This window comes from Tursiops truncatus, chromosome 13, assembly GCF_011762595.2.
Source record: "Tursiops truncatus isolate mTurTru1 chromosome 13, mTurTru1.mat.Y, whole genome shotgun sequence".
Lineage (NCBI taxonomy): Eukaryota > Metazoa > Chordata > Mammalia > Artiodactyla > Delphinidae > Tursiops > Tursiops truncatus.
Window position 1 is genome coordinate 69,151,446 of NC_047046.1, and position 72,089 is coordinate 69,223,534.

The 72,089-nt window shown below is 37.4% G+C and overlaps 1 long non-coding RNA gene across 1 annotated transcript; it reads left to right on the top strand.

The window, feature by feature from the left end:
• The first annotated feature begins 4,629 nt into the window (after positions 1-4,629).
• Positions 4,630-23,452, top strand: LOC141276209 (uncharacterized). The gene is made up of 3 exons (XR_012325420.1): positions 4,630-5,103; positions 7,865-11,522; positions 12,841-23,452. It is a non-coding gene; the product is annotated as an uncharacterized lncRNA (long non-coding RNA).
• Positions 23,453-72,089: the final 48,637 nt, after the last annotated feature.

The following is a 72,089-nucleotide window of genomic DNA, read 5'->3' on the forward strand; positions in this document are numbered from 1 at the left end:
GTTCTACGTGGGATTTTGACTTAGATTAGGGATTGAATTTCTGCTCTGCAGCAACTGTTGGTTTTGCAACCTGAAGAACACTTCTTAAACTCTTTGAGTCTTAGTTTCCTCATCTGTAATATGGACATAATACTTTCCCATAGAGCAATTTTGAGGATTAAAGTGGTTTATGTACCTATCATTGTCCCTGACAAATAAGTGTTTGTTTTTATTAGTTTGAGACAAATGCTTTCACGAAGAAGCATTGAATTATATGTGTGTATATATATATATAATATTAGTAAGTATGAGTATTCCACTCAGTGCCAGAATTATTAATATTTATGTTAACATAATTGTTAGTATGTATATATACTTATGCACAAGTACATGGTATATATATTTTGATATATATAAATATATTATGGTTAATATTTATATATACTGGGTTGGCAAAAACGTTCGTTTAGGTTTTTCCATAACATCTTATGGAAAAACCCAAACAAACTTTTGGGCCAATGAAATATTTGTTTACATAATTGCTAGTATTTTGGTATATATGTATATTTATATACATATACATGTTATCGACAGTTGACCCTTGAACAACAGGTTTGAACTGCATGGGTCCACTTATATGAGAATTTTGTCAATAAATACGTACTACAGTGTTACACTACCTATGGTTGATTGGATGCACAGATGTGGAACCACAGGTAAGGAGGGCTGACTGTAAAGTTATATGAGGATTTTTGACTGCAGGGTGTCAGTGCCCCTAACCTATGCATTGTTCAAGGGTCAACTGTATATATGTTTTACTATATATTTATGTAATAAAACTTCATTTATTCTAGGGTGTTTTAACTTCTATTGTTTTGATGTATCAATTTTTTTCTTACTCTACTGGGCTTCTAGATAACTTTCTAAAAATCCTACATTTTGCTATTTGAGATTCCATAAGCAAGTCAAATATTGATCTTCCTTTCTTTTGATTTCTAGATGATCTCCAGAGCCAAGAGGAAGCACAAATGGTCCCAATATCCATGCTCTCTGGGCAACATATTTCATTTCTTTGTACTATTTTGAACTGCTTTGAATAGCTGACATTTCTGGGATTCACAATTGGCTCCATAATTGTGACATATAGATAAACTTCCCATTTCAGAGATATTTACAACAGAACCCAGAAACATAATCTCTTCAGTTCTTCTAAGGATTCTGAATAATTATCTCTTCTTCTTTTTTCTTTGTGGGTAAAGCAAAGGAAGCCCAAGAAATGTCACCAGAAATCAATACTTAGGTTGACTGCTATGCTCTAATGCCTTATGATCGTGGCTGGGAACCAGCATTCAGTAGCTGGGAAAGGGGCACGACCCTATGCTCTTGCCACCTTCTCCCAAGAACAATGATTTAATCTTTGATGGTCAAGGTGGAGATCAAACTTGAAGGACTTACGGCATGAGAACTTAGATCAGTCCATAAATTTTATGGTTCAGGTTCAAGTTCAAGGACTGACAAGAATTAATATACTTGCAGAATCAGCAAACAAACAGAGCAGACGATGCACATGAGCTGATACAAAAAAATGTGTCACCCCAGTGCCAACCGTGTTTCCTACTGAGAGGTGCCAAAGTTCCGTGGTCTCAGCACCTTTTATGAAGTGAAGAGCTAAGACCCCAGGAAGCCATTTAGGCTGGTGTTGAAAGAGTAGACAATCATCAAGCAAAATCAGACCTAATTACCTTAAAGCGATTGTATTTTTTTTTTTTGCAAGACCACAAGTATGGTAACTAGTTTATTTCATGTTTTACTTCTTATTGTGCCATCAGGCCTTGAAACTAAAGGTGTCAGTGAATCAAGCCTAACCAAGAGGCAAATGGGCCTTCCAAATTATTTGTCAAATAGTTGCTGTGAACACAGAAGAGAGAGAGTTGAAAAAAAATTCAAAATGACTCGTGTAAGATGAATTTTATTAGAGCTGGCCAATGTATTTTGATAAGTACTTATTTTTAGCATGTGGTTGATATTTATTAAATAAACACCCATGTTATCATACTCAGGACAAAAACAGAACACTTCCAGAATCCCCAGAGACCTTCAATGTGGTATTCGGCCCCAATTCTGCTTTTCTCCTTCCCCTGAGAGGTAACCACCACTATCACAAGTTTTACGTTAAATATTTCTTTGCTTTTTAAAATAGATGTTTCAAATTTGCATTTGTCTGATGTTTTCTTATTATTTGAGTGAGATTATACATTTTTGGGAAAAATACCTAGAAGATATATATCCTATATCAAGGAGTTCATGATGTCAGTATGTCATTATTACTGGTGATGTTGGCCTTGATCACTTGGTTAAGGTAGCTTCTACTGGATTTCTCCACTGTAAAGTTGCTGTCTTTTCCTCTGTAGTTAATAAATATCTTGGGGAGGTAAAAAATAAAATAAAATAGATGTTTCACTTACATATATATCTCCAAACAAGATTGTTTGGTTTTAACGTCTCTGTTATTTTTCCGACTACATTATATTTGTGAGGTTCATGCATTTGATATGTTTAACAATAGTTCGTTCATTTTCTTTGGTGAAAGTATTTCACTGTATAAATATAACACAATTTACTTATCTATTCTGCTGTGGATGTATATTTGGGTTGTTTTTTAAACTGACTAATAATGTTACTATGAACATTTCTGTTTGTGTGTGGGTGCATGAGTGTGTGTGTGTGTGTGTGTGTGTATGTATATATGTGTGTGTGTGTGTGTGTGTGTGTGTGTGTGTGTGTGTGTGTGTGTGTGTGTGTATTTCCCTTGGGAACATACTAGGAGTGGAATTGCTTCATCATAGCTCATAAGTATCTTCAAGTTTACTAGATAATGTCAAATGCTTTCCAAGTCATCTTACCAATTTATATAACTGCCAGCAGCATATTTATTTAGAACTTCATTAATGATTTACTCAATAAGATTTCATAAGTTTTCCATTAAAAGTATTGCACCTCTATTAGTAGATTTATTTCTAGATGCTTGAAAATTTCTTTTCAATATCTCTTTAAGTTTTTAGTTTTCTGAATATTTGTTGATGATACACAAAAATTTGAAATAATCACTTATACAAATAGAAAATACTTTCTTAAATTATTTTTGTATACTGATTTGTATCCACTAATCTTGCTAAACTCTTACTTATTCTAATAGGTTGCTTGTGGATTCTTTGGATTTCTATGTTTACAGTCCTGCTATATGCAAATAAGAGCATCTTTCTTCCTTATATAGTGGACTTCTTATTTTATTGCCCTGGTTGGGACCTTCAGTACACTACTGAGGAGCAAGCATCATAGTGGACTCTTGTCTTGTCACCTTTTCTTCTCTCCATTTTACATCTCAACCCTTTTGACTGAGATTCCTTTCCTTCTGCATTTCTACCCTTTGCATTTCTTTCAGTGAATGCCTGCTGGTGAAAAACTTAGTCAAATTGTGTTTAACTAAAAAATGATCTTATTTTTACTCTTTACTTGATAGCTATTCTTGCTGAGCATAGAATCCTAGCTTGCCAGTGATTGTTTTTCAGTATATTGAAGACCAATTTAATTGTCTTTTGACTTTCACTTTTGCTTTAGAGAGGTCATTATAATAAAATGTAATAGCTACGTTTTTTTAAAAAGGTAGGAAGCCAGGTTCCTGATGCTAAGTTTTCCAGGTACTTTGTCTTATTCTTTGCTGCTCTAAGATTTATACTACCACTGAGAAGTTTGAATTATAAGTTGAAGATCCCAAGTTCTCCAACCATTACATAATAGTGGACTCAGAAACAATCAGAGCAACACAGGATTAATGAAACAGGATTTGTTTTGGCCATAAGGCAAAAAAAAAAAAAAAAAAGAAGAAGAAGAAGAAAGCAACTAACAGTGATTTAAAGCATAAGTCATCTATTGTTTTCTTAATGGGAAGTTCAGAGATTTGGAATTCAGTTACATAACATTTTTTTGTGAATACAATATTACACACAGGAAGACATGTCTGCTCTTGAACTAGGATATATGTTAAGTCTATTAATGGTTTGGAAAATTCATGTCACTAACTACTGCCTCCCTACCCAAAGTTGGCCTATACGAAATGCATGACTAAAAAATATCTTGAAGTCATTTTTTCTCTATTCTATACTGCTTGCCACTTTGCTAAAGGGTCAGACTGCATCAGCTCTCAGATTGTTGTGAAACATCACCACTTTTGCAGGCTCTATCAGGTACACTTTTCCTAGTGCAAAGTGGAAAAGTACCAAAGATGGTCTTTCTTTTCTAGTTCCTGCACATCTAAAAGATCAGTATTTATCAGAAACAGTGACAAAATAATTCATAGTCTAAAGCAAGATACAATGTGCTAAGAAGCAGATAAGATTTACCGTGGATAATCCTTGATTTGTGTACTTAAGAGTTACTGAGGTGCACTTATTTCCTATTTTTATCTTTAATTCTAGCTAAAGCTATTTTAATGTTTTCTTTCCCCTTGTCTATCTCAGTAGAGCCACTGACTTCCATACAGAAGATTTTACTCACGCACATTTATCATGATCCAGTAATCTTAATATTGTCTTATTTTTGGACAGTTTTGAAATTAGTCATCGCCATAATCCCTCTATTTAGCCACAGAATTTTACAATATCCATAATCAAGGAGTGGCTTTGTAGGCTTTTTAGAAGCAAAAACTAAATTCCTAACCTGGGAGAAATCAAGTTTCAGTGACTTTAAGTAAATTTTGTGAAATAAGGAAGGCAAAGGTTTACATCTGCTCAGAATCCTAGACTCTTAAAGTTGAGATAGTTTTCTGCAGGTCATTTTGGGAAGGGAGCAAATTTTTCTATTTACATTTTCCCAACTAACATAAATTGTGTACTTTGGGATTTAATTTGGAAGTTTTCCCAGGAAACAGATGACTATTACTTTGCATAATCCAGGTGGAGCAAATACACAATTATTAATTTAGCCTAAATTCAGTATTTCCTAACTTCTAATCCACAAAGTGAATACAGATATCTTTGGAGCTCCATTGGAGATACCAACCCCTTCAGAATGGACAGCCAACAATGGCAGCATGCTGTGGACAGTGAACAAAATGCAGCTGAGTTGGTGAGTTTTGTACATACCCTTTAACTGCTTTCATGTCTAATGTTCTTGCTTTCTACATTTGACATTTAACCTTTCCAAAAAACGAAGTTGCCTCATATTTCACAGAAAATGCAAAATGCCATTGCTTTAATATCATATATACATCATTTTATTTCCTTCTCCTTTTCATAATATATTAAATATGAGTTATGGTGTTTCCCCACACGTCAAAAACATTTATACAATTTATTCCATTAAGTCAAATAATTAGTTAATGATGAGCAAAAACCCCCCAGTAAAACCAACTTTTGAGGCTGTGAAAAGGAATGGTTTGAATTTCCCAATTTTTAGTAATCTGACAGGCAACCTATAACCTCTTAGGTCCCCCAAAACAAAGGGTAGAAGGTCTTTTTAATAATTCTTTTTTTTTTTTTTAAGATTTGGTTTTAACAAATTTGTTTTTTGTTTTGTTTTGTTTTGTTTGTTTGTTCTGTTTTTAATTTCTTTTTGGCTGCATTGTGTCTTCGTTGTGGTGCGCGGGTTTCTCTTGTTGCAGAGCACTAGCTCTAGGCGTCCAGGCTTCAGTAGTTGTGGCTTCCAGTCTCTGGAGCACAGGCTCAGTAGTTGTGGCACATGGGCTTAGTTGCTTCACAACATGCGGGACCTTCCTGGACAAAGGCTCGAACCCATGTCCCCTGCATTGGCAGGTGGATTCTTAACTACTGCGCCACCAGGGAATTCCCTTTTATAATTCTTTATGAGTTTATTTGCTTATTTTAAAACATGTGGAAAAAACAGAAAATTACAAATAAAAAATTTTAAAAATCACCCATGATCCCTCCCAGAGAAAATCACTGCTAATATTTTGCTTCTTGTCCCCCATCCAATTTAATTTTATTCTTTTGATTGCTTTGTTTTGTCACATGAAATTTTTGTCAATTTACCTAAATTGTTTCTCCAAAATTCCATAAAAATCTTAATTAAAATTCAGAGAATTGAGAGCTTATACTACAGAAACCTTTTATAAGAGGACATTTGTTCATGCTGTCTTTTTGTTTCTCAGTAAAGTTTTATGGTTTTCTTTACATAAGTCCTATGGCATTTTATAGGCTTAGCTACTTTAAATGCTTCATTACTACTGTGAATAGCAGTTGCTAGTACACACACACATACTCACACATAAAACAAGTGCTGTTACACATATGTTTTATACGTTTATAATCAGCCAATTTGATGAGATCTTGTAACTTTCGATAGGTTATTCGGCTAAGTATTTGGGATTCTGTTTGTAAGCAAACATATCATCTGCAAATAATGTTAATTTTATCTTCACATTTCCATTATTTTTACACACTGATGAGAACTTCTAGAAAAACATTACCAGATATTGGTGGTAGGAGACTTTCTTCACTTCTCCTGCCTTTGAAGGAATGTTGTCCCTGATGTTTCACTGTTAAATATGATGGTCATTTCTTTGAGGTGGACATTCCTTGTCACATTTGGGAGTTGTTCTTTCCTTTTAGTTCTTTGAGATTGGTATTATTTGTCTGCTTTTATCAGTTTTGAATGATGAAATTTGTTAAATGAGCCTTGAGCATTGAGATGATTATTTTATTTTCCTTCTCTGATCATTTAATATGAAAAATGTATTCATATAATTCATATCACTAAACCATTATTAGAGTTTCAGATTTTCCTAGAACTTGGTTAGTTCTTCATTTAATACAAGTTGGACTCTCATAAGTTTTTTTACATGTTTTATGTGTTTATTTTACTGGATAAAATAAATTTTCTTCACCCTTAAAAATCAGGGTTGATTGATTGCTTATTTTAACATTCTTTCTCTGTAGTTACCTAGAAATCCATACTGTTCAAACAAAGGAATGCACTGTGGTTGTAGATTGCCCATCGCGACCTTACAGCCGCAGTGGGTGAGATTTGGGGCCCGTGGTGCGGTGGGGAGTCTTCAGTAGTACTCTGGAGTAATGGTAAGCCGGGATGGCAGGCTCTGCTCTGTCAGCCCTGCTGCAGGGTTCTCCTCCCCTTCAATCCCTCCCCAGCCACACCCCTCCTTGGTGGCTGTGTGCTTCTCCTGTGGCATCCCACCCCACAATCTCCCGCTAACACCGCAGGCCCCAGCAAGTTATCAGTGCTGTAGTCTATGTCTGTAAGATCCTACTCCATGCCGGAGCTGACATCTTTTTAAGCTCAGTGAACTTCCTTTTATTTATATTTAAAAGATAAAACTGTATTTAATGAATCATTTTCTAGTTATAAAATCTCAATATGTCATGTGAACATGGGAGATGACAGTGAGTCAAAGAAATACCTGTAAATTTCCATCACTCAGAGATAACTAATCTACATGTTCTGATATGCGTTTTCTTTATTTTTTCTCCCCTTGAGGGCTAATTAGATAATTAATTTATACTGCAATTTTAGTAGCTGATATATAAACTTAATGTGATATATTCCTGAGGCAACCTATTTGCATTTGACATGATGCCTTATTGCTTTAGTACAAAGGATTAACTAAGAGGGGAAATTTTGTCCTTATGGACTTGTGGACAAGGGGTGTGTGTGTGTGTGTGTGTGTGTGTGTGTGTGTGTGTGTGAGAGAGAGAAAGAAAGAGAGAGAGAAAGAGAGTGCGCTGATAAATTTGTTTGTTTAAATTGCGGCATTTGGAGTAATGAAAAAATTAGCCATATTCTAATTAAAACCATTTACTTAAGTTACCACTGTCTTATTGCTGAAATATTCACTTTTCATAATCTTTTGCAGGTGACAGCAAAACTGTAGTCACTCTGGAAACCATTTCTGGTGTGTCTATTGGCCTAATCGCTAGGACCCTTGCCGTTCTGCTCTTATATTTTGTCCACTTCAGCAAGCCCACCAACAGTACCACCATCATCATTCACACAGACAGCAAGTCCAATCATGTCACCTGCATCCCTGGTTCTGCCCCATCTCCTGCCTCATCATCCCTGCCTGGATCTCAGAGCACTCTGCCTTCTACCCCTGTGCCCAACCAAAGGTCCCCACCAAGGTACCTCCATCTCCTATGAAGATGACTAAAACCACAATGCGGGGCCATGAAGTTGTCACTGAAGATGGAGGATAACGTTTTGGGGGCCTTTAGCCCTCCTCAAGCCAGATCAACATCCTTACTCTGAAGGAAGCACGTCCAAGGTATTCTTTCCTGCTGCCAAGAGGTTCCACAGCATTTAGCTTTATGAGACCTGCCCCACTTGCTCAATCATTTGCTGTATTCCCATATGAGAATGACTCCAGTGTTCTCAGTCTTGGGCCCTCCAATGTTCAAATGATTGGAAAAGAATTTCAATTGAGCTAGGTTGATTCATCCAGGCTGGGGCCCAGTGTTTCCTTTTCATCCTGTACAACCAATCTCAACTTCACTAATGAGGATTTTGACGGCTGAGGAAGTTGCCTGCTTCCTGTATGCTGGTTCTCAAGCTGGTATTTTTCATCCAGTTGTTGATTATTTCCCAATCTCATATACTTGGCTATTTTCAGCATTTCTATTCCAGTAAGGAAAGAAGGAAATGTTTAATTAATGTGGTTAATGAACATAACTTATTATATAACTGTTGATCATTACAGAAGCTTTCCTACTATTGGGGAATTCAGAAAAGAGGGCAGATCAGTGAGATTAGAAATAATCAAGGAAGGTTTTAGAGAAGGGCTGAAAGTTGAACAAGGGTGAAAGTTTAAATTTAAGGAGAGATAATTAAAACAGAAAATGAGAGGGCTAAGGGAGTTTAATAGATTTAAAATCCAAACCACATTTATGGATAAGCACACTTACCCAAAATACTTCAAATGTAACAAATGATGTATTTTATATATCTGCACTTTTTTACTGATAGTGTCAATATTATTTTCTATACTTGATATTTTGCTTAATCTCTAAACTATTATAAACTACTACTTATAAAATTTGAACTTTTAAATTGTTTTGTACTTCATGCTATATAACTTTGAGTGCACATTGCTTATAATTTTCTATGAAACACAAGAGTCTTGTTCAATATTACTTTAATACTCACTAGAAGCATCCACATTTTATTCTGGAAAAGACTGCAGGGTTAAAATCAACTTGCCCATTCCATCCTCAGCTTCCAAACTCTACAAAAGAGGAAGACTGTTCCAGGGAAGGGCACTCTTGTTCAAAGACTCAGATGCTATGAGTAGACACGGGAGCCTGGATCTGTTTTGCATACCATCAGAGGTTCTAAATAGGTTCCAAAAGTGTTTTTTTTTTAAGATTTCCTAAAGCAAAAGATTTTGTGTATATGCCATTCTAGGTTGATTTGCTGTAGTTAATCATAGGCCATGTAAATTAGTACAGACCTTGAGGCCTTGCTGAGTAATTTGGCTCTGCAAAAGAAAGATTAGAAATGTGATCATCGCTAGGTAATTATTATTTATGAGCAGCTAGTATTATTTCCCAGACACTGGGAAATGTAAACATTTGAGTCTTTGAAAAATAATTTTTCAAACAATTTACCAACATTATTTGATAATAGAATTTAAGAATGATGAAAGGCATTATATAAATTTTAGAAAAGAAATTTCATAAAGCTCTAGGTAAGATGAATGAGCAAAATGGAGAAAGTGTGCATGCATTTCTCCCTGGTAGAGTTTTAAATCAATTCATTTCTATTGTGTTTTTGATTTAAATGCTTGTGAAGAAGAAAGATTAGATTCACTAGGTTCAAATGTGCTTCCTTATATGATTTAAACTTTGCTTTGTAATATAAAATTTAAAAAAGCTTTTAATACAAAGACCTAAAATAAAGGCACTGTTAATAAAGAATTTAAAAGAAAGTTTTGTATCCTAGAAGCCGTTTTAAATAACTAGATGTTGTGATAAAAGCTGTTCTTTTCTTCCTTTGCTCTTTGAGATAATACAGAATGCACTTGGTAATATGGGGAGAATAACTTAATTGTGCTTAAGGAATCTGCTCTTAGCAATGAATTTCCTATGTTAAATATTGGAGGATATTGTAATTAGGGTTATCTGAGTTCATCAGGTTTCTGTGCTTTATAAAATGGGGTTGTGAATGAGCTCTTGGATTCATTTTTTGCTTTAGACTTTTACGGTTTAATAAAATCTTAAAGTATTAAGCAGCATTGTGGAAAAAGTCTTCACCAGTTAAAATACATAACTTGGACAAAAATTTTACAAAGTACTATGAAAATAGTGAAGTGTGCATATTCAATAAATAAGTAATCACCCAGTGGTAATGATTTATTCACCAAATATTAAAACCATATATATGTTCTAATATTTATTATTTCAAAAATTTATTCACTATATTGAATGACAGTAATATATTTTAAAACAGTCAGGAAATTATTTAAAATATCTTCGACAGGACTTCCCTGATGGTACAGTGGTTAAGACTCTGTGCTTCCACTGCAGGGGGCCTGGGTTCAGACCTTGGTTGCGGAAGATCCCGCACAGCCAAAACAAAAACAAAACAACAACAACAAAACAATATTAAAAAACTAAGGATTATCTTAAGAAACCCAAATTTAAAAATTAAATTAAAAAAATATATCTTCTACAAGCAATTTTTGAGTCCATTATTTATTCTTAAATGCAAAGTAATTCTTTGCATTGTGGGATTAAAACGTTAAGTTTTCAAATACACTTCACCAAATAAGAGTGTAACTAACTTCTTTGGATGCATTACTAAAAAATGTTCTATTGGGCATTTTGTTTCCAGAATAGATCCATTTACTTACACTGAAAATCCACTGTAATAGGTAAAATCTGTACTCCATGATATTTCCACAATTATTTTAGGGGAACCTTTCAGAAGTTATACTGTGTGAGCCATTCACTTTGATATTGTGCAGTTTCAAAAGCTTTTGAACCTTGGAACCATCTCTACTTTGAAACAAATTATTATTTGCGAACTTTCACTTGCTTACTCTTTAAATTCTTTAATAATCTAAGTTTCTCATTAATTGCCATTATAGTGATAGGCAGCTAATATCAGTGTTATGATCAAGTCAAACATGTTTCTGGTTTGTCACATCTCTTGCTAACTTTGGCCATGGCATCCTGAGAGCTTTTTCCAAGTCGTGTAGGAGTCTCTCTTTGTCATTCACAATGGTCATTACCATCAAACAATTGCAAGCAGGCGTTGTTCAGGGCTAAGGGGGAACTCCTCAGCTAGAAACAGTTCCCTTTGCCAGGAAACGAACAGCAGAGTGAGCAACAAGCTTCCCCAGCCTTTCAGGGCACTGCATGAAGTTCCTGCTTCAATTTTATCCTACCTAGACTGGCAGAGCTAAGAAATATAGAACTAGCTAGTGCTAGGGAAGAAAAGCAGGGGCTACAGATAGCTGCCACTCAGCAAGAGTCAATGTGGTTCACAGTGACCTGATGGAACTTGAGGATGTTATGGTAAGTGGAATGAGCCAGACAGAGACAATTATTATATGATCTCACTTATTTGTGGAATATTAAAAAAAAGCTGAAATTACAGCAACAGAGAGTATAATGGTGCTTACCAGGAGCTGGGAGTAGGAGGGAGTGGGGGAAATGGAGAGAGGTTGGTCCAAGGGTATAAACTTCTAGCTATAAGATGAACAAGGTCTGGACATCTAATGTACAGAATAGTGATTACAGTTAATACTACTGTGTTAGGTACTTGAAAGTAGCTAAGAGAGTAGATCTTAAATGGTAATTATGTGACATGAGAGATGTTTAGCTAAACTATGGTGGTAATCATTTTGTAATATATAAGTGTAACAACTCAACATGTGTATCTTAAACTTATACAGTGTTATATGTCAGTTATATCTCAATAAACCAGGATAAAATAAGTAAAAAATAAAATACTTGCTCACAACAAGTAATGTCATCTTTTCCAGCCTCAGAGTGGATGTGTTTGCTCTGAAATGTAGTTTGATTTTTAAAAATACTGCAAGCACAGATACTTCTGCATCAGTTGTATTTGTTTCTACATTTGCAACTGTCCTACATGGAAGACATGGGCTTATCTTACAAATGGAACAAGAAGCCGCAAATTATTATTTCCGGCTACTACACCAGGGACCTCTGTATCAGTTATGAAAAAATTCAGCTATAAGTTGAATAGATGTTCCTAAACAGTAATAAAGTTATGGAAGTTATAGAAAAATAATATATAGAAGCTTGTCTCTCATATACATTAAAAGACTGAAGGTAGCTTTTGAAAAAGTAATTTTTTGGTCGTAAGAGACCTAGACTCCTTTATCTCATTGTTCTACATCCTCAGTATCTGGCTTCTATTTCCTGGTTCAAAATGGCTGCTTAAGCTCCAGTCATTACATCTATATTCCAGTCAACAGAAAGGAAGAGGGATTAAGGGCTTGATCATTCTTCTAAGAATATTTCTCAGAAGTTGCATACAGTAAGTTTATTATAGCCCATTGCCAGAAATTCGTCATATAGCCACATGTAGCTGTAAGGAAGACTGGAGGATATAATGATTATTCTGGGTGTTTGTGTGACTAGCTAAAACTGAGGTTTCTATTTATAAGGAAAACAAACAGAATAGATATTGGGGCACAATCCAGAGTCTCTGCCCAACAATTCAAGCCAAACATTTTTAGATGAAGAAGTAAACATTTCACTCCAAATTCCTAATCCCTTTATGAGCCTCAGCTACTCTTTAAACTCTTTTATAAACAGTCTGGCAACCGCAACATTTTAACAGTGTCTAATAATTGTGAATCAGATGCGGTCATTTACAGCGTCACTGAGTTGGCCTCAGGTGCCAAGCACGACGGCTGAGGATTCAAGTCTCCAGGAGTTTCACCTGGCACAGGAGAGCACCAAGAGCCCCTCGCAAAAGGAGGGAGATCATGCCTGATGCTTTTGTGTATCTGCACATGTGTCTGACATAGAGAAACTACAAAGCAAGCATTTGATGAATTAAATCACTGATTACATCCCAGAAACATCATGTAGAAAAGGACTGTGGAGATTATCCAATCCAAACTCTTCACTTTTGAGATGAAGGACCTGAAGCTTGAATAAAGCTTGGCCAGTGCTGGGTGTATGCAGGTATCGTGTAAAGGACTTTGTGTTATTTGCCCAGCAGTGCATTAGTGTTAAAGCTGAGACTGCATGAACTCAGATCTGGGGCTCTGCACTAACATGAAACCTTTTCACTTTATATTTTCTGACTTCCATTTTGACTTGCTTCCTGCATGTATTAATGTGTTTTAACTCACATTTTATTAATAGCTACCTCACTTTTATGTATTTTTATTTCCAGTTGGAAGACAGGAAATCATGTTCTCTGATGCCATTTTACTCTTTATATTTTCTCCATTGTATCTTCAAGTTTACTTTTCATTTTCCCCAAGAACCAGGTTTTCTTCTTTCCAGGTTGCAAAAGGTTTTATGTTTCTGCCTTAACATAGTATTTGAATAGTTAAAATGTACAAGATCTAAAACTAGGCAACCAGGACTTGAAACCTAGCTCTCTCACTTACTGTGTGACCTTTGGCAAATTACCTACCTCTCTGTGCCACAGTTTTCTCATCTAAAATGTGGAGAAAAAAAAAGACCACATACTGCATAGATCTATTTTAAAGAGTTAATAGCTTAGTAAAACAGCCTGGAAAATGTTCAGTGAATGTTATCTGAGAATGATGGTGACTTCTTAAGTAAAGGATGGTATTCTCTTGCTACCTAGCATGTTTTTGGCCATCTCTCCTTTTCTAATAAATAATTTATTCAAAAAATTACAATTAGTATTGACATTTAAGAAAAATGACACAAGATAATTGAAGCTTCTGAGTAAATATTATGACATGGTTACCTCAAAGCTGAATAGAGATTAGACTTGGGTGGAATAAAAATTAAAGTGTGTGGAGATCAACACTGCAATGGTTGGAGGTGAAGGTCGAGTGGGAAATAAAAGGATTCACCTTCCCTCCTGCAAGAGCCGCAGAGTGAGTGTGCTATCAGCTGGCTAAGAGAATTACACTTCACACATCTCCTCAAAGTGAATAATAGCTTTAAAAACAAATTTAGCTATTTTTTAATTATTAATGGAAACCAGTGAGGACCATCTTAGTACAGAAAATTAAGATTTAAGATGCAAAAACGATTTTAGTGAATGAAATACATGTTTATATATTTTAGTTTATATAGTACTTTAACTTCTCATAGACCGTTTCCCCCAAGGACAACTTAGTAACATACACACATTTAAACCTATTGCTCCTGACAAATAGGCTAGATTATGCTGGTCCCTGGGGGTGATTCAGGGCAAGTGGGTAAATTCAGGTACTTCTGCAGGTCTCTCTCTCTCGTCTCTTGGGCAAAGAGTTCTTATCATGCCAGAATGTCTCATGAGAAGCTGATTTCCAATAAGTTAGAAAGATTCTCCCAAGAGTCGACAGTTGGTAAGTGGCAGACGTAAGGCCTCCATCCTGTCTTCGTGGGTCCAAGTGAGGTGTGTGAGAGGTGAAACTTGGACTGGAGAATTTCATATTCTACGTTCTGGTTGGCAAAGCCTCACCAACGGCCAGTAGATACTGGAACATAACTATAGCCTGTTTTGTAGCCATATTAATTGCCCTAGGAAATTCTGATAAGTGTCTCTGGTTAGGAATCATTACTTCAAGCCTAGATATGTATGAGAATAGCTCTGGTGAAGCTCAGTCTTCAAGGGGTCTGTACTTTACCTTATTATTCCTCATCATTTTCAAGAAAGCTTGTTCCGCTGCTCAGTGGGATATGAAGTACCAGTCTATTCCAGCAGAACTTTACTTATCTGGGATGGCAGGTACCAGACTTTTTCCAAGAACTAGATTTTACACCACTGATGACAATTTTCATTTGGTTGCCCATATAGTTATCATGTTAAGGACACTCAGGGCATACAAAGAACATTTAAAAATAATCTCCGTTCCCAAGGAATTTTAGTCTGGGGTGAAAAATGGAGGTACCCAGTATCTGAATGATCAAAGCGGTAAAGCTAAGGTCTCTGTGGGTTTGTATTGATAGATAATCTCTTATGGGGAAATCAATGAAGACTTCATGGAAAAGGTGGCATTTAGGCTGACGTTTGAAGAATGTCTAGGATTTGGGGGGTTTGAAAATTTTTTTGTTTGTTTTCTAATCTAAATGAAATACATGTGGGTTGTGAAAAACCAAATTTGAGAGTTTAGAGAAGTATGTGGGAAAAGAAGGAAAAAAGTCACCATTTTTTTTAGCACCAGAGGCAAGTACTTTCCCTTAGTCTTTTCTGCATTTTAAAATACTTGAGACCATATAAAACCATATGGCGGGCTTCCATGGCGGCACACTGGTTGAGAGTCCGCCTGCCGATGCAGGGGACACGGGTGCGTGCCCCGGTCCGGGAGGATCCCACATGCCGCGGAGCGGCTGGGCCCGTGAGCCATGGCCGCTGAGCCTGCGCGTCCGGAGCCTGTGCTCCGCAACGGGAAAGGCCACAAGAGTGAGAGGCTCGTGTACCGCAAAAACAAACAAAAAAACCCCCCAAAAACCCAACCATATGGCACTTTGGTCATATTGATCAAGATTTATCCAGCATTTAAAAAAATGCTCATAGCCTTTAGCTCAGTAGTTTTGCCTATAGATCAATAAAGGTTATAATTAGGAATGCAGATAAAGACTCATGAGCAAAGATATTCTTCACAGCATTTTTATAAATAGCAAAAGGTATGGAACAATCTAAGAACTCCCCAAAGGAAGTGATTAAGAATGACCAGCAGGACATTTTTTGAGGAGATGGAACTCTCCTTGGATAAGAGATGTTGACAAGAAGCCCCCTGAAACTGGAAGGTAAAGGAGGTAAGGATGGGGGTACAGAGTAGTGTAATATACAGCAAGTTATGGGGGCATATAAAGGACAGTGATGTCTCTACTGCTTCCCGGACACACAGATTGACAACGTCATTTGGGTTTTAAAATGCACGAGTTTAAGCCATTTTGCTCTTTCTTGCCATTTATGGGACCATCCTCCGGTGAAATGTTGTCTGTCACCAGGACAGGAAAGAAAGCAAAGGAGGTGTGGGCTGAGTAATCCAAGTGTTGAGTGAAGTACCTGCAGGTCAGAATGCACTGCAGAACACAAGGAATGCCACACCCTTCCCGTGGCTTCTAATTCCCTCCAACACCTCAATTCCTCTCCAGCTTGGCCTCGCACCCTCTCTTCTTACTCACTAACAACACAGGTAATCAGATCAAAGAATTGTAAATGGCACTGAGCTTTCCTAAACAAAGCTAATAACCAATGGGACCAGTATAAATTTCAAGTTCGATAATGGAGTCTGCTTGCTAAACATTCATAATATATCTCCGCAAAAAGATCTAGTCAAATTGGATGGCCTAATGGTGCCAATATCTGTGAGTTCTGTGTCAGGTCTCATGTCAGGTATGACGGAATGTACGTCGTAGGTAAGTCCCTTAAACTCTCTAAGTTTCAGTGATGCCTGCAGAGTTGCCATGAGAATGAAATGTAATAATATCTGAAAATTAGGGGTCCCAATATTGTCTTATAATAGAGGATTTGGGGGTGGTTGGGAGTGTGGGAGGAGGGAACTCTTTTTCTTTTGTAGGCTTGATTTTAAGGAAAACACTTGCAGGGAAATAAGAAAGGTAGAAGGAAATGAAACATTTGAGGTTAAAAAGAACAACATATGATTCTTCTCTTCTACTTCCTTGTTTTGAATGAGAAAATGATTTGACTGCATCTTAAAAGATCTTTGGCCTGTGCATTTCTTTAGAGATGTCCTTCTCCCGTGGCTATGTAGGTGCTTGGTAACTACTATGCTATACAGAATAACTGAGTTCTTTCCTGTGTTACGTGAGAATCTCCTCTTTCTTTCCCTACTCTTCCTGCTTGCACAGCCACTTCATATATGTAGGGGTTTTGTTCTGTTTTTATAAAACACCTGCCTGTACCAGGTGATATAGGAGCCTTTAAAAATGTGTATGGAATGCTTAATATTTGTATAATTTGGCTATACCGGAAAGGCTCACCCTTGAAAAACTTTGAAAGTATTAAACTGGGCTCTGGTAAAAATCTAAATTGGTTAAACCTATTTCAGTTATAAGGGTGTGTACCCTTATTACACCAGAACAAATTGGTTCAGTTGGTAGATTCTCTTACACAAATCAATTTTATGTTATTAAAATACATGCCACCCCCATATATAATGATGTTTTCCTGAAAAGAAAAAAAATATTTTTCTGTTATGGGTATCGTCTTCTGTTTTCCAAAATAGTGGAAATGTTATTAGTATCAAGCCATTTTCACTCAGGTACTAGTTCTAAAAGAAGCATTTTCGTGTTTATTTAAAAAAAAGATGAACAGTACCCTGAAAAAAATTTCTGTGAGGGAATAGTTTGACTCACCAATAGATGCTTCTGAAAGCAACAGGCAGCGCTGACAAGCACACCTTAGTGGAGGAGCGGAGACATCTGGTGGACGCCAGATGGAAAGAAAGCAAGATACCAGGTCCACAGAGAAATTATGTTAAATATCTGAATGCGTATTGCTTTGCCTTTGTTAGCAACAGTTAAAATTATTTTAAGTGAGATTTAATTAAAAAATTATATGTATACATACATGTATATTATATATATATATATTTAGCTAGCTAGGTCCTCAAGGTTTTTGAATATCGTGTTTAGCTCTGATGCAAGAATTAATATTTTGGGGGGAAATAAAAACAATTATGAATCATCCAAAGATATGAGGGAAAAGCTTTCTCATAATTTGTTCTTTGTATTATTAGTGGCAATTTTTATCAAAGTTCAAAATGCAGGCAGAGAAAAAGCAATTCTACTTCTAGGAAAATATGCCACTCATATACTGGCAAAAGTACACAAAGATATCTGTAAATCCATGTTCATTAAGCATTGTTTGCATAAAACAAAAACCTAGAAAGAACTTGGATTTCCATTCTAGGGGAGTGATTAAATAACCAGCAAATGGCAATATAATGAAATATAACTGTTACAAAGAGTGAGATAAACCTATAATATCATTATTTGCTGAATGTGTTATAGTATTAAATCATTTCTGTAAAAAGTATATGTATGCATGTGACTGTTTAGAAGTTCACAGAATACACATTTTGACTGAATGCCAAATGATCAAGGGTTAAGCCCACATTTGGCTAATGCTGAGGCCAAAGCCAAAGTCACCATTAAGAGAATGAAGTTTTGGTATATGTGGAACCTAGAAAACTGGTACAGATGAACCGGTTTGAAGGGCAGAAATTGAGACACAGATGCAGACAACAAGCGTATGGACACCAAGGGGGGAAAGTGGCAGGGTGGGTAGGTGGTGGTGTGATGAATTGGGAGATTGGGACTGACATATATACACTAATATGTATAAAATGGATAAATAAATAAATAAAACAGAAAAGAAAGAGAATGAAATTTTGGGATAAGAGAAAAAATCTGACATTTTATTAATATAATAATAATGAAATTTTTATTATTCAAATTTTAGTAGGAAAATAGTGGAAGTTTACTATTACAGTGGAGGTAAATTAAGTTCTCAGCATTGACACAACTGCATTGTACTTAGGGTCCCTTTACCGCACATTAGTGATGCTAAGAAGATGTTCATTTTCAAATGGCACAGTGTATAATGTTATTTAACTTTTGGACAACAGAGTACAATTCAGGATAAAAAAATGTTAATCTATTCTCTAGATGGAATGTTGTATCTGGGTTTTGTAACTAAAAGTGAATAACAATCTTTTTGATAAGATTTTTGCATAAATTTTAGGTGCCAGAGACTTAAAACTATAAGGAATTGTCTTAAAACATTTTTCATGGAGTCTGTTGGTTTGAAATTTGAAGAATAAGGACAAAAATAAGATTTTGGATTTCTCATTTTTCTCTATAATATTTTGGATTATTGTTCTTTAAACTTTTTGATATCTTTTATGCTTTGACTGAAGATGATTCATTAAGTTTGATGTTCATGATTTTTGAAAAAGAAATTTTGAAGCAGCAAAATTATATGTTTCTTTTAATTAATTCCCCAAAGGATGTGAAGAATTCTTACATAGAAATTTTTCTTGAAAAACTTATATTCTAATTGGAATTAAATAGCTAAAAATGAAAATGTATCCATAAAGAGTACACACTATGATACCCAAAGAATGCATATACTGTAGTACAAATAATAATACGAATTATTATACTGCATATGTATTAGATAGTCAATAAATATTGAATGGTTAAAGAACTTAATTTATATGTACAATAAATTAATAGAATAAACAGATTATAGACGTTCAAAACTGGAAAGACCTTAAAAATTATTCAGATACATTTGCTAATTTCTTTTTTCTTTTAATTTCCTAAGCCTTTTCACAAAAAATACATTTCTTAAAAGTCCTCTTAGGATTTTTTCAAAAATCATTTTATAGTTTTGCATGATGTATAATAAAGAAGTTATTTTGAGTAAAAACATTTTACATTAGAACAGTGTATTGTTAAAGATTGCATTATGAAGTTTATTTTAATAAAATATTTAATAATATTACAAAATTATTTTCCACTTAGATGTTCAACCACTTTTAATTAACTTTAATTATATTAGAAAACACATGATTTGTCAACAAATAATTTTTAAAGTCATATTACATTGTATTTGATTTAGAAACTAACTGTATATAAAATGTAGAGTTAAATTGAACTATATCATGGTGTAAAAGCTAAAACAGAACGTGCTTGTTGTTCTGGGGTGCAGGGAAGAAGTTATTCAGTCATTTGCCAGGTATTTATAGATTTTACTACGTGGCAGAGATTCGGGGTGCAGAAAACATAACACCTAGGACAAAAAGAGCCCTGAAGCTTTAATAGAAGCAGTAGATTACTGAGCTTCCAAGAACTGTTCTGCTCAGAGCGCTGGCCATAGCTGCACACCGAGGGCTCCTATTTGAGCTATAGCATCATGTTCCTACAACACTGATTCCCTCTTCCAACTGCTTCCTATAGGTCTTTGCTCCTCAGCTGGTACTTAGACTGCTGCCCTGCAACCCACACATGGTTTGCTAAGAAAATAAGAGCTGGATTAATCAGATTGCCCACCAGAAATAGAGACACAGATGTAGAGAACAAACGTATGGACACCAAGGGAGGAAAGCAGCGGGAGGGGGTGGGTGGTGGTGGGATGAACTGGGAGATTAGGATTGACATGTATACACTAATATGTATAAAAAGGATAACTAATAAGAACCTGCTGTATAAAAAAATAAATAAAATTCTAAAATTAAAAAAAAAAATCGGATTACCCACACTGGGAACTTGAATAAAATCACGCCGAGAGAAGAAGGCAAAGGTTATCAGCAAGAAAGGTTGTGGTGTAGAGAGGACTTGGAGAGGTCACATGAAGTCAGCCAGATCTCTGAGCTGAAGGGCTGTGTATGTCTGCACATGTCAGATACAGCCCTACTGGGGAGCAATGAAGAAGATGATCGATAGTAAGAAAAGAGGAGGGCACACCTGCTGAGAAGCAGCAGAAACACCTTAAAGGATGCTGTGGAGGCATTATCCCTGGAAAGATACAATATCTTAAATGGAATGTTCTGGGGAAAATATTTACATCTCCACTCTGTAGACGCTTGCGTGTTTTGGATAGCTAGCTTGGACATTAAGGAATAGCAGCTCCTTTTTCTCTGAGAGGGGAAGCCAGACCTCTCCTGGGAAAACTGTCTTGAATAGAAGAGCAAAGAGCTCCTACAATCGCTCATGGAGGAAGGGTGGCTGGGTTCCAAGGCAGCCAGGGTCTGGGTCAAGAGCAGGAACTCAGCCCCTCCGGGATTAGAAAAAAGTGTAGTTAATCATCCGGAAGGGGGCTGATGAAGCAGTCACCATGTGGCAGAAAACAAAACTCCCTTAGTTAAATAAGACCTTTTCCTAGTTTAATCAAGAAAAGCAATAGTTTATTAAGAGGGGGAAAATATACTGCACTTGTATGACACACACCAAAGAGAAACTGTAGGAACTCCCTTTTCACATCTGCAAAACATTGCATTTTCAGGACTTTCTTCATTACCATTCACATTTTACAGACATATTCATAAAATATAATTCAAAAAGTATCCGTTTTCATTGGAAGGTAATTACACTTCAGCATGGAGTGCTTGCATATTTTTGATATATTCTCCAACATTTGTTTACATTGATATGAGAAAAGAGGGATTCTTATAATATTTTTAATTTGAATTTATCTTAATGGAAGTTATTACTGATTATCTCAAACGTAGAAAACATACCATGAGAATATTTTACCAAAGATGGAAGCATGTGAGTCTATGTTCCAAATTCTCTGTTCTCTTTAGAGAGTGACCACTTTCCAGAAGTTAGCCTGATTCCTTGGAAATATAAGTTCATGTTACTATCATAGAAGACTCTGAATTAGTGTTTAAGCCAAAGCCCACGCTTCTGTCTCCCTATATGGAGTCTAGCCTGTTTCTGAAGCACCTCCGTAAAGGAGACAGGATTCTGACCCCTTTGCCATCACCATACAGCAGGATAGAGCAGAGAAATGCAGGACATCAGACCTCATGGACAGGGCCTGCAATTGGAGGACTGTAAAGTAAACAGAATATGACCTTTTAGCATTTCGTAAGATGAAACAGGAAGACACATGAAACACTTGAGATAAAGCTGTGAACCAAACCAGAATTTAACAACCTGTATTTTTCACAGAACTAACCACGATTATCCATATTTGGATGATTGGCAGATACTTTCTTAAAAATGATGTGATGTGGAAAGCAACTGAAAGTATTTGTGATGGAAGATTTTTTTTAATGAACTTTAAACTGAAAATTTAAATTTTGAAAAACTTGTATTGACCACTGTAAGAGTAACAGCTGCTCAAAATGTAAAGAGTTTTCTGATGAGCTTGGTGGTGATATTAACACATGTGCTTTAAAAAATAATCTATAATGAAATGTTGCAACATTGAAAAAATCTGCATGACTCAGTAAGTCCGTATTCTTAAAATGACCAACATATCATGTTACAAAATAATGCATGGGTAAGGGGATTAAGAGGTATAAACTTCCAGTTATAAAATAAGTAAGTGACAGAGATGTAATGTACAGCATAGGGAATATAGTCAATAACTTTGTATGGTGACAGATGGTAACTAGACTTACCATGGTGATCATTTCATAATGTATAAAAATATCGAATCACTATGTTGTACACCTGAAACTAATATAATATTGTATGTGAATTATAATTCAATAAAAAATGCAAGATAGAATAATGGATTTTAATGCAACAGCACAATAAATTCATTGATGAGATTTCAGATTTCACATTGTGACTAACCTTTATGAAATAATCACTTGGGGAATTTTGGTGTATCTAGAAATATGGACGAATAACTGCAATTATTTGAAATGGCTATTGAAATGCTTTTCCCTTTATCAACTACGTATCTCTATGAGCCAGATTTTCCTCATTATACATTATCCAAAGCAACATGAAAGATAGATAAAACATAGAGGTGTAAATGAAAATCTAGTTGTTTTCCATTTCTCTGGACATTAAAGAGATTTATAAAAACAATGTCACTCTTCTCACTGTGTGTGTGTGTGTGTGTGTGTGTGTGTGTGTGTGAAATACAATTCATCAAAAATTATGTTATAGATGTTAATATGGAATGAGTTTATTATTATTTTATGAGTTAATATTTTCAAAAATCTTCAGATTTAATTTTCACTATGGTGAATTTGATAGATATAACCCACACAAATAAGAGCTCTTGGGAATCCTCAGTAAATTTAAGGGTGGAAAGGGGGATTGAGACCAAAAGTATGAGACCTTCTGTGCTCGGCTGTGTCCTCTCTCCTCCTAGCGCTCAGGTCCTGAGTGTTGCCCATGTCTCCAGTTCTCCTAGCATCCATGCCACCTACGATGAACATCGGGTTCTTTGATATAACGGGGAGGGTAAGTCTTCATCCATTAAGTCTAAAGAAGGTCTTGTTATGGACTGAATTGTTTCCCTAAAAAATTCATATGCTGAAGTCCTACCCCCAGGACCTCAGAATGTGGCTGTATTACGAAACGGGTCATTAAAGGGGTGATTGAGTTAAAGTGAGGGCGTCAGAGTAGACCCAGATCCGATATGACTGATGTTCATATAAGGAGTGAGATTAGGACACACAGGGGCACACAGGCACAGAGGGATGACCACCTGAAGAGGCAGCAAAAGGGCATCTATCTGCAAGCCAAGGAGAGAGACCTCAGAGGAAACCAACCCTCCCAACACCTTGATCTTGTACTTTCAGCCTCAAAACTGTGAGAAAATAAATTTCTGTGGTTTCAGCTACCCATTCTGCTGTATTTTGTTACGGGAGCCCTAGCAGGTTAATACAGGTGCTTACTAAGCATTTTTGGCTCTCTAAGTGCAGCACTGACCAACTCTCTCCAAGTGCTCGCACACACCGTTCCCCCTCTCATGTCCCGTCATCCCAATCCTATGCCTTCCTAGTTTCTGATCAGCCTCCAGGACACGGCTGACTTGTAACTTTCTGCAGGAGACGTTCCCTGACCCAACAAATCGGCATTTTCTTTCTCCTTTTTGCTTCTCTAACACCTTGGACCTCCTTTCTTTTACAGAATTTTATCATTTGTAATTTTTTTTTCCATTCGGTTATCTACATTCTTCTCTAGCCTGCTCTGCTGGACCAGCATAGAAAACAGAAAATTATAAACAGCATATATTTGTCATATAGTTTGATTTTACTTAACGATCTTACGTTCATTATCTTTCTCTGACTTCGCTATTATTCTTTATTTTGTTTTATTCTTTAGCTTCACTAGTGGATAAGTGGCTTGATTTCACTCATTAGTCCTTATTACTCAGAAAGTACCAAGCCATTTTATCTTGGCTTTTACCTGACAGGCCCTTTGGGAATTAGACCTCTGATTCCTACAGAACTATTTCTAAAAAGCAACACAAATTTAACTCTGTCTCCATCAGCAGGGACCATTTTTATTTGTTTTCCCCTTATTTTTTTCCAGTACTTAGAAATCAGTATTGATGTAATAAATATTTAAGGATGAAACAAATGCATCCAGTTGCACTGGTACAATTTCATAAGCAATGATGCAAAGAAAAGTGCCTATAATGTAGACTAAATATTATTCCAAAAAGTTTAATTTTAGTCATCCTGATTAAAATCATCCTGGCTTTGCCCAGAGGGTTCAATTTTTTGAAACACTCTGTTTTCATGCCTTCCAGATCTCATACTCTGTAATGGACAGTGCAGTCTATTAAAATACGTCCATAGAGAATTATGTGTACAGTGATAAATACCCAAAGTTTTAATGCTCACCTGTACTCATTATATTTATTTGAAATATCATGGTAATATTATTCACTACAGTAACAACTGCAGTTTAAAATTCTACACAGTTACATTTAACATTGTTCTCACTCAATTCCTATTCCACGCGGCAAACTATGCTCATGGCCTGACTCACGTTTCAATTCCTTTTTGAAGTTTTCTCCTATTCTTTTTATGTCCTCACGTGGCACTCTTAGATATCTTTATTACAGCCTGGCTCATAGCACACTGCTATTAGTTATGTATATATAATTTTCCTGCTGGTCTGTAAGCTCTTCTGGGGAGGGGTCTATTCATGTTTATAAACCCAGACCTCTAACAGGCACTTGTTAGGTGAATGGAAAAGAGGATGAAATTTGTCCTTATGCTGACCCAGAATCCTGGAGAAAAGGCCACTAGGCTCTATTTCCCAGCATCCTTTGCAGCTGGGGCAGACATGGGACTGAGTCCTAGCAAGCAGAAATGATGTGGACCATTTGCAGGCAGTGCCGCTGAGAACCTCCCTTGTGCCTACCTTGGTGCTCTTTTCTCTCTGGTTGATTGGGCTGTCAGCCCCCAGTGTGAGCTGGGAAGCTACGCGTGATGGCCCAGCCACTGGCAGCCAAGGGCAGCCACTCTGCCCCCAGCCCCATTGACACAGACCATCTTTGCTCTTTCATAACTGAGAAATAAACTTGTATTGTGTTAAGCGAAACTAAGCTTCTATCTATTTTTTACCGTGGTGTAAAACACCCTGATATACTGGTCAAAGAGGGAATTGACCTAATCTAGATAATTTTGTCCTCTTTCCTAATTCAGGCCAAATTAGAGATGAATGTCTAAGGATCCATCCATCCATTCATTTAGCCACAGTGTCAACTGAGTGCTCACCATCTGCCACATTCTCTGCTGGGTGCTGAAGATACAACAGTGAACAAGGAAAGCACCCATCCTGGCTTCATGGGCCATAAAAATAGTGGGAAAGACAGGCAAAAGATAAGCAAAGCACAAACAAAACAAAATATTTTAAAGTTGTGATAAGTGCTATAAAGGAATCAAACAGCATGTGAAGATGGAAAATCAAAAGCAAGCACGTGGAGAGTTTTACATGGTAGGAGGTTCAGGAAAGACGTCTCTGAGAAGGTGAAGCTAAGACCCAAAGGATGAGGCGGACCCACCTATGTGAAGGCTGGAGTTAAAATCATTCCAGGCAGAGGAAGTTGCATGCAAAGGTTGTAGCATGCGAAGCAACTTGGCGACTTTGTAGCACTAAAATTGGCCAGCCTGGCACACAGAATGAGAGCTGATGTTGAGCTGAGCAAAGGTAAGCTCCTGAGAGATTTTCATCCAGGTAAATGTGCCAACATTCTGGCTCCCTGTTTATAAATCTACTGTTGGACTAACTGAAGATAAGGACACTCACATCTGTTCGCTTTGCCCAATTATTTTGTCCTATGTAGATAGATGTCACTGAGGGGAAAAACACATCCAAAGCCAAAGTGGCCCAATATGTTTGCCTCTATTTATTTATTTTGTTTGAATTAAGGGCCGTCTGGGTTACTAACTTAATTTTATAAAAGAAATGAGGAGTTCTAGTCTATGAAAATATTTTTTTACTTTGCTTTATGCATAGTCATATGCATAAACTTTACTTATCAGGGTTAATCATTAGGATATATGAATAAACATGTGGTCTCTTCCATAGATCATTCCACAATACATGATTATAATTTTTTGAAAGGAAATTATCACTCATTTAAATCACTTTACTGTTACTCTCATTTGATTACCCCAAGATAACATCTTACATCTCAGATATTGAGACTTTACCCTTCCCTTAAATGTGCCAATGACTTTCCACTTTACAGCATCCATTTCAAAATGCTTTTCTTAACAACTGTGTCCAACCTTACTGAGAGCAGAATATGACTAATTGCTAATTCTGTGAAGAGACAGGTGTTAAAATAACTCAGAGAAGGACAGTTCATAATGGAGTAAATAATAAGATTTCACACACACACTTACACACACCACACACTCACACACACACACTCACACACACCATACACTCACACTCACAACACACTCACACACAACACACACTCACACACACTTATACACACTCACACACACACACGCACTCACACACACACAAACATACTCACACTCACACACCGGGGTAACATTTAAGCCAGGATTTAAAGGATATTTCGATTTTCCATAGGCAGCAAGGGTATCTCCTTCTCGTCCCTTCCCCAAACTGTATTTTATTTTGAAAAACTAAAAGCCTGCAAAAATAATTGGGAAGAAGAAACAACTATTTATTCTTGACCTAGTCTCCCCCATGATCATTATTTTATCACGTTTGCTTTATCTTCCGACTTTGGCTGAACCATTTGAAAATAAGTTGTAGATATCCTGCCACTTCACCCTCATATTTCAGCATGTATCTCCAAAGAGATAGTCGCAATATCATTATTTTATCCAAGAATATTTAAAAATACTGCCATAATATCATCTAGTATGCAATACATCTTCAGATTTTCCCAACTGTCATGAAACTCTTTTTTCTAATGGCTTTTATTGTTGATCCAGGAAATGGTCAATAAATAAGCATTTGGTTGCTATCAGGATTGTATCTCCAGTTCCAGGTGATTTCCACGAAGGGAGAGACTCTTGATATCGTCTTCTACACGTGGAAGGATGGGCACTTCATCAACCCTGGAATCAACCATTTTGGGTAGCAGACAAATCCTCACAATTGAATTCTCATTTGATAAGACTTCCTAGAAACGTCAAGCAGAATATTAAAACAATTATTCATGTCGTTCACTTTAAAAAAATATTTCATGTTAATTTTCTGATAATTGGAGGGATAAAGTGGAAAGGGGTGGGGGACAAATGATTGCTTTCCCTTTAATTATCTGCCTAATTGCTTTCATTCTCCAAGATGCTTTGTCACTGATGGTGTGGATTTAGCATTACACTGGGGAATACAGTTAAATATTGTTTTTCTACATTCTGTGGTTAATTTGGGACAGTTAGAAATGTAGAGACCTATTTCTTCTCTCTAAGTGCACTTTTGCCTGCAGCAGATAGATCTCATCTCCTTGGAAATAATTAGAAGCTATAATGCTCCACAGCTGCTGAGTTCTTAGCCAAATGCTCACCAAATGGGATCTCTCATTAGGACTCGTGAACAGGTAATCTTTTTTGATAGATGAACTTATAATTTTCATATCCATTTATACAATACACAGATATCTTCTTTTATATTGATTTCTAATGTCTTGGCACATAGGATGCTATATTTGATTTCCCCTTTTAAAGGTTGTAAAATCATTACTGACACTTGATTGAGCTCATTTTCAAAGTGGCACAGGATCCGCTAGTATCACCGTCCTATGGATGGTGATACTTTATGCATTAAGACTCAAATTTTTTTCCAGTTTTAACTTCGAAGGAACGTCATGTCTTCTGATGAATAGCTTAATATCTTCACCATTATGCAAACTCAAATGATAACTTTTTTGTTTGTTTGTTTGTTTTTGCGGTACGCGGGCCTCTCACTGTTGTGGCCTCTCCCGTTGCGGAGCACAGGCTCCGGATGCGCAGGCTCAGCGGCCAGGGCTCGGGGGCCTAGCCGCTCCGCGGCACGTGAGATCCTCCCGGACCGGGGCACGAACCCGTGTCCCCTGCATCGGCTCTCAACCACTGCGCCACCAGGGAAGCCCTGAATGTTTATTATTTTTAAAATTTATAACCTCATGGGAAAAGACTCTGTTATTGGAGGGTAGCTTCTTGTCTCATCACGGAAAGAATTCAGAGGTGAGACAGGGGTGTCAAGAAAGCAAAGCAAGGATTTATTTAGGCGATAGTACGCTCTTGAGACGAGAGTGGGCAGTCCCAAGTAAGTAGCTGTGCTGAGTTTCTTTGGTAAGCAGGTTATGTGGGGTGTAGAAAGGAAGGGGTGGAATATTCATTGGGGAGGGAGGGGTTTGGGGGCGTATTCCCTGATTTTCATCCCAGCCCCACGTTCCCGAGGGGAGGAGGGATTTTTTATTTAGCCTTGATGGGAAGTGTCGTGGCGTTGGTGCATGATGGTGACTTTTCATCTGCAAGGCTAATTTTATTCTAACGAGAGCATAATGAGCAAAAGGTTATATTTGAGCACCAGAGATTCCTGCCTTTTCCCACCTTTCTTTGTCTGCCTCCAGGACACCTTATCACCCCAAATGCGTCATTTCCTGTCAGCCTGGAGGTTCCTGCTTTTCTTTGCCCAAGGACCCCTGCTGTTTACAAGATGTGTGGTTTCCTGCCATTTGGCCGGTGCCCCCGCCCTTTCTCCGCTCATATCTGGCTACCTGCCTGCTTTAACAAATCCATGGCATTACATGTTTTCTAAACCTGTCACAGAGTCAAGTCTTAAATTGGAGGAGAGAAGCAATGGGAAGGAAATTGAAAAGAAACTGAATAATCTAAGCACTGCCTTGTTTAGAAGCTGAACTCTTTTTTTTTCTAACTTTTAGACTATAGTTGATGTACAATGTTGTGTTTCAGGTGTACAGCAAACTGATTCAGTTTTATATATATATAAACATATTTATATATATATATAAACATATTTATATATATATATAAACAGATATATATATCTGTTCTTTTTCAAATTCTTTTCCCATTTAGGTTATTACAGAATATCAAGCAGAGTTCCCTGTGCTATACAATAGGTCCTTGTTGGTCATCTATTTTAAATATAGTAGTGTGTATATGTCAATCCCCAAATCCCAAATTATCCCCCCCGCTTTGGTAACCATGTTTGTTTTCTGTCTGTGAGTTTGTTTCTGTTTTGTATATAAGTTCATTTGTAAGTCAGAGAAAGACAAATATCATATGATATTGCTTATATGCGGAACCTAAAAAAAAAATGATACAAATGAATTTATTTACAAAGCTGAGCTCTTAAAAGCTTACCTGTTCCTCCCTCCCTGTGGTGAGAATATCTCTTTTATTTCACAAATGAGGCACAGGAAGCCCAGAGAGGGAGCATCAAATGCCATACCCAGCAGGTTTTCAAGGCGAAAGGTGAGAACAAGCCTTGTTGCGACCAAATGATCCCATTTTATTATTCCATAACTAGCATCCTTTTCAAGCCTAAGACACTCGGAATCCCAGTCAAAATTCAGCTACAGATTTCTTGGTAGCATTTTGTGTTTTATGTCTGAGTCTGTTCAACAAAATGTTATATCTTCAGGAAGGGTTATAAGTATTAACTGTATTAGAGGGTGAAAGATACAAAATCTAAAGTTGTTGATACTATAAAAATACAAACTGCCTAGTGATGTGTAAAAGCAGATTCAACAAAATGGAGACAAGGCTGTAAAATGCACGGCCTTCAAAGCCAGCTAGTGTTTGACTGTGCCTTTTATGGCTTAATGTAGATCAGCCTCCAAGAGTGGAATATTTCGCTAAGATGATACATAGCTCCAAATTTACAAGTATCCTGGCCATTTTCTGAAACTTTGAGCTTTCATCTGAAGTTTTGACTTTATGTAAATAAATTATAATATTTCTAATTTTATGAACTGAGTTAGAAGCTCAGTCCTTGGACAAAGATTGGTCTAAATGACAGGATATCCTAAAGAAGTGAACATGATTCTATATTCACCTTAACCCACCAATCCTGGATCTGGAGTAATTATGATTATCAGCTTAAATTATTCCCCCGGAATTCCTTTTCATTATTGTTTTGTTATTATTTTGTGAACACTACTTCCTCATAAACATTGAGAAAATCCAGGTCTTGGTTAGATATTTTGTAGAATTCAGATGAGTGCAAATTAATTGTAAGAATCATTTACATTTTACCAATTTGTGTTGAATTGTTAATATCGAGCTACTCGCCCAGCTACTCGCCCTGTAAATGTAAAATGACTGTCATAAGTGACATTTCTTGAGTAAATGGCTCCCAAGTACACTTCAATATCACCTTATATACAATTTAGGTACTTTGAGATTAGGTCTGTATGTCTGACACACTGTTCCATCAATCATCAGGATTCTTGGTTTGTTTTCTTGACCTGGTATAATGGCATCGTTAGAAAAAATGTGGCAGCTGTTTAGTGCCATCTAGTGGGTAATTTGTTGTGAAGAAAAACTAAAAATCTTGTTTAACGAAAAGGCTTGCTGCATTTTATTATTTTTAAATAATACCACTGAACGTATATAATTTTAATTTCAAGTTTTATAAAATAGCATATAATACAGCCACCAAATTTTAGAATTGTTTATTATTGCATTAAATAACTAGTTTTCTGGTTAGCTAAGAAACACACTTCAGATTACCCAAATAGCTTACAATCACTCTCTCTTATTAAAAAAAAAAATAAGTTTTCAAACCTAATTTAAAGCTCCACAGCACATATTTCATTAATCAAAAAATTTAAATTATGCTATTCAGAAGAAGTGAGTTGATAGTGCTATTAAATATACAAGTGTTAATAACAAGAATGTAATTTCTTACAAAATTACTTAGTTTGGAGAGCCTATGATTTACTGCAAAATAAATATTTTAGGGAAATAACTTAGAATATTTTAGCATAATATTCATGATTTAATTCTATAAAATTTTTCTCTTCATTAGTTCCATAAACAAAATGCCAGTGTGTATTCTGCCATTATTAAGTAAAATATCTTTTAAAATAATCACTTTTTGTAGCTCAGCATAGGATATACGTGTATACCTGTTGGTCAACATCATTTATTGAATAGATGATGCTGTGAAATGTTAAGTGGGTAGGAAACACACGTTTGTTGAGGACATTGGTGCATGAGCACAGGTGAAAATATGGAAAGATGCAGACAGATAGAGTTTATGTGTATTGCAAATCTGAAGTTTTCTGCTTTCTCGGTTGATCAGAGCTTGGTAATAACGAGAGCTAGGCAGCAATGAAATGAAATGTAATGCATTGCCTTGTGAGATATGGATCTTCACTAAATGTACTCAAACAGTAGTTGGATGTTGATGGTGATGATGACGGTGATCACAATGAGAACGTTGATATCGTAACCTCTAAGGAAACTACCATTGGATGCTTATTGATTTTCATGAATTGCAATAATTGAGCCTCTCCATACACATGTCAGTTGATAGTACGAGTTTTTCCATTTTACAGAATAGAGGAAAAGGTACAGTGTTGTTAAGTAACTTGTTGGAGGTCATACAGCTAGGATTGTGTTGGAAGGATTTGAACCCAGATCTGTTGATATCCAGAACCCACACTCTTAATTATGCTTTGTTACTAATTGCAACAATTATAAATCAGTTTCAAATTCATTCACTCATTTCATTTCATTCAATTATAAGTGAGTTTCTGGTGTGATATGTGTGATTGAATTAGAAGATTCCAGAATGCTCTTAACACTCTGAAATTCTGTTTCCACGAAAGGATTTTTTCATATAAGACGTAAGAAATATTATGACCTTGAATTCTTTTAATCTCTAAGATATCAATGTAAAATTCCACTTGTGAATTACGATTGGCATAAAACTTGAATATAATTCGTATAGTTGACATTGCCATCATTGGGTTTCCAGGAAACAGAACTCCTTTCTTAATCCTGGAGACCCCCTTTATGTAAGTCTAGGCTTCGTCACACAAACAGGCACTGGCAAATGACCAATTCTTGGTCACTTTTGTACTCTCACCCGGGACTCCGAATCATGGAAAGTGATAAAAGGAAGCAGAGATGAGTACCATTCACAGTGGTGGTGATGTCTGGAGATGGCTGCCAGAGAAGGCAACTGTGCAGACCAGTCCTACTAAAAGTTGATGTCCTTTCTGCTCCTTGACCCTCTTCTATTTTACCAGCCTGGTTGAGCAGCCTCTCATCAATTCTGTGAACCCCTAATATGCTTCCAGTAAGTCCTATTTCTGCTTAGGTCATCAGTCAGTTTCACTGCCTGCAGCTGAGAACCTTGACTGACACCCCATTTCTAACATTAACACAGTGACCCCTATAGCTACTGATATCTGCCAATATCAAAGAGCTTATTTGGGGGCTATTGCCAATAAATTATGTTTAAAAATATAAGTGTAATTGATTATGACCTTCTAGTGTAATAGGAAGAACTTTTACGAGAAATTTGCTGACCTGACATTACGATCATTTTTCTATACATCTCAGATAAATATTATAATGTTCCTTCACTTACAGAATGATTATTACTGTTTTCAATCTATTGATGAGTGTGAGAATAAGCTTATGCAAGTTGAAGACCAAGATATCCTTTTTCCCCCCTGTGATACTAGATTGTGGATTTCGGAGAACGCAACAATTTCCATTACTGCATTCTATGGATTTTACAGTTGTGAGAGGTAGTATAACATGATGCTACTATAGTAGAGATTGTGAGCTCTGCAGCCACAATCAAGCCTTGGTTTGAATGAACCTCTGCTCTAATTACAGCATGTAATCTTAGGCAGGTTACTTAACTTCTCTGTGCTCCATCTCCCCAATTTAAAAATGGCAATAATCACAGAGATTATTTTAATCATTTTACATCTAAGCAACTTAAGGAGTCAAAAAATTCTCATAATTTTTCATCAACACCTGGGATAAAGAAAAAAATACATACACTTAATGTATAAAACTAATGCATAGAAATAATTATCTATTTCTGTTAAGGAAGAAGCAATCTTCAAAAGTTATCTCTATAGCCTCTCCATAGCCTCTGTTTACATTAATTAGTATACTAAAAGTGTACCAGTGTCAAACAGGGATTTAACGTTAGTTCTGTGTTCTTAACTAAAGACTTATTTGAACTTCACCAGTTTGTCTGCTGATGTCCTTCTGTTTCAAGCTGAAAAAGGGATATTTGGAAACCCCCTGTACTATTTTTGCAACTTTTCTCTAAGTGTAAAATTAGTTCAGAATAAAGTTACTTTTAAGTACAGAAAATAAACAAAAGACCAAAAGTTTAGAAGAGTAAAAATAATGTTTTATTTTTCCCTCTAAAGAAATATGTTGAATAAAAGTGACGACTTGGAACAAAATTAGGTAAAGGATATTTTTACACCTAAAATTTTAAGAGAGAAACTTTGAAGCTAGTCTACGCGTAAACACTGAAGGACTTAGCATGTATTTGGCAATATAGCAGCAGCAGAATAGTGACAGGTAGAAAGATCGAGATCATGTGAGTCTAAAACAAAATTTTAAGACAAACTTCGACCTGCCTTATCCAGCCCCCCATTACTTTTAATTTAAATTCTTTTTATTGTATTTAATTGGCCTCTTCTATCTCTAGCTCTTCTCATTTTTACAGTACACTTTTTGATTGATCTTCTTGGAGAGAGCGTTCTTATGTCACGCCCTACTCTAAAATTGTCATTGTCCCAGCATTTTTTACTTTTTTGCCCATGGATGGACCACCTGGAATGTATATTAATGTACATTAATGTATATTAATAGTGATGATTTTTGGTCTGGATGTAACCTCAGACCTACAGAATCAGAATCTCTGGACATTGGTCTCAGGAATCTGCTTTCCAGAAATCATCCTAGGTCTAACTTGCAAAACCTCCAGGATGCAGTTTGAACAAACAAGCTTGACATCTAAGATCCTCTTACCCTTTGTTCTGGGTTCTTCCTCCCGATGGGCCTATCCTAGTGTCCATTTTCCTAAATCTAGCTAAGAAGCTGGTCTCGTAAATGTATTTTACATATTATTGAGCAACGCCTATGCTCAGTTAAATTTTTTAATTTAAGTCACAAATAATAGCTTTCTCATTTTAATAATTTGCTTCAGATTTTAATTGCAGAAACAGAGGGGGAAAGGCAAGGAAGCCCAGTAGTGATGTGATTAAATTCCCCACCAGCCAAGTGTTTAAATGACTTTGGATAAAATTTTCTTTTAGAAAACTAAATAGAATAATAAAACATTTCTTGCTTATTTGAGTCTATATTTGCAACATGATGTTCATTACATGGGAGGTGTATGCCCAAACATAGAAGTCACAGACATTTAAGTTGAAAATATTATATATTTGCACTGAAGTCAACTTTGATTTCAACATCACATAGGTGAGCAGCTGGACCCTCCATTCATGACTATCCTATCAGGGCAGGCTGAGGCGACACACAGAAGCAGATGAAGGAAATCTGTGCTCCTAAAACCAAGAGCCATGGTACCATGGGAGTCCAAGACAGCATAAAAGACTCAACAAACAAAAGAAAATAACTATGCAGGGTTGAGGCAGGTATGCATGTGTGGCCTTCAGGGAGGTCAGAGGTTAGTGCAAGAGGGAGATGGTCAGCCACAAATGTCTGGTTTAAATCAGCAAGATTAAGGGCCTCAGGGGTGGGAGGGCAGGCAATTAGCAAAGAGTTTTACCTGTTTTTCACCTTGGACCTTATTGAGAGTTAGTCTTTAGCAAGTCTAGCTGAAATATCCACAGGACATGACCAGGGGTGGAAACAGAAAAATCAGGGGCAAAATATGCCCTGGCATGGTCCCTGGCTGATCCCCCAAATCCACAGGACAGGGAGGGGCAGCACAGGACTGGAATGAATTCCCTTGCATATTTTTACCAGTTGCCTCAAAGGACCTAGTCTTTGAAATGCATTACATTAAAAAAAAAAAAATAGCACAGTGTGTTGTTTTTAATGGTGTTGATAAAAAAAATCCGGTGATACATATTTTTTCACAAAAATATTAGCCCATAACTGGGTAGAGAAATCCTTGTTCTTCTCCTTCCCTGGAATAGATAATACGATTCCATGCTCAATAGGGAATCCTGGTATCAAAGAGATTATTTTGTATGGTTCCAAGGGTAACACTTGTGTTTGTCCACACAGGTGCTGGGTGGTCACATCACTGCCAGCACGTGCATAACCCATCTTCCCAGCTAAAAATGTTGAGAGAGATCACAGATTGGTCCTCACCCATGGTTAGTCAAGGATGAAATAGTGTTTGCTCTTCTGCAGAAAGTTTCCACTTCCCAGGCTTGGCATTTGGAGGCCTAAGACAAGAACATTTATTTCAAAGCAGTGTGCACTTAACTTTTAAGGCTGTGTTTTATTCATGTTGGTGTGTCACTGGATAGGCCCCCAGTATCCAACAGTAATGTGCTGCTGGATTCTGTTTGCTAGTATTTTGGCAGACTGTAGACTAAATCATTACTGCTTTTGAACATAGCACTCTAATATCTCCTATATGGAGTCTTCCCTGATTCTTACAGCCAAATGTGGTCACTCTTCCTCTAAATTTCTGCAAATCTATCTGCACCTCTCATGTCACTTACCACATTCTAGTTGTACTATACCACCTTGTTATTAATTTTTTTAGTATAACATGGGCTTAAGCCTGATTTAAAACGTGGACTCAATTTCTAGACATCTGGGTTGGAATATTGGCTCAGATACTTACAGGTTATGTGACTTTGGACATGTTTCCTAACTCTGTTTATTCACCTATAAAATGGGAATAAAGATAGCATGTAGTCTTTGAATAGCTGTGAAAATTAATTGAGAATTAAACGTCTAGTGCAGAATGATCTCTCAATAAATATTGCCTTTCATTATCTCTCTATTTAGTCTATAAGCTTCTTTTTCTAAAGAGCAAAACTCGTATTTTATTCAATAGTGTACTAGTCTAGTAGCCCGTGACATAGGGTCTTACATAAAATAGGCACTCAATTTTTTTTAACATCTTTATTGGAGTATAATTGCTTTACAATGGTGTGCTAGTTTCTGCTTTATAAAAAGTGAATCAGATATACATATACCCATGTCCCCATATCTCTTTTCTCTTGCATCTCCCTCCCTCCCACCCTGCTTATCCCACCCCTCTAGGTGGTCACAAAGCACCGAGCTGATCTCCCTGTGCTATGCGGCAGCTTCCCACTAGCTATCTATTTTACATTTGGTAGTGTATATATGTCCATGCCACTCTCTCACTTTTTCCCAGCTTACCGTTCCCCCTCCCCGTATCCTCAAGTCCATTCTCTAGAAGGTCTGCGTCTTTACTGTCATCTTGCCCCTAGGTTCTTCATGACCTTTTCTTTTTTTTTGATTCCATATATATGTGTTAGCATACGGTATTTGCTTTTCTCTTTCTGACTTACTTCACTCTGTACGACAGACTCTAGGTCCATCCACCTTACTACAAATAACTCAATTTTGTTTCTTTTTATGGCTGAGTAATATTCCATTGTATATATGTGCCATATATTCTTTATCCATTCATCTGTCGATGGACACTTAGGTTGCTTCCATGTCCTGGTTATTGTAAATAGAGCTGTAATGAACATTTTGGTACATGACTCTTTTTGAATTATGGTTTTCTAAGGGTATATGCCCAGTAGTGGGATTGCTGGGTCGTATGGTAGTTCTATTTTTAGTTTTGTAAGGAACCTCCGTACTGTTATCCATAGTGGCTGTATCAATTTACATTCCCACCAACAGTGCAAGAGGGTCCCCTTTTCTCCACACCCTCTCCAGCATTTATTATTTGTAGATTTTTTGATGATGGCCATTCTGACAAGTGTGAGAAGATATCTCATTGTAGTTTTGATTTGCATTTCTCTAATGATTAATGATGTTGAGCATTCTTTCATGTGTTTGTTGTCAATCTGTATATCTTCTTTGGAGAAATGTCTATTTAGGTCTTCTGCCCATTTTTGGATTGGGTTGTTTGTTTTTTTGATATTGAGCTGTATGAGCTGCTTGTAAATTTTGGAGATTAATCCTTTGTCAGTGGCTTCATTCGCAAATATTCTCTCCCATTCTGAGGGTTGTCTTTTGGTCTTGTTTATGGTTTCCTTTACTGTGCAAAAGCTTTTAAGTTTCATTAGGTCCCATTTGTTTATTTTTATTTCCATTTCTCTAGGAGGTGGGTCAAAAAGGATCTTGCTGTGATTTATGTCATAGAGTGTTCTGCTTATGCTTTCCTCTAAGAGTTTGATAGTTTCTGGCCTTACATTTAGGTCTTTAATCCATTTTGAGCTTATTTTTGTGTATGGTGTTAGGGAGTGTTCTAATTTCATTCTTTTACATGTAGCTGTCCAGTTTTCCCAGCACCACTTATTGAAGAGGCTGCCTTTTCTTCACTGTATATTCTTGCCTCCTTTATCAAAGATAAGGTGACCATATGTGCATGGGTTTATCTCTGGGCTTTCTATCCTGTTCCATTGATCTATATTTCTGTTTTTGTGCCAGTACCATACTGTCTTGATTACTGTAGCTTTGTAGTATAGTCTGAAGTCAGGGAGCCTGATTCCTCCAGCTCCGTTTTTTGTTTCTCAAGATTTCTTTGGCAATCTTGATGTTATCTCAGATGTTATCTTGATGTTATCTCAATCTTGATGTTATCTCAGAGGTCTCTGAGACTGTCTTCAATTCTTTTCATTCTTTTTTCTTTTTTCTGCTCTACAGTAATTTCCACTATTTTGTCTTCCAGGTCACTTATCCGTTCTTCTGCCTCAGTTATTCTGCTATTTATCCCTTCTAGAGAATTTTTAATTTCATTTATTGTGTTGTACATCACTGTTTGTTTGCTCTTTAGTTCTTTTAGGTCCTTGTTAAACGTTTCTTGTATTTTCTCCATTCCATTTCCAAGATTTTGGATCATGTTTACTATCATTATTCTGAATTCTTTTTCAGGTAGACTGCCTATTTCCTCTTCATTTGTTAGGTCTGGTGGGTTTTTATCTTCCTCTTTCATCTGCTGTGTGTTTTTCTGTCTTTTCATTTTGCTTAACTTACTGTGTTTGGGGTCTCCTTTTTGCAGGCTGCAGGTTCGTAGTTCTCGTTGTTTTTGGTGTCTGTCCCCAGTGGCTAAGGTTGTTTCAGTGGGTTGTGTAGGCTTCCTGGTGGAGGGGACTAGTGCCTGTGTTCTGGTGGATGAGGCTGGATCTTGTCTTTCTGGTGGGCAGGTCTACGTCTGGTGGTGTGTTTTGGGGGTGTTTGTGGCCTTATTATGATTTTAGGCAGGCTCTGTGCTAATGGATGGGGTTGAGCTCCTGTCTTGCTAGCTGTTTGGCATAGAGTGTCCTGCACTGTAGCTTGCTAGTCGTTGAGCGGAGCTGGGTCTTGGTGTTGAGATGGAGATCTCTGAGAGAGCTTTTGCCGTTTGATATTACGTGGAGCTGGGAGGTCTCTTGTGGACCAGTGTCCTGAACTTGGCTCTCCCACCTCAGAGGCACAGCCCTGACGTCTGGCTGGAGCACCTAGAGCCTGTCATCCACAAGGCTCAGAATAAAAGGAAGAAAAAAAACAAAGAAAGAAAGAAGAAGATAATAAAATAAAATAAAAGTTATTAAAATAAAAAATAATTATTAAGAAAAAAAATTTTAAGTTAAAAAAACCCCAAAAACCAAACAAAACAACGGACAGACAGAATCCTAGGACAATTGATAAAAGCAAAGCTATACAGACAAAATTGCACACAGACGCATACACATACACGCTCACAAAAAGAGAAAAAGGGGAAAAAAAATATATATCGTTGCTCCCAAAGTCCACCTCCTCAGTTTGGGATGACTCGTTGTCTATTCAGGTATTCCGCAGATGCAGGGTACATCAAGTTGATTGTGGAGATTTAATCCGCTGCTCCTGAGGCTGCTGGGAGAGATTTCTCTTTCTCTTCTTTGTTCGCACAGCTCCCAGGGTTCAGCTTTGGATGTGGCCCCGCCTCTGCGTGTAGGTTGCCTGAGGGCGTCTGTTCTTCGCTCAGACAGGACGAAGTTAAAGGAGCCGCTGATTCGGGGGCTCTGGCTCACTCAGGCCGGGGGTAGGGAGGATCACGGAGTGCAGGGCGAGCCTGCGGCGGCAGAGGCCGGCGTGATGTTGCACCAGCCGGAGGCGCGCCGTGCGTCATCCCAGGGAAGTTGTCCCTGGATCACAGGACCCTGGCAGTGGCGGGCTGAAAAGGCTCCCGGGAGGGAGGTGTGCATAGTGACCTGTGCTTGCACACAGGCTTCTTGGTGGCGGCAGCAGCAGCCTTAGCATCTCATGCCCATCTCTGAGGTCCACGCTGACAGCCGCGGCTCGCGCCCGTGTCTGGAGCTCCTTTAAGCGGCGCTCTTAATCCCCTCTCCTCGCGCACCAGGAAACAAAGAGGGAAGAAAAAGTCTCTTGCCGCTTCAGCAGTTTCAGACCTTCTTCCGGACTCCTTCCCGGCTAGCCGTGGTGCACTAACCCCCTGCAGGCTGTGTTCACGCCGCCAGCCCTAGTTCTCTCCCTGCGCTCGGACTGAAGCCCGAGCCTCAGCTCCCAGCCCCGCCCGCCCCGGCGGGTGAGCAGACAAGCTTCTCGGGCTGGTGAGTACCGGTCGGCGCAGGAATCCCTCCGCCTTGCGCTGCGCACCGCTGTTGCTGCGCTCTCCTCCGCGGCTCCGAAGCTTCCCCTCTCCGCGGCCCCGAAGCTTCCCCCCTCCGCGGCCCCGAAGCTTCCCCCCTCCGCGGCCCCGAAGCTTCCCCCCCTCCGCGGCCCCGAAGCTTCCCCCCTCCGCGGCCCCGAAGCTTCCCTCCTCCGCCACCCGCAGTCTCCGCCCGCGAAGGGGCTTCTAGTGTGTGGAAACTTTTCCTCCTTCACGGCTCCCTTCCACTGGTGAAGGTACGGTCCCTATTCTTTTGTCTCTGTTTTTTCTTTTTTTCCTTTTGTCCGACCCAGGTACGTGGGGAGTTTCTTGCCTTTTGGGAGGTCTGAGGTCTTCTGCCAGCGTTCAGTAGGTGTTCTGTAGGAGTTGTTCCACGTGTAGATGTATTTCTGATGTATTTGTGGGGAAGAAGGTGATCTCCGCGTCTTACTCTTCCGCCATCTTGAAGCTCCTCTCCGGCACTCAATGTATGAATGGATAAGAAAATGATGAGCCCTTGAGATTATGAAACATGAAAAGAAGGTAGAAAGAGAACCTCACGAAGGAGTCTTGCAATAATTTGCTTCATATTTGGTTATAATCTCTAACTGCTATAGACATCATCACTTGACTTAATCAAAACAACCCTGAAAAAAAGATAGGAGGGCTTCCCTGGTGGCGCAGTGGTTGAGAGTCCGCCTGCCGATGCAGGGGACACAGGTTTGTGTCGCGGTCCGGGAGGATCCCACATGCCGCGAAGTGGCTGGGCCCGTGAGCCATGGCCCCTGAGCCTGCGCGTCCGGAGCCTGTGCTCTGCCACGGGACAGGCCGCAGCGGTGAGAGGCCCGCATACCGCAAAAAAAAAAAAAAAAAAAGAGAGAGATTAATTTGTCCATTTCCTCTTGAGAGGGAACTAAGGCTTAAGGATTTAAGTAACTTGTGTAAAGTTGCATAGGTGGCAAGGGGTGGAGTTGGACTTTGAGCAAACCCTGGTTCCATGACCCTCTCTGTTCACTGCCTTGGCTGTCCTTGTTTGTTGGCTTGTTTTGTTCTGGGAATGACTGTGTTGCTGGTGCACAACCTCTTTTCTCACCTGTCTGAGTCCTTAGCATCAGCCCGAGGGATTCTACGTCACACAAGGTCTAACAGGGTCAGTCGGATTACTTAAAATCTAATTTGGAGGACTGCGTGCTTAAGCCAATCAATTGTGTGCTAATCAGCCGTTAAAATGGCTCACAGCACAGACCCCAGAAGCCTTGGGGATTCATTGGTCACACAAACAAGACCACTGGAGAAAGTGCGAGAGAATAGCATCCTTTATATTCTCTATTTATTCGTATACTCCCCCCCCCCCTTATTTTTAAGCTCTTGTTAATTTTCTCTTCAGGCATAGGAAATTATTTTTTTCTTTTTCTAGCTTTACTGACATGTAATTGACAAGTAAAAATTGTAAATATTTAAGGTGTACAACGTGATGATTTGATATATGTATACATTGTGAAATGATTATCACAGTCAAGCTAATTAATATATCCATCATTTCTCATAGCTATAAGTTTTGTGTGTCAGGGGAGAACACTGAAGATCTACTCTCTCAGGAAATTTCAAGTATACACTTCAGTATTATTAACTATAGTCACTATACTGAATATCTGATCTTCAGGAAGTTCTTTTTATATTCTTTAGATCTAAGGCTGTGCCCCAAATTCATCTCTGCCAGGATTCACCTCTGTATGAACTTAAGGAAAGAACTAAGGTGAAATTTGTTGAGTAATTTCTAGGTACTTTTATAGCTGTGACGTAAAAAATTACTGACTGTGTTATATCACCTTATTCATTAAAAATTAGAAAAGTAAATTTATATCTATATAGAGATACTGTATACCCCATATCAAAATTCAGAAGCTATCAAGATAAATATTGGTGAATAGCATTGTATGAAAGTCCACAAATTGCTACATGGAAAAGACACAATAAACCAAAGTCAGTAACAAGCTGGGAAAAAATGTTTTTAACATACAGAAAAATTTTTTAAATATTCTGTACATATACTGAGCGCTTACAAATTAAAAAGGTACTTATAGATGCACAAAAAGAGAGGTGGGCAAAGGCCATGGAAATGCTCATCATAGAAGGAAAATGCACATAGTGAACATGAACAGAGAGTAAGACACTTGACCTCACTAATAATTAAACACGTAGAAACTGCAATAAAAGTGAAATATTTTTATCATTAGGTTTAGGCAATTGTTTCTGAAAATAAACATATTTTCTAGCAGAGTTACTTGTGCTTGACATAAGTATCGCCCTACAAAAAGAAACCTGCAGTCTTAAAAGAGCACATTTAAAAATATATATATAAAAATAAAACATTAGAAGACTCTGCTACTTGCCTTGCACACTGCACATGGAGACATGAGATCTTTCCTTTTCCTGCCATGTTTCCCCTCCTTCCAGCTATTCTGAGAGACTTGGATGGCCATCAGTCTTATTGAACATATGGCCAAAGCCCTCAGGGGTTTTGGAAGGAAAATTCTGATTTGGGGTATTCCGGAGAGTCAGAAAGAAACATCTCTCCCTTTGAGTCTTCCCAAAGGAGATGAATAGATATTTTAAGCCAGTGCATTTAGATCAGTGGAATGGGATGATTATGAGAGTGGTTCCAATGACAGCTCTGCCACTTATTAGCTGAACAACTCTGGGCAACTGCTGTGTTCCCTCTAAGCTTCAGTTTCCAGATTTCTTCATATATTCTTTTAATCAAGGGATATATACACCATTATAAGCTTCAAGAGGGCAGGGCTCATATCTGTTTTACTGACTCATGTCTAAGCAGTGGAGGAAACATAGTCAGCCCTCTGGGTACCACTTGTTGATGACTCTGTGGGACAAGAGGGAGAAGGAAACGTGGCATTGTGAGAAGAGAGGATTGTCCATTTGCTTGAAGCGTTTAGAGGAAAATGTGCAGGAAGCAACAGATTATAAGAGAAGGACGCCCATAGCAAACTAGGAGGAATGGGGAAAAACTCTCAACTGGAAAGTCAAACCCTCTGATGACTGCTGTGGGTCACAGAACACTGTCCTCTCAAAGGGGGGATTGGGATACAGCTAATATCTGGGTAAATATTTAAAAGGAATAAAGTAGATGTATCTGTCTTACAAGGGAAATAGACCCTAAACACAATTCGTTTAGAAAAGAAGCAGCAAACAGGTGACAAAAGAGGACTAGTGTATGTGTTCATATTCATGCTTGTGTGTAGATATGCACGTTTATGTGTGCATGTAAACACCAAGAAATACCCAGCAAACTCTTGGCAGTGGTTTTCTGTGGAAAATGATGGGATAATAAGGGGTTTGTGCTGCTTTTGTAATCAACAAAAACAATAGGAATCCTATCTCATAGCTAATGCTTATGGCTATATGACCAATTCTAAAATGGATTTTAAGTGCCCAAAGGAAATGTGCCTTTTGTTTTGTGTGTCTCTGCACTTTTCTTTTGCAAATCGATAGCAATATGGTTTTGTTATATACTAATGGAGATATATTTTACATGAAATCTGTTAGATCATGTTTTTGTCTTTGGTTCTAGCACAAACTTCTGCTTTTTCCCCTTGCAGGAAAGAGAAGGGACAGCTGCAGGGATAAATCATGACTCTGTGTCAAACATCCAGGTCTATGTTGATTTAAGATCTGTGAATCAACTCGTATGCTCCAGATTCATTCTATAATTGAATCAAGATTCAATCAAATATTCTATAGCTTAGCTTGTGCCATCATTGTTTTCCACAATTGTATTTGAGATAAAATATTCTCTACAGGGAAACCAAAAATAACCAGGCCTCCAAAGATGTCCATAAAGCATACATGTACAGAACAACAGTTGAAAAATTCTGCAAAAGTAAAAGTAGGTTTACCAAATATTAACGTATCATGAGGCAGGGACACCAGAGCCACCTTCCCTTTCTGTCCAAGTGGTCAGCCCCTCCCAGGGCAGAGCCCGATAGGCTTGAAGACTTGCTACTGGTCTTTTCTCTTAAAAATAAACCTTAGGTTCTCTGCTTCCAATGTGATTCTAAGAAAATATCCCAAACGAATACTCTGAACTTTTATCTATTTTCATAATTATTGCCCATGTACCTTGTTATAGGGAATACTCTGTGAAAGACTAGAATGGCATCTACTGATTTTTCTAACTGGGTCATATGTGTGAACTGCCCTGTTCGTACCCACTCTCCACCTCATACCCTGGATTTAACAGGGTTGGCTCTTTGCCAGCTTGGCTGTCAGAAGCCCTATGAAACCAGTGGAGTACGTTTGATGGGAAGATTGGGCCGTGAGCACGTCAGTCCCTCCAGAATTCCAATTAATTGTCCCAGGTTATCGGGCAATATAATTGTCTGCATAGCTGTATGTACAGTGCTTATAAGTAATGCCGAATAGTGCTGGTTAGTAATAATTCCTTATGACACAGAAAATAATCTTAAAAACCAGTCCAGAAGAAAAGAAACCAACCAGTAGATGTCTCTGTGGTGCTTCAGTTCGGTCAATTTCTTGTGTGATTAGCCACAGATGTCTGTGGGTTCAGAAATGCTATGATACGAGGGAAGATTTGCATCTTTTATTTTGGGCAGGTGGAGGGAGGGCCCAAAGTGCCCTGGAAACATACCCAAACCTGGCCATTAACTTCTGCACTTCTGATCTCATCTTTTAAAAAAACGCGTGTTTTACTTACAAAGATAAGCAGTTATGAAACGTTGAATACATTTTTGCAGAATGATCACATTAGTAATTTTGGAAATATGTATCCAGGTGAAAGCTGTTTGCCCTGAGGAAAAAAATATATCGTTGCCTACTCAGCGGTTCCAGTCCCCTAATAGCAGAGAATGTGGCACTCTGGAAGGAAACAGGACATCATGGAAGGGGTCCACTGACAGTACAGACAACAACTCAGAGAGGTTCCAGGGACCTTGGAGTTCCTGCTTTCTGTCTGTTTTACCTGCCATCATTCTCCTCCTGGCTTCAGTGCTGGGCCCCTGGGGTGGAGCACAGAGCCTTTCTGCAGGGCTGGGGACCTGCCGCTGAGAAAAATCACAAGAGTCCCCTCCAACCCTCTTTAGTACTTCAGGGACGAGAATTCAGAGATTTCAATAACACTAAAGCAATCATCCTGAATCCATTTAGTAAATGGAATATTTGAAGAGCAATCATTATGGAGTGGGACTTGTCTACTTTCTAATAATGAAAGCAAAATAAAACGATGAGCAGCTCACTTTAAACGATGGGTATATTTCTGCAAAATGTAGAATCTAATTTTTTCTCTTTGTGAGTTTACTACAGAAAATACATAAATTTATATATTATATATATAAATTATATAGAAAATATATAAATTTAGTTGAAGGATTCCTGTGACAATCCTTTTGTGAGGACAAACGAATAACAATCCTTAATCTGTATTTTCTGTAAGTGTGACTTTTACAATAGAAATATTTATTGGGATGATTATAGATTCACATGCAATTATAAGAAATAATACAGGGAGATCCCATATACACTTTGCCCAGTTTTGACCATTTTGTAACACTGTACTGAATATCACAAGCAAGATACTGATATTGATACAATCCACCAATCTCATTCAGTTCCTCTGTTTTACTTGTACTCATATCTCTGTATGTGTGTGTTTGTGTTCAGTTCTGTACCGTTTTACCACACGTGTTAGTTAGTGTGTCCACCACCAGGACTGAGATACTGAACAGTTTCAAAACCACAGGATCTCTCCTGTTGTCTTTTTGTTATTACATCCACCTCTCTGAAGCCCCCTTCTCGGAACCCCCTTCACTCAGGGTTACTAAACCCTGCAATCCTTAATCTATCCTCCATTTCCACATTTTTAATTTCTCAAATGTTATGTAAGCAGAACCAAGCATTATGCAATCTTTTGGGACTGGCATTTTTCACTCAACATGAATCCCTGGAGATTCTTGGAAGTTTTCAGTAAAGCAATAGTTTGTTTCTTTTTATTGCTGAGTAGCTTTCCAGGGGATATGTGTGTATCACAGTTTAACTACTCACCGGTCGAAGAACATCTGATCAGATTGTAGTATTTTGCTACTACAAATAAAACTGCTGTGAAATTCACATACAAGTTTTTATATGAACGTAAGTTTTCATTTCTCTGGGATTAATGCTCAGGAGTAAAATGCTTGTTCTTATGATATGTTTAACTTTTATGAAACTTTCTGAACTGTTTTCAAGAGTGACCAGACCATTTTAAGTTCCCACCTACAATATATGAGTAGCCTAGTTTCTCCACATCCTTGTCAGCATTTGGTATTGTCACTTTTTAATTTTAGCTATTCTGATAGGTGTATACTAATATCGCATTGTATTTTTAATTGCATTCCCCTAATAGCTAATGACGTTTGAACATCTTTTCAAATGTGTATTTGCCGTCTGTATAGCCTCTTTGATGAAATGTCTCTTTGTGACATTTGTCCATTTTTAAGTTGGATTGTTTGGTTTTTTTGTTTTTTTTACTGTGAGTTTAAAATTTTTTTTTATAGATACTGGTCCTTTGTTGGGAATGTGATTTGTAACTATGTTCTCCCAGTCTATAGTTTGTATTTCCATCCTCTCTGTTTTGCTCAACACATAATCCTTCTTCACCATAGCTGCATCAGCCTAACGTAATGGTGTTATCCTCCATAAAACCTTAAACACATCCACCTGTTCTTCAAAGTCATGGCTGGATACCAAATATGGAGGTGACATAGGACATCTGGAGAACAGTGGTGTGGATGGAACTCTCGGAGGGGGCTCAGATCCTGAGAGTATTTGTGTCCCATGAGAATACTCCAAAATGCTCCCAGTGCAAAAGAGGATCTTAAAAATCAGGCAGCAAGAATGGTCCATTTTATAGACAGCAGGCATCCTCCTTCTTTTGCCACAGCAGGGCTTGCTCACTGGAACCATGAATAAAGTGGCAATGATGATGGCAGGAATGAAGGCTAGGTACCCCACCTATTAGGCTTGCCCCAAATGCCAGTAGTGCCCTGATTTAGAAACTGTGACATAGGGCTCAACGTGAATTTTATAACCAAAATAGTCCAGGTTTGCTGGATCTGGCCTGACTAGAAGGGTCTACTAGAGATTCATAGCTTCTTCTCTAATTCCAAGGACTGAGTCCTTGAGTACAGGTGAGGCTCCATCCTCCTAAGGAAATAATTTTTCTCAGGCAGTCACTCCAAAATTCCATGCCACAGATTTACTCTAGCTTTAAAAACATAAAATAATAATAAGGATATTCCTCTAACTTTTCAAAAAGTCAACAATTATGAACCTTTATGTACCTACCATTCAGCCTCAACAATGATCAGATAGTTTCCCCATAGTTTTGACAATGACTTTAGCAAATTTCTGTAATGTCTTCCTGAGGTCTTTTTTCTTTTCTTTCCTTTTTTCCTTTTTTTTGGTCTACACTTATTCTGCCCATTAAGACTACATTCAGTTTCAACGCTGGACATGGTTCAAAGGTCATTAGGTACATTAGTGTTTATAATGCAATTTATGGTTAAATAGCCAAGTAAAAACAGATATTCCACAGTGACAGAATGTAAATTTTAGAAGTCTTGACATAGTGAGACTCATGTCGACATTTAATAAGAAGGGAGGAAAATCATGAGAGAGATCAAAAAAGACGACTTCCTAGAAAAGAAATCAGATATAAATGAAAAGTAAACATCTCAGGTCCTGTGCACTGTAATAGTTTGTCAAAACCCAAGATTAGAGCCACAGCTGAGGATGCTGGACGGAATTAGATTCAAATTATGGCCGAATAAAGACACGCAAAACAAATCATCCATCTGAGGAAAAGCACATGCACAAGTGAAACCCCTTCCAGGACTGGTTGCCTAGCAACCAAATAGGGACGTGGTCCCTGGAAAAGTCCAAGGGAAGCAGGTCAGGGACAGTGGAGTGGCAAGGGAATTTCCACAGCAACAGAGTAGCAGCAGCATTTCTGAGGGAATTAACCCAACAGGAAGATGCCTGCAGATTTAAAGGGGAATATGATCACAGATATTAATCAAAAGGGAGCTATCCGCTGAAATTTCTCTCCACATTTCCAGAGAAGTTTTATAGTTTTGAGGAAAAGTAGGTTATGGGATTATTTGGGGAAAGAGATTCTTATCACTCCCAGAGTACAAGTATTTTTGAAATATTATGACAAATGAAGACTGAAAGGAGCCAGTGAGGATTTTTGGTTTCAATCTTAAATGAGCCTTTTATTCCATGTTTAAAAGGCTGTAAGAAAAAATGAAAAGGAAAAGAACCATTTGATATTGAAAATAATTCTTCACAGCTACACACATTCACACTCACACACATCCAGGATCACTTTTTGGGCCATCTAATTAATAAATAATTGTTTCCATTTAGTCTGTTCAGACTGTTAAAACAAATACCATAAACTGTGTAGCATATATATACAACAGAAATTTCTCACAGTTCTAGAGGCTAAGAAGTCCAAGATCTAGGTAATTAACACATCCATCACCACATATTTATCTTATTTATTTTGGTGAGAACATTTCAGTTCTAGTCTCTTAGCAGATTTCACTGATATAATACAACACAACTTTTGAATTTTGTTCCATGTGAATGTACTACCTATTTAAAAATAGATTAAAAAAAAGAAGGAGTTCAGGGTCAAGATGCTGGCAGATTTGGTGTCTGGTCAGGGCCCACTGCCTGGTTCCTAGACAGCTCTCTTTTCTCCATATCCTTACACGTCAGAAAGGACGAGGGAGTGCTCTGGGGCCTCTTTTATAAGGACATGAATTCCACTCATGAGGGTCCCATCCTCGTGACATGACCCCCTCCCAAAGGCTCCACCTTCAAATAGCATCATATTGGGGATTGCATTTCAACATATCAATTTGGGGAGACACAAATATTTATTCTGTAGCAGTTTCCTACTGTACTTAATTGCAGTGGAAGCCATAAAAGGAATTATAAGGTAGTCTCTGCCCTCAAGAGAATTGTAACATAATTGGGACAAGAAGGCTCAAATAGGTAGGAAGATTGAATAAATGAGAAAGAAGAAAGAGAGATGAACAAATATTTATCAAGTGTTCTATGTACTACATACATACTATGTTCTATGTATGTTAATGACTTCGTATTTTTTTCATTGATATTGATGATTAAGTTAATGTTTCTTAACTTATGTTTTGCATCATGGACCCCTTTGAGGATCTGATGAAAGCCATGAGCCCCCTAAAGAAAGAAATGAGAATATGTACATATATAATATATGCTTACAACATTCAGGAATTTTTCAGACTGCTGAATTGCATCCATGGAATTCAAGTTAAGAAATTCTGTTATCAGACTTACGGAGCATTGCTCCCCATTTAAGAATGAAACTGACCCTTAGAAATTTATGTGCTCAGATGACTCCACAAAGTCATACAGCATGTAAGTAACCCATTTGGGGATCAAACACCATCTTCATTACATATAGGAAATAACTCTAGTTAAACTATGAAAGGAAAAATGAAGTAGCAAACTGGCATTATATTATATTAAATTAAAATTAAAATTATTAAAATATATTATATTAAAATTATATTAAACCTTACAGAAAGGTATTAGAAACTTTGCAGGAGGAGTCTAAGATAGCTCTAGGATGTTGTTGCCATCTCTATGACAGATTGCCTCTTTTTCACTAGAGCTTTACCCTATTAAATATTGATGAAATCTTTCTGGAAATTTTAATGAAAGTGTTTTTGAGGTCAGTGTCTGGGTGTTTTCTTTTTTCCATTCTCAAGCCAAAGAAATTCTTCCACCCTAGCCCAAGCAGATAAAAAAATTAAAGAGCTTTCAAAATAAAGATAAAGGGGTATTTCATGGAATATGAGAAAAGGAAGTATGGACCTCCTGGAACCAAGAACAGGAGAAGTGGTGAGGGACCAGGGGTGGTTCTCTTTCCTTCTCCTTCTCCTTGGGATTCACTGGCTCCCATGTCTGCTGTTCTGAGCACATCTTGAACAGTGACCACATTTAGCTCCCAAGTTACCTTGTTCTCACTTCCAACAACTAGAAACACCTGATATATATTTTCCATGACATCTTATGGAAAAACCTGAACGAACTTTTTGGCCAACCCAATATCTTTCCTTATCTCTTGATTTCCAAATTTTACTCCAGTACTCTGGCAGAGAACACTTTGTTTGTTGAGTTTGGGTCAGATTTCAACTCTCATCTAATCAGCGATCGTTGGGTGGGGGAAAAGACAGAAATCAGCCCGTAACAACATGATGTTAAGGATCCCTCTTGTGGGTGCCTAGGATGTGGGGAGCAGTGACACAAAAAGCTTTCTCTAAAGGGCCAAAGAGTATTCATTTCGGGGTCTGCGGACCAGATTGTCTCTGTCATGAATGCTCAATTCTTGTTGTAACACAAAAGCAGCCATACCAAATAAAAACAAATGAGAGCATCTCTGTTCCAATGAAAGTTTATGGACACTGAAGTTGAATTTCATATAATTTCATGTATCTCAATATATTACCTTTCTTTTGCTTTTTTTCCCCCCTAGCCATTTAAAAATATAGAAAACATTCTTAGCTTGCAAGGTATACAAAAGCAGGTGGCAAGCCGGGTTTGGCCGACAGTCATAGTTTGCAAACTCTTGGCCTAGCACAAGAGCTTACTTTTTTCCTTATGAAGTTTTTGGAGGGCTGTCTTCCATCCTGGTGACTTGGAGATGCATACTTTCTCCATCTTTTCATGTCCCCATCTTAACATATGACTCCCCAGGTTGCCGTAGCAAGGGGAAAGGAAAAATGGAGGGAGCACACATACCCTTAACTGTCTTGACCCAGAAGTGACACACATCATACGTTGATTTTCACAATCCACTGACCAGGACTAGTCACATAATCCTAATCTAATTACATGGGAAGCTGGGGAATATAGTGCAGCAGGTGAGATATGTGGTAAGTAGCAACAATCTATGTCACAGTATTAAACCAAATAGTGGCCAATAGTGTATCTTTATGGTTAGCAGTCAAGTTTATTGCAATTTTTGCACTTTTTTGTTCACTTTTCATTATACATCTGGGTGCATGTAACCTCAGAAAACTTTCCCCCAAGTAATGGTACTGTAAAACGAATGCAAATAGACATAGTATAGTAAATTTAATGAAGATACAAGATAAAATTCAATTCATTCTCATTTCCTACATTACTTGGTAATATTTATGTGTTTACTGTTATTACCACTTTACGGCATGCCAGAATCTACATTTTATGCTCATGCTATCATAGAAAGCCCCTACAGCTCGCTGAAATAAATAGAAAACATTTTCCATTACTCGGTATGAGATGCCAGTCGAAATGCCCACGCAAAAATAACGTCCACGTTTGCAATGTCGTAATGCCTACATTTTTCCTATTAGTTTATTTGGAACTTTACCTTCTTAATCGATTACATCCAAATTCTTTAATAATCTACCTGGTAGCTAAACTTCTCCATCAGTTGACCTCATCTCACTTATTGTCCTGGTATATAGCCTTCGATTCACGTAGCTAATTTATTTCTGTATTGTTCTACTATGTAAAAGTCTGCTTTCTATCATTGCCAACACTTTCTGCCATTCCTCAACTTACATTTCATTCACATCAAATTTTATGTTTTCCTATTCTCTGAAGCCTTACCAGATTAGCCTGACCTCAGGGAACCTGTTCCTAATCTTTATTGCTTCGCATCATTGAGGAGCTGAATCACTCTGTTAGTCACTTAATCATACAGTGGCATACATTTTAATATAATTTCTTTAAATCTTATTTCCCCGTTTAGATTTTAGTTATCTGCATAACAGGGCTAGTCTTTTCCCTCTTCAACACAAAAGATATTACATAAAATTCTCTTATTTTTTATATTAATCCATCAGACTATAAGGGAAACGTAATGTATTTTAGTATTCAACATTTTTTAGAACTAAAAATACTATCAACTGTTATTTATACATATTGCTGAATTTGAAGGAAGTTTTTGTTTTGAGTCGGTTACAGAAAACTGCAGTCTAGAAGATAGTCAATGCACTATGGGTATATTCTAAAAGCATTTATAATCATTTAATCTAAAGCTTTATTTACAAGAATGAGCCCAAACCTGTACATGCATCATTTTATGGGGAACATTTTGTAGCACTGCACAAATATTAAAGATGTAGTAGAGTTTTGAAAATGGAGTTCTGAAAATGATTTGACACTTTTCCCTGTGGACTCTTTTCACCTTCCTAGGAAGTAAAGTTGTGATCAAAATTATGCATTTTCATATATAGAGAAGACAAGAGTCACAGTGAGGAGTATCCAGATGATAGTGTTGTGAGAAATAGCCCCAAAAGGAAAGTATAGATCAGAGTGCAAAGAGGGTGAGATAGTAGCTAAGCAACATGCTGCAGAATCACGGCTGTAAATTATAATTAAACACCTTACATCGGTTATTGCTTTTCCAGCTGAGAACTCAAAGTATACCCAGGCTAACAGCTTGGTCCCAAACCGAGCCATTCACCCTCAGTTTAGTCATCTGAAAATGAATATGGAGTAATGGTATACTAACAATTATACAGATAGCTTCCACATAGAAGAGAGATGAAAAGAAATTAATTCAGGATGTGAGCAAGCCTGGTGACTCAATATTAACACGAAAGAAACAAGAAGAAGTATCAGAGACACACACTAAAAAATGCCTCTGATTTTTCAAAATTCTCTCAGATTGTCTCTGAGAGACAGATTGCCTCAGACTCTCATTTCAATGACTTCTAATGATGTAATTTCAGAAACTGTTAGCTTTCAAACATCTTGATCCAATAGAAAGTAGTCTCAAGTTTCATCAAGGATCATACGGAGAATTACTTTTGAAGATTAAATTATTTTACATTTGCCTGCTAATAGCAAAACATCTTATACTAGAAAATAAAAGACGTATTTTAAATATAAAAAAAAAGCTTTCCATTTTAGCACATTTGTACTGTAGCCAAATTAAAAGAACTGATTTTAGAATAAGAACAAACTAAGAAATTAGGTTAAAACCTTAGCATTAATTCCATACCTTAGTTTCCTTGCTTTCTTAATTATAAATTGAGTTGAACACCTTTGCACGTGGTATTAATTCCTTTCCAATATTTAATCACTGTGAGGATGATGGGATGTCTCACTCATTCACTCAATTCAATTATATATTAATTTATTGGTGTTTAGTATCTGCCAAATTAGGGATTCCTCCATTCTCTGGCCAGAGAGCATCTTGGTTCTTTTCACCACAATGAGAAGGAAGTTTCAGACAACAGGAGACAATCTTCAAAGTGTGTCATCCTCCCTTTATTCTCTTTTAAGAGTAATGGCCAAAGTGTATTTAGGTCTTTCCCTCATTGTTATCTGACCTTTATCTGAAGGTGGGAAACTTCATACATTTGGATCATTTTGGGCTCCAGAAGTGACATAGATTTATCATCAGTGGGTTCAGAAGAAGACCAAGAGTTTGCCCATTTTCCCATAACTAAATCCCTATAGGTTCAGACGACATTTACAGCAATCCCAGGAGCCCCTCTGATCCAGTGTGGTAACATCCCAGGGCTGTGACCTCCACTCAGATGAAATTCCACTCGATCTATTACTTTATTTGGAGAAAAAGGGACATGTCTCCCCTCTAGAAATCTGATAGATACATATGTTAAAGAAATAATTCTGTAGAATTTCTAGTCAATAGAATATCTTGCTGGAGATTTGTAGATGATATTCTCCCTCAGTGAAGATACGTACTATAGATGAGTTTTATTGCAGGTCTAAGCAACTTTGCCTGGAATATATTCATTTCTCAAATATTTCTTCAATGGAGAAGTCCTCCCTGGTCATCATTTATAAAGTAGCTATCATACCTGAACTATCACTTTTGCTTGTTCCCTTACTCTGCTTTATTTTTCATGGTGCTTACTATCATCTGAACAGTGTGCGTATATACGTGTGTATATATATATTTGTTAATTTTCTGTCTCTCCAGAATAGAAATAAACCTCATAAGAGCAGGGATTTTGCACATTTATTGCCTAGATTAATGTTTAGTAATGGTAGGTTCTTAACACATGTTCATTAAATACGTGGATGCAGGATGGATGGATAGACAGGGTGTATTTGGTAGTCCTCAAATGCGTGACAAACCCAATGTATTCTGTAGAAGTTCTTACCCCTGGGGAAAAGTGATTCGTAAAATATTGTAGAAGACAGAGGACCTGATGTTAGCTTTGAAAGAAGTAGACAATCAAAGAAAAGGATAGCGCAGCATTCCAGAAAGAGAAAAAAATTGTTTAATTATAGATGCAGAGTGGGGATACATGTGTACGTGATGCTTGAAAACCAGAAGTCGCCATCAGGGTTTGTGTAAGGGAACGTTATGAATATTGGTTGGAAAGGTAGGTTCAGGCCAGGTGCTTTGTGACCACGTATAGGGGTGGGATAGGGAGGATGGGAGGGAGGCGCAAGGGGGAAGAGATATGGGAACGTCTGTATGTGTATAACAGATTCACTTTGTTATAAAGCAGAAACTAACACACCATTGTAAAGCAATTATACTCCAATAAAGATGTTAAAAAAAAAGTCCTCTGATGCTCGATTGAGATATTTGGAGTTTTATTCCCTCAATAATGGGGAGTCACTGAAGGTCAGTGAGCAAAGGGAAACAACATAAGACAAAAGGGTAAATTAAGAAGATGAAGCTGAAAATAAATAGGATGTATTGGAGATATGGAGACTAAAGAGAAAAGCAGTTGGGAGCTATTTTAGTGACAAACACTCAAGTGGTAAGTTTCAGATTTAAATGATGAAAAGTTAAAAAAATTTTAAAGGAGAATACATACAAGAAACATACAAGAAATAGCATACATGGGAAATCAAGCAAATCAATATCATTTCATAAATATCAAATCTTTAGGAGAATAACGGAACCCATCTTCCCGATTAAGATGCTAAACATATTTAGTTGTATAACTTTACAATCATCATTTAATAATTTGGAGTAGTAAAAGGAATGATTTAAAAACTGACATTGAATGAAACAAATCTTCTAATTTATTTCTGTGATTTTTAAGTACTGTTCATAGTTTTCATATTTTATTTAGTCAGAATAAAAAAATAGAACCAGATGATTATATTCCCTATGGCTGAAGGCTTGGCAAATTGTCACAAATCAGGATTGGTTCTCATATTGCTTGGATATTTTTGAAGGATGGATCATATAAGACTTGAAAATCTTCTTGAGCTCTGTAAAATCTGTGAAACTCTAACCAAAAATATCACCAAGAATTAGGAAGAAAAGGAACAGAAGAACAAAAGAAAAAGTTGATTTCTTTCAGTAGAGTTTATCTTAAATTAGATTTCTATTGCTAACCCAGGAAAATGAGGAAGAAGAAACTTATAAAAAGAAAATTTAAAGAGTGCTTAAATAAGACAGAGAATGAGTTTTTCAGTTTATGTTGGCTAAATCCAATAACCATTTTCAATTTAACACGAAGGTATGTTGTATCTTTTAAGTTTTTTTTTGAATTCTAATTTTTTTGGAATTTTAGTCTGTCTTCTGGCTGTTGGGGTGATAAATATTGATCTGAAGATAAGCTCAAGTATTATTTTTTTCAATGAATTCACCTATGTTTTCTACATATGCCTATTCACTATAGTCATCAGTTTTATAGTCAAGTGGCAATACATTTTATTTACAAATACTGAAGTAGAATTAAACTTTATAATGCTACATGGGACTGGTATATTCCCTCCTAGCAAGGTCATGCCAATTAACGTTCTGACCCTCACTGTGAAATTCTGTTGACGGTCAGTTCTCTATTTTTTAGGTGTTATTATTAAGAAAGATTTTACTAATTTCTTATATTTGTTTTTTTCGTTAATTTGATATTGTTCTCTTAATTAGAAATGTTAATCTTTACTCTGATATTTAGGTCATATTGCAATTTTTATATATGTAAATTTTTTTTTTTTTTTTTTTTTGTGGTACGCGGGCCTCTCACTGCTGTGGCCTCTCCCGTTGCAGAGCACAGGCTCTGGACGCGCAGGCTCAGCAGCCATGGCTCACGGGCCCAGCCGCTCCGCGGCATGTGGGATCCTCCCGGACCGGGGCACGAACCCGTGTTCCCTGCATCGGCAGGCGGACTCCCAACCACTGCGCCACCAGGGAAGAAGCCCTGTATATGTAAAAATTTTTAATGTATCACTTTACGGCTTCTAGGTTTACTGTACTGCTTAGAAAAACTCTTTATAAAAATATTCCATTATAGTTTATTTTAAATTCATTTTTAGATTTTTAATTGCTTAATCTATTTGAATTTATTTTTGTGTGTGGAATGATCTAGATATCTGACATCTTTTCTCCATATGGATGACCAATTGTGCTGCTGCTATTTGTTGAATAGTCTGTCATTTCCCTACTGATTTTAAATTCTACCTTTGTCATAAATTACGCTCATATATACATCTCTCTGTTTCACACTCAGTAAATTTTGTACATTTCTGCACAAATGCCACAATTTTCAAAGTTATTCTAGTTTTATGGTGTGGTTTGATAGAAAATATGGTGTTCAATAGAAAGCTAAGTATTCTTTTCCAAATCAGTTTGTTAATTCTTATAAAAAATTTTGGTGATCTTTGTTGGCATTAAAATGATAGATTAATTTAATGAGACATTATCTGTACAACATTCAGTTTTTTCAATACCAAAACTTAGGCTGTCTCTTTGTGTCTTAATCAAGTCTTCTCTTACGTCCGTCTGTAAAGATCTGCAGTTCTCTTCATGCAGTTCTATAGTTTTTGCTCATTTCTAGTTGGGCTTATAGCATTTTATATGGCATTGTTACTATTAGGAATATCCATCTTAAGTAACGTTTTTATCTCTCTGGTGATAGAAGATTTATAGGCTTACTTAGGTAGCTTCTGATGCAGAAAAATCAGACCCACGTTCCTCCCTTTACTTGGCCCTTCCACGTGACTCTGACTTGGACTTTCCCATACTTTCCACGTGCCCGACTATAGCCATTGTTCAAGCCAAGTTCCACTTCAGCTCCACTTCTCCCATACATCCCTCTGAGACTACTTCAGCCTGCCGTTTGCTTCCATGTCCAAGTCAAATTTGCATTTATTTATTTTTTTAAAGATGTTTTTGATGCGGACCATTTTTAAAGTCTTTACAGAATTTGTTACACTATCGCTTCTGTTTTATGTGTTTTGGTTTTTTGGCCACGAGGCATGTGGGATCTTAGCTCCCCAACCAGGGATCGAACCCGCACCCCCTGCATTGGAAGGGGGAGTCTTAACCACTGGACCGCCAGGGAAGTCCCCAAATTTGCATTTTTACCAGAGCCGTTTGCTTTATATTTAGCCTGTTACTAAGTTGCAAGGTTTTAAAAATATAAATAAGGGAAAAAACAGCTTTCATAAATCTTCTGTTGTTATTGTTGCAAAATGATTGTTTTTCTTAGAATAACAGGGAATGGGACCTAAAAACAGAGGCATCTAACTAAGGAACCAACTGCCACCTGGTGCACTTAGCATGCTTCTCCCTGTTTCTCCCTATTCACCCACCATTATCCCCACCTTGGCTAGTATTTTAAAATCAGGTTCTCTAAGGATGTTTTGATGTCATATTAATACATGTGTCTCCTCATGGCCAGAGAAGTATTCCTAGAAAATAGGTATTTCTTAATGTTTTAACAGGCGTGGCTGAAGACCTGTCAGAGACGATGCTTCTACGACTTCTGCGATCATCAAATCACCCATGGCAAGATCTGTGCTAAATTTACCTGCAGATATGGTAGGATAATTCCAAGCCTAAAGCTTTCACTGAATTGGCTGGCATTCATTTCAATCCACTTTTAAGGGAAAATTTCATACTATTTTACAAACAGAGAGGAGGGTAGCGTAAAATACATGAATTTATACTATAAAATGGGCACTGTGACGATAAAATTGGGTGATATATGATTCTAAATAGATAAGTTTTCATTTTCTTTTATTGTGCATTTTTTAATTTTTAGAGTTGAAAAGGTAGTTGATACTATTCTTTCTGTGTGGGGTCTTCTCTGACTTTATTTTGGGGATTCAGGCAATGATTACCTTATTTGTATGAATTAGTTGGTCATTTGTACCTAAACTTCATTAAATAAGTGAATTGCCCATCTCTTGGTGGGATTTTGTGTGTAGAGGGGTGGGAAGTAACCAGGTCAATCAAATACTTATCTCAAAAGGCGGAGACCTAGGCTCAGGAATTTAAAGCAGGATCTTCAGAGCGGATGATTTTGAAATTGGACAAATTTTGTGAAATAACAGTTGAAGGTTCATGGGCGCAATAAGAGAGGATCTTAAGAATTATCTTAAGATGAGAAGTTGAGAAGCTAACTGTTGTTTGAAAGAAAGCTGTTTTCCCAGATGAGCAAACTGTTTTCCTGGACACATGGGTTTGCAAGAATTTTCTAAAACAAACACTGACTTTTTATTTTATGTTCTTATCTATCTGGGCAAGAATTTCTTGGAACAAACAATCAAGTCATGTTGACACAAGAGTTAGTTCTTGATCCCAATAGTTGAGTTGTTTAGAAGAAGATGATGTTAATTCTCAAAAAGTAATTTAGTTGGCAATAAGCTGAATACATAAGGTAAATTTAGATAATAAAATCTTGAAGGACAGGTTGAGAAATTTGGCTATCATCTGAGTGTTAAATTTAGTATAAGGATATTCACTCATAGTCTTGATTTGCTACTGTGAGGCTATGGGACAATATTGGCCCCATCTTGCTTTCTCTTGAGCTTACGCATCTCCAAAACACTCAGTCACTTGTCCTGCTTGACAGAGCAGCAATCAAGTCCATTTGGGTTCTCATGTTTCTGCCCCAGTTCCTCACCCAAGTCTCTGGCTCCAATGAGCACTTCTGTTCAAAAAAACCACAGGGCATGGAATTTGATTTTCCCAGAAGATGCCAGATGGCTAGGTAACACAACCTGGAAGTGAGAGGGAGTTAACTCCCATGGTGTAAACTTTATGGAGTAATAGAAAGAGAAACAAGGTGGATCCAACAGGTAAACTCTTTCCTCCTCCTCTCTCTGACAGACTTGTTTTGGGGTGGTATGCTACAGACGTCTGTCTTGCTAGACTGAGCATGTGTATCTGCAGAGTAACCAGCTTTGTCTCTTTGACCTTGGGAATCAGTGGTCAGCATGATAATACATCATTGTACACTTGCTTTCCATCCTTGCCTATCTCCCTTTCCTTTACTCTTACATTCACCAGCTTAGATTTTCCCTTCCGATAAAGCATTAATATTTTGCTTCAGACCCTGTTTTCTAGGAAACACAGGCTAATACAGTGAGCTTAAATTATTAAATCTGCATGTTATTTAATTTTAATAACTGCAAAATGAGAAAATTGAACTAAATTATTTTTATGATTCTTTTAAGCTTTAATATAGCATTATTATAATTTAATCCCTTAAATTTTTGAGCAAGGAAGTATGGTAGAAAGCTGACCCTGGTAACACAGCCAGGACTTCTAGAAGTGTAAGGAAAATAAAGAGCCATCTGGGGAGAACAGATATTTATAAAAAGTGCTGTCCTGGTCTGATAACCACTAAAGAGAAGGTGATTTAATCATGATTCTCAGAAAAGTTGCTGAAATTGCACTATTGTAAACATACATGTAAAAGGAAAGATTAAGTAAAAACCCAAGCAAAATACGTAACTTTTGCCGACAGAGTTATTGAAACAAGGAGAGCTTCATAAATCCATTAATTTGTGCCCTTGACCATGACACTGTACCTACTTCATTGCTGAAGAACAGAACTCGTAGCCATTTCTAAAGAGGAAATAGCATATTTTTTCACATTAAAGAATTCCTTCTCAGCTCAGTGGCTTCTAAGAAGATTTAATTCCCAAGCTAATATACCGTGCTGGGGCTACTTTTGCTTCTAAGAAGACTTAATTCCCAAGATAGGTCCTTTCCAGCCCACATGCTCTGTTTAAGCCCCTGAACAATGTGAGTTCAGTTTTGGGTAAGGAGAGATGCCCAGGGAGATTTTCTAACACAGAAGCTTCTAGGGGCAGTCACACAATCCAGCACAGGCTTTTGAGTGGCAATCACAGTATGTCTATTTGAGATGGTCCTCTCATTCTCTACACCTGGTGACACAGAATCCAGACATTCAGAAGTGAAAAGCGTGTGAGATATCACCTCGTTGAGCCCCTTTACTTTATTGGTAGGGAAACACAAGTCCAGAGAAGTGAAATAACTTACCCAGCGTTATACAACTGGACAGTGAAGGCCCCTAGACAAAAACTGTCTTGCAACACAAATCTTTTATTCTCCACATCTTAGTAAAGAATCTAGATAAAGCTAATGTTCAGCAAAAAATGCACAAACATGCTAATGTACCGTGCTGGGGATACTTTTGTACCTCCTACAATAATAAAGGCTTCTTTGTCATCTGATATACTTACATTCTATAGATAATGTTAATTATGTATAATATACTGCTCTTGTCCCTCTGTCATCTGGAATTTTTTGAGTAAACAAATCTTAAGCCCCATAGAAAGTTAAGAAAACCCAACCCACCAACTAGTTTGTGTCTAATGGAATGAAACAGAACAGACTGAGAAGTCCTTACTGCTCAGTCGGGGAAGTGTCCTCATGCTTAAGTACTGCTTCCTCTGCTTCTCAAGTTGAGAAATACCACACCACACACCACCTATTCAGTGCAATGGATCAGCAGTAATTACCCTACTCCTGTAAATTTAATCAAAAACAGATTCATCCCTGGTTGGCTTTGTGTATTAATATTGTATCTTGATGAGACATATGTATTGTGCCTAATAAGTACTGCCTTTCAGGTGAGTAAATAGTAGTAGCATTGATATGATAGGTTGTGTAATGCTATCAGAAGGCCTGACAGCAGAAACTAACACAACATTGTAAATCCACTATACTCCAATAAAACAATTAATTAAAAAAATACACACTACTATATATAAAATAATCAACAAGGACCTACTGCAGAGCACAAGGAACTCTACTCAATATTTTGTAGCAACCTATATGGTAAGAGAATATGGAGAAGAAAAAATATATATATATAGAACTGAATCGCTGTGCTATGCTGTACACCTGAAGCTAACATGATATTGTAAATCAACTATACTTCCACTAAAAAAATAAATAAAATAAAATACAAAAAAAGAAGGCCTGAAACGCTAATGCTCTGGTTTTTATTCCATTGCTGGATGAATCAAAAGATATTGAACTACTTCGAGTCTGTCCTCTGTTGGGCTAATAATCAGCTCATTCATTCAATTATATCTCTATTTTATGGAAGCCACAGCACAGTGAAAATTCAAAGAAAAAGAAGGCACAAAGCATGCAGTAGATTAGTGTAAAACAAATAGCAAAATATTCTACATCATTATGTAGAAAGTACTATATGACAGGTATGGATAAAAAATATAACTACTTCGGCGAGTTCACAGGAGGAGATACACTTCCTGGCTGATAGGATAAGGCAAAAACTTTGTAAAAGAAGCTACATTAGACCTTGGCCTTGAAGAATGGGTGTGATTTGATGGCTTGGGCAGAGGACATTAGGGCAAATGGTAAAGAGGCATCTTATGCATATAGAACTCACCAAAAATACATAAGGATTTTAAAATCCATGATTGGAGACTAGAGAATAGTTTAATTTTTTAAAGCTTGGCAAACAGACTAGTTAAGGAAATGAAGTTCTGACAGGCAAGTTGGGGCCAATTTGAAGAGTGTTAAATACTAATGAAAGGAATTTTATCTTTATTCTGTAAGCAATGTAAATTCATTGAAGATTTATGAGCAGGAAATTAATGTCATTAGAACTTTTAAAAAGGAAACAATCTAGCAGGAGTGCCTATCAATAAAAGAATCCAGGAAGGTGTAACAATAGAAAGTAGACCAGTCAGGAGACCATTTCAGCATTTTAGAACAGGGCTAAAATATGCCAAAATGAAGGTAGGTAGGCAGTAGTGGCAAGATATTATAAAGCTGGATATGAGAAAAGAGATCAAATGTAAAAGCTGAGAGAAAAGAGAGCTTAGGCAAGAGCCGAGGTCTGTTCTTGAGAAATGTCCACCAGGAAGATGCTGGAGGAAGAAGAATAGCTAAGAGGAAGAAGGTACAGACACAGTGAATAGCGACAAAGCAGGAAACTGGAGAGCCTCGGAAACAAGGGAAAAGAGGGTCAATATGTCAAAGGCCTGAGAAAGGTCAGGGAAGACAGGCCGAAACAGGTCCTTAATATTGTGACTAAAGGATCATTAATAAGCACCTAGAGTAAACGAGCAGAACAGGCCGTGAGAATGTGTGTGCCGTGGATATAGATACTCGTTTCAGAAGTTTTGTGGTGGTGATGTCAGTTGGCGCCATCTTCTGGAGGAACATTTGGCCACACGATACAGAAGCCTTATGGAAGGCATTTACTTTGATCCAATGATTTCATTTTTACGATGGCTGCAAAGATTTGTGAGCCAAAGAGATCAGAAGAGGAAAAAAATTGGAAGTAGTCAAAACATCTAATGGTCAGAAATTCATTAATTTATGATACATTCATAAAATGGAATATTATGTAGCTATTAAAAACGATGTCTTTGGCAAGGGTTTACACTCTTTTCTAGAAAAGGCCAAATAGTTGTAGGATCTCTGTCACAGCTACTCAACTCTGCTGTTATAGCCATAGACAATATACAAACCAATGAGCATGGCTGTGTTCTAATAAAACTTAATTTACAAAAATATGTGGCAAGCTGGATTTGGCCTACATTATGGTTTGTCAACTCCTATATTTGAAGAATTTGTAATGAATTAGAGACAACATGACAATATTAACAATAACAACAGTTTGAGAGATAACATGCTTTAAAATGACATCTATTTCCAATTTTGTGAAATACAATGCGATGTTTATGTATGTGTTCGTACACCAATCTTTAAACAGGATGTATCTTTTTTCAAAAAAATTTATTTAGGTATTTATTTAGTTTTGGCTGTGTTGGGTCTTAGTTGCAGCACCCAGGATTTTCGTTGCAGCTCGTGGGCTATTCGTTGAGGTGTGTGGGCTTCTCTCTAGTTGTGGCTCGCGCAGGCTCAGTAGTTGCGGCTTGTGAGCTTAGTTGCTCCACAGCATGCCGGATCTTAGTTCCCCTACCAGGGATTGAACTCATGTCTCCTGCACTGGAAGGCAGATTCTTAACCACTGGATCACCAGGGAAGTCCCAGACAGGATGTATTTTGAGTATTGGCATCATGGTGAAGTTTAATATCTACTTCGTGCTTATCTGTATTTTCACATTTTCCATAATAACTATATATTACTTATCTTTGTAAGCAGAAAAAAATGTTATTTTTATATGAGCTTTTGTAGTGAGAGAAGTAAGATGAGATTACAAATTGAAATGGTACACTTAAGCATGATTTCAAACTGAAAACCTAGCAGGTCCTCATGAGGAACTGGAAAGTTCCACTGATACATGAATTCTGGATCAATGATGCTTGATCCAGGCTTCTCTGTGAGCTGTGCCTGCAGTCATGGCATGACTAACCAGCACTTAAGAGAAGCAAGGTCAAGTTTGCAAAGACCATCTTCCCAACAAGGTGAGATGTTAACTATAATAGGACTGGTATCGGTACTACGTAGACTCCCATGAACTGTGCCTCTCCTTCCCCACTACCAACTTCACCTCACCTGCTATTTCTCGTTTGTTCCATATTATTTTTCCAACTTGCTGCTCCAGTATCTTTGCACATGCTATTTCCTCTGCAGGAGTAGGATTTTTCTCTCTTTTATGTCTCTTTTAAGAAGATATATATATATTATATATATTAGTTGTTATGTACAAAGGATTAATATAAGGCACATGTAAGGTAAAAAGCATAAGCATATAGTGAATGCCCACAAACTCAAGAATTAGATCATTACTAATAGATTGCGTATCATACTTCTTCACCACATGTCAGAAGTGATCACTAGCCTAAGTGTGAATTCCTGGCTTTTTAAATATGTAGTTTATCACAGCATACTGTTTAATTCTACATTTTTATCTCTATAACTGTATCATGTTTATTCTTCTGGGATTTATGCTTTTAGTTAAATATATGTTTCAAAATTTGGTTGTGTATAAGATTATACATTTGTAGTGCTGTGTATTATTAGTTGTGTAACTAGAGCACAACTGGTTTATCTAATCTTCTTTTCATGGCAGTTTGAATGTTTCAAGTTTTTATCACTCAGACGTTGCTGCCATGACCATTCCTGTATATGTCTCTTAGATAGCATCTCATGAATAAGATTACTGGATTGTAGAGTACTTGTTTTAATTTCTTTCATAATGCTAGAATTAATCAGACTTTCTGTTTTTTTAAATCAGTTTTGGTAATTTATATTTTTCTAGGAATTTGTCCATTTCCAAGTTTCCAAGTCTGTTTGCATAAAGTTGTCCATAGTGTTCTCTTTTTATGTTTAACTTCTGCTTTATCCACTATTGGGTCTCTCATTTTAATAATTTTATTGAGTCATAATTGACATACAATCAACAGCACCTTTTTAATGTGTCTAATTTGGTGAGGGGGTAGCCATGGGACTGTCCTTCTCAGATCTCCTACTGCTAGGAGAGTAATTGGCTAACAGTGCTGACTGCTATGCTCCGAAATCCATCACTGCATTTGGCCCAAGGCCACACTTCCCACAGGATGCTCTTACCCAGTGACCAAGTACAGCAGAGAACTAAGACAGACCCTTTCCTGTGAGATGCAGGACTCCACTGATGGGCCCAGAGAACTCCGTTTCAACCTTGCCAACATTTCTTAGAACTATACTCTTGTCCAGGACCTTCCCGTTTTCCATCCTACTTTCCTTTCTCCCATAGCTGATCTGTTCTGTACTGTAGTCCCATGGTTCTCCCAGGCTCCTCTATCTCCCTCACCTGTTTTCTTCTCAGGTTTTCCCCCCAACTGCTCTTTTAAAATCTGATCCTATTGTGGTATCTGCCTCTTGAGGACTCAGCCGAACACAGTGAATTTTGACTTCTGTAAACACTCTAAAACCATCACCATAATCAAGATAATGAACATATTCATCATTGGTCATTCCCAATAGTCTCTTCTTGCCCCTTGTCCCCATGCAAACTCTGGTTTCATTTCTGTAACTATAGATAAATCTGCATCTTCTAGTATTTTATATAAATGAAAGCATACAATATGTACCCTTCCTTGTCTGGCTTTTTACATTCAGCATAAGGATTTTGAGATTCATCTATGTTGTTACGTATATCAACACTTAATTCCTTTTTTATTGTTGAGTTTTATCCCACTATACAAATATACAATATGTTTATTCATTCATCTCTTGATCAACATATAGATTATTTTCCATTTTCAATTATTACAACTAAAGCTATGAAAACTCACATCCAAATTTTTGTATAGTTTTCATCTCTCTTGGACAACGACCTAGGAGTGGAATGGGTTATATGTCAGATGTACATTAAACTTTTTAAGAAACTGAAAAGCTGTCTTCTGTGGTGTTCTAAAATGGGTTTTGTGCCTTCTTTCTTTAATAATTAAAAATTCTAGCCAAATATTTACTTCTTTCATTAACTTAAAAAAATACTGTTGGCTTTGTTGGTTCTTTGTATTCTTTACTTCTATAGTGTAGATTTGTTTTCTATTTCATTGATTTCTTCTCTGATATTTACTATTCAGTATCGTCTTCCATAATTTTTTGCCGTTTTATTTGTTAATTTTCTAACTGAAGACTATAAATTTATCTTTAAGTATGCTTTTGTAGCCTCCCATATGTAGTATTTTTATGATTGTACATTTCTAATTACTTTTAACTTTGTGTATTCATTTTTTCTTTGACTCGTGAATTATTAGGCATGTGGTTTTATTTATCAACTGTATAGGGATGTTTGGTTTATCATTTCATTGCTGACATATGCAATTACACTCTGGCCAGAGAACATCGTCTGTGTGATATTGATTCTTTAGAAGTTTTTGCAACTTGTTTTATGACCTAAGGCATGGTCAGTTTTGATATATGTTCCATATTTATATGAAAAGAAGGTACATTCTCTGTTTTTCCCCTATATTCACTAGATCAAGATTGTTTTATTTTATGTTGATTGAATCTTTTTGATTTTTATAAATTTCTATGTATGTAGTGACATGTCTCTCAGCAGCCCTACTCCACTTGGTATCATGCAAAGACGACATGTCAGTATTTTTCTGAGGGCCAACCATGGACATAGTGCATCGTTTCCCCAGGATGCTCTCCAACTCATAAAAATGAGTGGCTACAAAGAGAGGCTTGATGGAGGGGTATTGCCTCCCTCTTATGCCAGCCACAGCCATTCCTCTGCTACAGTCTTGTGCACACACCTTATGTACTTATCAGCATCTCTGGAGCGTACGTTAGCACCTTTTGCTGGCAGTCAACTTTTTCTTTAAAACAGGATCTCATTTCAGAAAACATGCTAAATTGAGAAGAGTGGAAAGAAACGCAATGGATAAACTAATCATAATCTGTGGGCTCAACAAAACAATTTTCTTTCATGAGGCAAAATTACTCTGGCTTAACTTGACTCTCTAATGACTAGCCTGACTCTCTCTTCAGGCAACTCTTCCCCAAACACAGCCACAGCTGCTTGACCTGCATGTGACTTGAGATCAATCCAACTGATTGACTTCCAGATCCTTAGATCTTTTTTTTTGCGGTACGCGGGCCTCTCACTGTCGTGGCCTCTCCCGTTGCGGAGCCGGACGCACAGGCTCAGCGGCCATGGCTCACAGGCCCAGCCGCTCCACGGCATGTGGGATCTTCCCGGACCAGGGCACGAACCCGTGTCCCCCGCATCAGCAGGCGGACTCCCAACCACTGTGCCACCAGGGAAGCCCCAGATCCTTAGATCTTAAAAAGCATGACTGCCACTTACTGTTGGGCTCAGTCTGACCCTGTGAGTTTGGGGCTCAGTCCGACCCTGTGAGTTTTGGGTGTGTACTTTTCCTATAAGAACATTCCACCTTGTGTTCTCCATGGGGAGAGTCTTACTTTGATATTCCATCTTCTCTCTCTCCCCTCTTGGTCTCTGAAATTCTGAGCCTCAGCCTTACCAGCAAACCTTGTTATGGGCCAAAACTCTTGCTACTGGCTGCCATTTCTCACCTACAAGGTCTGACCTCCTGGACCACTAGGTATGAGGGGCCCGCACTGTTCGAAGGCAGCTACCTCTTGGAGGATGCTAGACACTCCTGGTGATTTCCTGAGGCTTTGAGCTGGGGCCTGGAGCACCCACCTACCTGCCTTCCTTCTCTTCACCTGTGTTAGTACTTATATTTCCTCTTTTAATAAATCTTAGTGGAGTTGACTTTCCAGATTCTGATCCCTTCTGAACCAAACAGCCTACTGGCAACCAAACTCTAACTAAGTACTTGGGGGGAGAAATCAGTGTTGAATTCTCAAACCCAATCCCCTGGCTGAACACCATATTCATAATGTCAAAACAAAACCCCTAGCAAGTATTGTACATCCTGACATATTGTTTACTCCATTATGGCAAATGTTATATGTGCACATAATTGTCTGATTGCAGACATATATTAATATCTCTTCTCTACATTTAAATTATAAGCTTCTTAAAGGCAAATATAAACTCAACACAATCCCTTAAATAAAACAGCTGCTTAAGAGAGATCTGCCAATTGAATTTAATCAGTTAAGAGATTAACTTTGTACTTGTTTTCTTTAGTGTAATTTCTTAGCTTGGTGTCTTGTTCATTCTTTCCACAAATATTTATTTACTGAGGGCCTACGATGTGCTAAGTAACTTTTCAGGCGCTCAAAGTATTATTCCATCAAAATAAATAGAACAGATTCCCTCATAGAACTTATGTTGCAGTGGGGAGTTAGACAGTAGCTAAATAAAAAAGTAAAAATGTTATATGGGAAAAGGTGCTACAAAGGAAAAATAAGTGGGGCAAACGAATAGAGAAAGATGGAGGGTGGTGTTTATCTGGAGTTTTGTACATTTTGCCTCTCTTAGAGAATAAGCTCCTATAGGTCTCTATTTTGTTTGCTTTGCATTTATTTTATTGGAGACTTCTAAACAGAATATACTAAACATGGAGTTTTTAGGTCTTTAACAAATACTTTTTGCAAATAAAAGATTTATCAAGCTTTTAAAGATCCCCTACTTCTTCATTTTTTTTCCCTTTACATTTTAAATATAGGAGGCGGGGAGCAAAAGACATGGATTACAGTCAGTTTAGTATGTGTGGGAATTAATTTTCTTTCTATAAGCCCTCTGGCTCTAATATTTTCAATAGCACAGTTTATTTAACAGACAAGATCATTTGTAATCTTTTTGTTTGTTTCAACAGTATCTGGAACATTAGAAACCCTGTTTACTAATCACTTTTTTCCAACCCAAGCCCCACTTCCCTAATGCTTAACAAGCTGACGTACCTGAAAAACCCTTGATGAAACCCACTAGAAGAATCACAAGAAATAGGCTCTTCAGAGTTACCTTGTGTGCTAACCTGGGGCAGGCACTAGGACCGCCCAGACGCCAATAGGCAGCCAAGCTTCACTGCTTGTCAGAGGGATTGAGCCGCCTTTGCTGTTACACAAGAGAGCAGGCAGCAGCAGTAGCAGCTCAGCATCCTTCCCCCTTCTGGTGGATCGGAAGGTATTTACTTGCTGTTTATCATTCAGATTTTGTACACCGTCAGTGTGCCTTTAGTGTTCACTTAATCTGATGCTCTGGAACACTGTCCAGCACTTGTTGGGTTACTATATTATTTTATGTTAATTTCCACAGCTGATGGAAGCAACAGTGCCATAAAGAAATGGGCTAGATATTTCCAGAGGCTGAAATCTGGAGGCATTTGGAGGTGTAAGTACATCGGTCACAGATTTCTAATGTGCTGGCTGTGTTAACTACGTCTTCTGACCTTCTTCCTCATTGAAGGATCCAATGTAAGATGCCATCTACATATTTCATTCATGAAGGAAAAGCACCAAGAAGGTGACAGAAACCACTAATGATGGGCCTGAGACTCCACTTTGGAGTGGCTGTGGTTCCCTCTTCTAGGCTGTGGGTTTGCAAGAGGAGAAGCTGGATTTGCAACAGAGTTTTGATGGGAAAGAGCTTTTGCTCAGGGCTGCAGGCTGCTTGCTCGCTCGCTGCTTTCTGTTTTCAAAGCTCAAGAAGGTCCTTTCTAATCATTGCAGTGGTGCGGTGTAGGAGTCTTTTTATGCTTCGTTTATTTCTGGTTTCAAATACTCTTATCATAAATGTGGGCTGCCAGAAAGCTGTTAGACCATTCTGTACCTCTCAGTGTAAAGCCACTGAAGAAAAATCTAGTTTGCTTTCTCTTGACCATACTATACTCAGTACTACAATTAGTAGATTATATTTAAAAAAAATAATAACCTTTAGATTCCCTTTCTTGTTCAACAATAAATCTGGTTATGTGTGGTAAGGGAGTAGTTTGCTATTAGAAAACCTAAATAAAGATGACTCTACAGAGAAAATTGGACATTCCCTTTAAGTATTTTACAAATCAATTGAAGTTGATTTTTTTAGGGCCTTGGTACAAATTTCCTGAATTGAAATCTCTTTGAAAATTTTAAAGTCTTGTCAAACTGTCAGATTAGATTATTACTTTAGAAGTTAGATCAGATTTAGGAAACTTATACCAAAATGTATTAGGTAAACATATTTATAATTCAATAAAATGTTAAGTCATATTAATGGTCAGTTCATAGAAAATTTTAAGATAAACAGTGTCATTTAATTTATTTCAGGAAAGAAAATATCAAACTAAGACACAAAGCAATTCATCAGTATCGAAAAAGTGACTTCAATGAGAGCAATTTTTAAAATAAATTTTAAAATTCTTTTAAGTGTTTCAAAAATTAAGTACGTTATATTTTCTATATTGGAATACACTAAGTGAGATTTCAAATTAAGTATCAAACTTTGGAAAAGACACCTATAGTTCTAAAACTCAATTTTGTAGAAGAAAGAGGGACAGAGGATATGAGGGAGGGAGAAATTGAGTCTTATTTTATTGTTCCATACTTGGTAAATTTAGAACATTCTGATTGAATATTTACTATACAAATATGCTACCCATATTTTTCAAAATGTAACAAAAATTTACAAAGCTTATATTAATTTGTAAATCCTTAAATGCAGGTGAATATAAATATATAAAAATAACATGCTAATATTGCTATATAATATTTCTTAAGCAGGGAAAATTTTTTTGAAGACAATGCCTTGCTTCTAGTGGAAATTAGGGAAATCAGGTTGGGGTTAGTAACAGCCTTTCAATATTCTGTGATGCAAAAGTAATTTTTTTGTTTGTTTTTTTGCGGTACACGGGCTTCTCACTGTTATGGCCTCTCCCATTGCGGAGCACAGGCTCTGGACACTCAGGCTCCGCGGCCATGGCTCACAGGCCCAGCCACTCCGCGGCATGTGGGATCCTCCCGGACCGGGGCACGAACCCGTGTCCCCTGCATCAGCAGGCGGACTCCCAACCACTGTGCCACCAGGGAAGCCCCAAAAGTAATTTTTAAAGTTTATTTTTAGTTGGTATAACAATATACTAGATAGCTCCATGAACTTTTGTTAATAAAGTCTCTCTCTTTCTCTTTTAAAAATATTTTCTGTATTCCAAGTTTAGAATGTTGACTCAATTCTTCAAATTAATACTTAGCTTGAAAATTCTTGCTCAGCCTATGATTTGCAGCCTTAATCTTCAGTTTTATGTCATACCCATACATGTCTTATCATAAATAATTTTAAATAACTTCATTTTATGTTCAGTCTAAAGATTCATTGAATTCAGTGATGACTTAGGGGAAAAAATCTTGAGAACATAGATCTTATTCAGAATTTGATACTTTTCTCAGAACCTGAAACTTCTTCCTGAATTTAAGCCCTGAAATTAAGTCCACTGGCTAGAGTCAATTGAAGACAGTGGGAAGAGTGGTCAGCAGAAATCTGGAATTGCTGGCAAACAAGTGGAGTATAAGCTGAAGAATAAAATGCAAAACCGAGGGCTTCTCTGGTGGCGCAGTGGTTGAGAGTCTGCCTGCGGATGCAGGAGATACGGGTTCGTGCCCTGGTCTGGGAAGATCCCACATGCCGTGGAGCGGCTAGGCCCGTGAGCCATGGCCTCTGAGCCTGCGCATCCGGAGCCTGTGCTCCGCAACGGGAGAGGCCACAACAGTAGAGGCCTGCGTACCGCAAAAAAAAAAAAAAAAAAAAAAAAAAGCAAAAACGAAAGCTAATTTGTTAAAGTGTGAAAGTAGGAAAGTAGGATAACCCCCTTAGGCCTTGAAAAGTCTCCTTGCCCTGGAGATCCAGGTGAATATCAGTATTGTCTAGATTTACTGATTAAGTAAGGTTGGTATTTCTAAGAGATTAATTTTACATACATATTTTTATTTAAAGAGGTTCAGCAGATAGCAAATCTGGTTGCACCGATTTTGCCTGCAGCCTTCGGGGGGGGGCTTCTAAAGAACATAACATTCCATTTGAAACTGGTGCTTAGTGAGACCTTTAAGAAAGATGGAAAAAATAGCTTTTACATGGCTAAACCACCTAGAAGAAACTAGCGTGAAGGGAGAAAAGACACATCAGCAAAACTTGTTCCGGTATTCCAGTTTACTTTTATTTTGGTTTTCTGAGCACCTGTGCTTTGAGTAAGAAGAGATGTCTCCTGGTAGAAGCTGTGGAAAAGGCAGCTGGGGGTTGTCTTCCAATGGGAAGCACTTCGTGTTTGTTGAAGGGGTAAAGAAACAAATGTAAAGAAATGACAAATAGTCCTTCTCAATTTGTCCTGCAAGGTGATTACATGAGTTTTTCAGATTCTGTTGGCCACATATACAAGCCACAATAAATAGGAATTATATGTCACTTGAGAATTTCTTTGAAATCTAATTATGATTTTCCCTTATTAAATAAAAGACCTAAAGGGAATGGAATGAAAGAGTATTAGTGGCAACAGTTACAGTTGTGCAAACCAGGAGGGATGAGTTTTGTATTTTGCTGGAGTTTGGCAATAGGGGTAAGTGATTATCCATTTTTATCCCGAAAATTTTTTCGGAAGAAGCTTTTCTCAAAAGC